The sequence below is a fragment of the Rutidosis leptorrhynchoides genome, chromosome 1 (assembly GCF_046630445.1).
Source record: "Rutidosis leptorrhynchoides isolate AG116_Rl617_1_P2 chromosome 1, CSIRO_AGI_Rlap_v1, whole genome shotgun sequence".
Classification (NCBI taxonomy): domain Eukaryota; kingdom Viridiplantae; phylum Streptophyta; class Magnoliopsida; order Asterales; family Asteraceae; genus Rutidosis; species Rutidosis leptorrhynchoides.
Window position 1 is genome coordinate 280,613,148 of NC_092333.1, and position 72,089 is coordinate 280,685,236.

The window sequence follows — 72,089 nt, forward strand, 5'->3', positions numbered from 1 at the left end:
AATTGTCCAAATGTTGGTAGTCCACAGTTAGTAGTTCAATAATTCATATGTAGTTTAATATATAATATTCGAATTAATTAATACGTATCGTGACCCATTGTATACATGTCTCAGACTCGATCACAACTTAAAGTATATATATTATTTTAGAATCAACCCCAACCCTGTATAGCTAACTCCAGCGTTACCGCATATAGAGTGTCTATGCTTATTCCAAATAATATATATAGATGCGTCGATATGATATGTCAAAACATTGTATACGTGTCCCGATATTTAAAATGTGTAAATAACAGTATTTAAATGACGATAAATAAAGTGTGTAAAATAAATAACAAAAATTAAATGACGATAAATAAAATTGCGAAAATTAAAATTGCGACAAATAAATTGTGATAATTAAATTGCGATAATGTAATAGGGAATTAACAGTTAGTTAGGAACAGTTAGCTAGGATTTTGTTAGCGTGAATTCTTAACAAAATTACTCATATTTAATTTGTTTATTTCTAACCAATTTTATTTTATCAAATGTTTTCTTCATTATGTCACTTGTTGGATTCTGATTGGTTAAAATCCAATATGAAATTTTAATGAGAATAGTTATTCTACTGTGAATGGATACATATAGCTATGGATGTAAGTAGGATAGTAAATGACCGTTGAATCAGATTCGAAAAATGTACAGTGTAACTTATTAATGTGTAATCTAAATATTCCTCGGGTATTACCTACCCGTTAAAATATTTTTACCATTAACAGTTTGTACGACAGAATTTTTAATTACAATCTTTATGAAAATATACTTACATATATATTTTCTTCAGATGTAATCATGGATTTAATGAGTCAATAAGCTATTGATCTAATTTGATTTACTGTTTGAACTAGAATACATAATCTCTAAAACATTAGAGATTACATAATCGTCATGTAGAACGAAGATAATCGATGTAGAACGATATGTAGAACGGAGATCATACAACAAAGTACAGATGGTGATATTGAGGCGTGTGATGTTGAGGCTTGTGTTATTGGTGATACTGGTGTTGATGTTGGTGGTACTGTTGGTGCCGGTGGTGTTGTTGAAGCTGGTAAGTTTTGCACCATATTCTCCAAATTTATTACTCGAGCGCGAATCTCGTTGACTTCTTCCATTACTCCAGGATGATTGTCGGTCGGAACGAGCGGATGAATAAGGTTTAGAATTTTTAGATAGAATATAATCGTGGCGAGATACTCTAGAAATGAGTGTGAAAATGCTGTTTTGAATGGGTTCGCCGGTAAGTGCTTCAGGTTCTTCGCCAAGAGATGAATTTGATTGATGGAAAGGGTCACCTTCTTCTTGTCTCCAATGATTAAGTAGGTTACGAATCCATCCCCAATTCATCCAGAATTGGTGATGACTGATTGGTTGATCTATTCTGGTTACACTGTCTTTGGAGCTCGAGTTGAAATCCATAACGGTATAGTTGTCGGAATCCAAGGAATTTGAACTAGCTGTGAGTTCCATCTTGTACGGTTAGATAAAGGGTTTTCGATATGAAATGATTTTCGGATGTCGGATGATATTCTAATTACATAGAATACTAATATATAGTACAGAAGATCCTGTAGATTATGGAGGAAATTAAGGAAACGTGTCAGACAAAGTTTAATGTGATGTGATATGAATTTGTCTGTACACCATCTATGCAATAATTGCAATAAGACGCGTTTAGACTGAAAATGATAGGTAGATATTTTTTGACAAAGAACGGTAAGCAAAACTTTTGACATGCAGACCAGGTTCAAGTCCAGACTTATTAATGCATCCTAACAACTACTAGGTCGAAGTCCAGACTCATTAATGCATCCTAACAACTACTAGTTAGACACACTAATGCAAGACGTGGTTCGCTACGACCACCGCTCTGATACCACATGTCGTGACCCGTCCAAATCCACCTGGACCAATACAATAACATATGGTTACATTGTGAGGTACTTGACCTCTATATGATACATTTTACAAACATTGCATTCATTTTTAAAAGACAAACTTTCATTACATCGAAAGTAGACGGCATGCATACCATTTCATAATATATCCAACTATAATTGACTTAATAATAATCTTAATGAACTCAACGACTCGAATGCAACGTCTTTTGAAATATGTCATGAATGACTCCAAGTAATATCTCTAATATGAGCAAATGCACAACGGAAGATTTCTTTCATACCTGAGAATAAACATGCTTTAAAGTGTCAACTAAAAGGTTGGTGAGTTCATTAGTTTATCATAATCATTTATTTCCATCATTTTAATAGACCATAAGATTTCATATATTGACACGCGTAACCCGCGAATTAAATTTCATTCATATGGTGAACACCTGGTAACCGACCTTAACAGGATGTATATAGAATATCCCCATCATTCTGGGACTCACATCGAACATGATAAATCGAAGTACTAAAGCAGTTCAAATTCTCTGACTGGGGCTTGTTAGTGCCCATAGATCTATCTTTAGGATTCGCGTCATTGGTGGCAATTATCATAAACACCAATTCTTAGGCTACCAAGCTAAAAAGGGGCATATTCGGTTTGATAATTCAACCATAGAATGTAGTTTCGATCACTTGTGTCTATTTCGTAAAGCATTTATAAAAGCAGCGCATGTATTCTCAGTCCCAAAAATATATATTGCAAAAGCATTTAAAAAGAGAGCAAATGAAACTCACGATACGATATTTTGTAGTAAAAATATTCATACGATGGAACTGAACTATGCAAGGTTGACCTCGGATTCACGAACCTATATTATATATATATATATATATATATTAACACATATAATGGATATCGAACAAATATATATATATATTATTAGTGATTTTAATTGTTATTTTATATCATGTGTTTTATTAATAACTTAATTAGATGTATTTATTTTTATATATATAATTAACATTTATTACTAAAGTATTAATATGGTTAGGTTTTATGTCATAAATATATTTTTATATAGAAAATCTTTATTTAACATATTAATAATAATAATGATAAAAATAAAACTAATTGTGATAAAAATTATGATAATTCTAATAATAATAAAAGTGATACTTTTAATAATAAAAATGATAGTTTAAATAAAATGTTAATTTCAATAATAATACCAATAATAATGATAAATAATAAAAAAAAAATTTTAGTAATAAGGATCAAAATAATAATATTACTGATAATAATAATAATAACTATAATAATAATTTTACCCCTAAACCCTAAATTCTAAAATGATAATAATAATAACAATAATGGTTTTACTCAAAATAATACTACTAATAATAATCTTAATGCTAATAATAATACTTCTAATGATAATAATAATGATATTTATAATGATAATAATAATAATAATGATACTTTTACTAATAATGATATCTTTTATCCATTAATGATAACAACAATAATATCAATCATGTTAATAATAATAATAATAGTTGTAATAATAATGATAATAGGAAAAGAAGACTACCTTTAACAGCTTAAAGCTTAAAAATGTGACGACCCGGAAATTTCTGATCAAATTTAAACTTAATCTTTATATGATTTTGACACAATAAGCAAAGTCTGTAATGTTGAGTCTCGAAAACTTTGAACTATTTTGTATATTCAATTGACCTTCGATCATTTCCGATGATTCACGAAATAACTGTTTGCAATTAGATATGTATATATATATGGGTGTGTATATATATATATATATATATATATATATATATATATATATATATATATATATATATATATATATATATATATATATATATATATATATATATTATAACTTGAAATACATTAATAAACTGTTATTTGATTTAGTTGTTATGTAAAATAACTTGCAATATAATTAAACCTATCATAAATCATATATATATATATATATATATATATATATATATATATATATATATATATATAATCATAATCAATATCTATTAAATAGAATGTACAAATGAATAAAATAAACAAATACATGATATAAAATTAACTTCTCAATTTAAGTTAAAGAATATAATTTAAAAACTAATAAACATTAAAAAGTTAAATAAGTGTATTAATTGGTTAACCTTCACTATCTACTTTCTATATATTTTGTTTCTTCTCTCTTTTCTTGATTAATTCCTAATCTTGGTACATAACAAATTAAAATCACGGGATGATTAGCTTGTAAAATTTTGAGTTGTATTATTATAAGAAAAGTGGCTGCCTTTATAATTGAACATGTGGGAGTTAGGATTCTTGAAGTAAAAGTGTAACTGTTATTAATTGATCTTCACTATTCTTAATTGATTGCCATTTGTCCGTTAATTGATTTAAATCTACTGTTCTTAAAAATCAATTCAGTTGAACGTTCCTTTCTTACTTTCTGATATCCACTATATATCTCTAACTATACATGCATATACATACATTACTTAGATGACTCATATTTTTGTATCTTCAACCTTCATAACACCATCTCATCGTGAGTCACCTCATCTCCACTTCGCCGCCATTTTGATTCACACTTACAACCATTTGTGATTCTTTGAAAAACACCCATCATCGCCACCATATATCACCATCGATGCAACCACCATCACTCTCGTCAAACCGTCACTACATCAAAAACCATCAATATCATCATCATCAAGCGTTTATTGTTGCTTACTGTTTTCCATACATGGTCATGTTCCATCACCACCGAGCTGCAACTGTTAAATACAAGTATCTGTTCTCTTTTGTTACTCTCTCTCTTCTCTCACTCTTATTTGATTTTCGAATTAGTACACTTCACCACCTATAACCTGCAAAATTGTTCTGTTCGGTTTAGAGAACCAAAACCAACACATATTAAATAGTTTTACTCAAATCATTCATCTTTATTCGTCTTAGCTTTCTGTTCCTGTTGATGTCGTGCAAAAACCGAAAACCCTCGCCCTTCACTTTGATCACCCATTTAACATTCGATCACCACCTCTAATTCCACCTAATTACTGTTGCTATACTCGTTTATTATGTTCCTGTCAAAACAGCCCGACACCACCACCATCGAGCCATGAAGATCAATATCCACAACCCATTCACAACCTCACGGCCAGCATACACCACCGACTACCACCACTCAAACCCGACACTAAACTAGATCGTTCCTTGTTGTACCTACCTTGGCTTTCGACGTATATCACCATAACCTGTTTTAGAACATACATTGTTTTACTTTCTATTCAATACACCACTGCAACTGCTATTACACTACTATCTCAAAATTTATTCTGTTTTACTGTGCCTGTATCGAACCATTGAGGCCAAAACCCAAACACCAATTTATATTTTTTTTCTCTCTTTTCTTTATTCGTTTCTTAATGCTACAGACTTGTAGCTACTGCTGCACGTTCTTGTCTGTATCTTGGTTAAACGAAGGAGAGTATAAAGTTAAGGATAGATCATGGTGATTAAAAAGGTAATACATAAATGATTATTGAATGATAAACATGATATATTGGCCGACATGTTCCAAACTGAAAACCCCACATGATATGAGTGATCGAGCTGCTTTATTTTATTTTATGTATTTCTTTTTTGCTGTTGAATCAGACGCAGCCAAGTACGAACACACAATTTTTTTACTAGATCTATTCTTTTATTGGGTTACATAGATTTTGCATCTTGGGCCTCTCATGTATCGGTCTATGATAGGTGGGCTTGTAACAAATCATATTGGGTTTTATAAGGTGATTAACAATGATCATGATATACGTGATTTATGGGGACAAACGATGGAAAGATTTCGATGATGATGTTTAGAGCAGTGAATGATTATGGTGATTTCATAATGATAGTTACAGTTAGATGTTGATGATGATGTTAAGATGTAGCGATGATGATGATAATGTAATATTAACGATGATGATAATATGTGTTACATGGTGAAGATAATACATGTTTCTTGATGAAGATGATACGTTAATAATGATAACATAATCATAAAGATAATGATGATATACGATGGTATGATAATGATAGCTAAGTATTTAATAGTGCGAATTAATATAAGGAAAGTAACAACAGTTCAATGGTTGCGGGAGATGTCGGGTTAGCGGGCCGTCGCGGGTTCAAACCCAGACTTGGTCATTTTTTTAAAGGGCTACTCTTTTGAGGTAGTTATTACTAATACTCTTATTATTATTATCTCATTATTTTATTATCATTGTTATTATTATTATTATTATTATTATTATTATTATTATTATTATTATTATTATTATTATTATTATTATTATTATTATTATTACTAGTAGTATTATTTTATTAATATGTTTATTATCAATATTAACAAATATCATTACTATTACTATTATTATTAAAGTATTATCATTATTATTATTATAAATATCATTATTTTTATTATCATTACTTTAGTTTAAGCATAATTATTATTTTAACAGACAAAAGATACTTGTATAAAAATGTAATTATTACATATATCATAAGTATGTCTAAATTACTATTTTAATATAAAAATAACATATATATAAACATATATAACATTTAAAATAATAAATACATTACTATTCTAAATAAGTAATATATATAATTAATATATATAAACTTGTCTGATTGTGATTATATATTTTAATATATATATACATGATATAGGTTCGTGAATCCGAGGCTAACCCTGCATTGTTCCGTATCATCGTGTGAATATTTTTACTACAAAATATTGTAGAGTGGGTTCATTTGATCCCTTTTACTCTTTACATTTTTGGGACTGAGAATACATGTGCTGTTTTTACAACTGCTTTATTAAATGCTTTTGAAATATATTTTGAACTGCGAATACATGAAATTCTTTTATAAATGTTTGGCGAGATAGACACAAGCAAAACATTCCTCGAATGAATTATTATGCAGACAGAAGTTCTGCAGATTATTATTGGATTATGTGGACATGAGAATTGCCACCATTGAATTATGTGGACATGATAATTGCCACTATTGAATTATGTGGACATGATAATTGCCACCAATTGATGTGAATGTTATGTATAGAGAGAATGATTTTATACACATGTTATGTGTATGTTATTTTTGTGCACGAGATATGTGTACGGTTACTAAGATTTATGAAAGATGATTTCGTACACTAGAGAGGTGTACTATATTTAAAAGATATCGCATGTACATTGCAGGTGGGTATAGGATTCGGGCCCATTTGTACCATGCAACATTTAAATCTTGTGGTCTATCAAAATGATGAATTTTATTGTTTTATGATAAACCTATGAACTCACCAACCTTTTGGTTGACACTTTAAAGCATGTTTATTCTCAGGTATGAAAGAAATCTTCCGCTGTGCATTTGCTCATTGTAAAGACATTATTTGGAGTCGATCATCGCAATGGAACCAGATGTTGGTGACTTCGTCCAGACGTATTAGGACGAAGTATGACATGTGGTATCAGAGCGGTGGTCTTAGTGAACCAGGTCTTGCATTAGTATGTCTAACTGATAGTCATTAGGATGCATTAGTGAGTCTGGACTTCGACCGTGTCTGCATGTGAAAAGTTTTGCTTATCATTTTTTGTCGGAAATCATCTCCTTATCATCCTTAGGAAATTACCTGCTCATTATTCTTAGTCTAGACACGTTTTGCTGCATTGACTGCATGAATAGTGTATAGACAAAATGCATATCTTAGCGTATCTGATAATTCATATCTTAGTGTATCTGTTACTGTAGACCTTGCCTGATATCTCTCGTAAAATTTCTCCGTAATTTAAGGGATCCTGGTACTATATATATCTATGCATATTATGCATTAAGAATACATCCAAATATCAATTGCTGTCACTAAACTCTTCATATCAAAAATCTTTTCTGTGATCGCGTAAGATGGCCTCTACGAATCGACCACGTTCCTCTGACTCCGAAGACAGCGTGACAGGAGCACACCAACTAATCAACTACCGTGATTACTGGATAAAATGGGGGTGGGTTCGCGACATACTCACCCTATGGAGAAAGGAAGAAGGTACTCCATATCATGAACCGAATCTACCACCTAACCTTGGAGTACTTGACCCGCTCACCGGCGAACCTGTTCGCAACACCGTTTATACCCTTTTTGCAAGAATTTTTCATCTTGAGGCTACCATTAATGGAACTAGAGAAGATATCCGACCTCTACCTCACACTGATAACCAACCAGGGTTAGTAGAAGAAGTTAAAGAACTCCGAGCTCGAGTGTTAACTTTAGAGAGCATGGTACACAATTTGAAAGCACCAACAGTATCACCAACACCAGTAACATCACCAGCCTCAGCACCAACAGCACTAGTACCACCAACAACAACATCCGCGTCACCAGCTTCGACATCTCATTCTGTACCTAGAGTATAATCATCGTTCTACATGACGTTCTACATCATTTATCTTCGTTTGACATAGCAATAATGTAATCTCTAATGTTTTATATATTATATATTCTTGTTCTAACGGTAAAATGAGTTTAATATCATATTAACTCATTAAATCCATGATTACATCTTAAGAAAATATATATGTATATATGTTTTCATAAAGATTGTAATTAAAAATTATTTTGAACAAACTGTTAATAATGAAAATATTTTAACGGGTAGGTAATACCCTAGAAATATTTAGATTTCACATTAATAAGTTACACTGTACATTCTTCGAATCTGATTCAAAAGTCATTTACTATCCTACTTATATCCACAGATATATGTATCTGTTCACCGCAGAATAACCATTATTATTCAAATTCATATTTGGATTTTGATCTATCAGAATCCAACAAGTGGCATAACGAAGAAAACATTGGACAAAATAAAATTTGTTAGAAACAAACAAATTAACTATGAGAAAATTTGTTAAGAATCTACGATAACTGTTCCTAGCTAACTGTTCCTAGCTAACTGTTAATTCCGTATTACCTTTTATTTATCGCAATTTATTTATCGCAATTTATTTATCGCATTTTATTTATTGCAATTTTAATTCTCGCAATTTTATTTATCGTCATTTAATTTCTGTTATTTATTTTACCCACTTTAAATATCGGGACACGTATACAAGGTTTTGACATATCATATCGACGCATCTATATATATTATTTGGAATAACCATAGACACTCTATATGCAGTAATGCTGGAGTTAGCTATAAAAGGTTGAGGTTGATTCTACAATAATATATATAGTTTGAGTTGTGATCGAGTCTGAGACGTATACGGTTCATGACACGTATTAATTAATTCAAGTATTATATATTAAACTATATATGAATTATTGGACTGTCAACTGTGGACTATCGACTGTGGACTAATAACATTGAACAATTAAAATGAATTAAAATATTGATTATAACATGTGAAACTAAACAATTCTTCAAGTTTGCCACTTGATTTCATCTTAAACCTCATTTGTATCTTGATGATTACAATCTGCGTTCAAACCTTTCATAATTCTTGAAAACACCTCAATCGAAAGGATGAACCAACCGTACTTCATCTACAGAAGGAAAGATTTATGCATACAGCTATACATCTGAAAAACTCTCGGAAACTGAGTAAACGATTAACTCATAACCGTTCTAATTTCTTTAGCGTTATTATTACCCAAAATAACTTTGAAATTCTATTTCAAAATAGCCAATTTTGTCACAGCTCCAGCAAGACAACTTTGACTTTTCATTCAAAACAACCATATTATAACCTTGATATATATGCGTGCTCATTTATTGTTACCAGAGAACCTTTTACATTCCACCATACTTCCATCAGCATTTAATTATCTAAAAACACAATTCTCCTGAAACCACCTCAGATTGATAGGCGATGATTCAGATATCGTAGCATTGAATGCAGAGGAAACAGAAAAATCATAGATGGTCTAAACGGCCAAAAGTTTGATAATAAGAATGGAATGTTAGGATCGCTCGATAGAAAATTTGGTGCTGAAAAATGGATTGAGTTAACCATGAAGGTGACCAAGGACAAATACAAGGACCGAACCCTATATTCAAAGAATCCAGGTAATTCTGGATCCGATGATATCTTTAGAGAATATCTTGCTCCGAAGTCATGTTAAAATCTTGCGGAAAATCTTTCTTCATCAACAATCGAACTTAGAAATTCCAAAATATCATCATAAATATCTTCGATATTTTTGAAGATATTTTCATAAATATTCTCGTCCGAAATTATTTATCTCTTCGTACTATCTATATTACATCATAAAGGAAACTACTTTAATTTCTAAATTTCTTTAAAATTCGAATTTAAAATATGAATGTTATTGAAGTAATGTTGGGAACTGATGCATGAGTTAGTATAATATAATGACACTTGATCAACGTGATTATATTACAGTAAGTCATGCTGAGTTTCTAAATGGAATGTGGTGATTCACAGATCATAATGTCATCATGTGCCATATTACACGACTCTTACGTTCTGTCTAATCTATAAACATAAAATAAATAAATAAACATATTTTTCTTGATAGTCCTATATTTCCTTGAATTCTGGTAACTTGACAAGTCAAATTGTGCTATTACCGTTTCTTTCTTGGGACATTAACAATGTTCATTCTGAAATTTATATCTACGAATTTTGGATAATTATTCATTTGACTTAAAGTCGAGAAAAGAAAAACAACAAACTTGAATTGAGGGAGAAAGAATAGAAGGTGTGAACTATGAAAATAAGGAAAAGAAGGGAGAGAATTTATAGTGAAATATCCGACAGAGTAATCGAGACAGATCATCGCGTTTCATCAAAGAGGATTCTAATTTCTTTAAATTCCGAAGAATCATATCTTATAGATTTTCAAGATTTTCTCTAAATCTCTTGAATTCCGGAAATCAACCATATCTACGTCAAAAGATTTAACAAACCACTATTTACTCATTTCACTCTTTTGTGATAACTTCACTCGTACTCTTCACATAATCAAATTGTTTTATCTATATTACTCAATAATGATAAAACTCTATTTATCAACCCACATTCGTCATGAAAACATTTTTTGTTGTTAACCATGACCACCTCACTCAAATTTCGGGATGAAATTTCTTTAACGGGTAGGTACTGTGACGACCCGGAAATTTCCGATCAAATTTAAACTTAATCTTTATATGATTTCGACACAATAAGCAAAGTCTGTAATGTTGAGTCTCGAAAACTTTGAACTGTTTCGTATATTCAATTGACCTTCGATCATTTTTGACGATTCATGAAATAACTGTTTGTAATTAGATATGTATATATATGTATATATATATATATATATATATATATTATAACTTGAAATACATTAATAAACTGTTATATGATTTAGTTGTTATGTAAAATAACTTGCAATATAATCAAACCTATCATAAATCATATGTATATATATATATATATATATATATATATATATATATATATATATATATATATATATAATCATAATCATAATCATAATCAATATCTATTAAATAGAATGTACAAATGAATAAAATAAACAAATACATGATATAAAATTAACTTCTCAATTTAAGTTAAAGAATATAATTTAAAAACTAATAAACACTAAAAAGTTAAATAAGTGTATTAATTTGTTAACCTTCACTATCTACTTTCTATATATTTTGTTTCTTCTCTCTTTTCTTGATTAATTGCTAATCTTGGTACATAACAAATTAAAATCACGGGATGATTAGCTTGTAAAATTTTGAGTTATATTATTATAAGAAAAGTGGCTGCCATTATAATTGAACATGTGGGAGTTAGGATTCTTGAAGTAAAAGTGTAACTGTTATTAATTAATCTTCACTATTCTTAATTGATTGCCATTTGTCCGTTAATTGATTTAAATCTACTATTCTTAAAAATCAATTCAGTTGAACGTTCCTTTCTTACTTTCTGATATCCACTATATATCTCTAACTATACATGCATATACATACATTACTTAGATGACTCATATTTTTGTATCTTCAACCTTCACAACACCATCTCATCGTGAGTCACCTCATCTCCACTTCGCTACCATTTTGATTCACACTTACAACCATTTGTGATTCTTTGATAAACATCCATCATCGCCACCATATATCACCATCGATGCAACCACCATCACTCTCCTCAAACCGTCACCACATCAAAAACCATCAATATCATCATCATCAAGCATTTATTGTTGCTTACTGTTTTCCATACATGGTCATGTTCCATCACCACCAAGCTGCAACTGTTAAATACAAGTATATGTTCTCTTTTGTTACTCTCTCTCTTCGCTCACTCTTATTTGATTTTCGAATTATTACACTTCACCACCTATAACCTGCAAAATCATTCCGTTCGGTTTAGAGAACCAAAACCAACACATATTAAATAGTTTTACTCGAATCATTCATCTTAGCTTTCTGTTCCTGTTGATGTCGAGCAAAAACTGAAAACCCCCGCCCTCCACTTTGATCACCCATTTAACATTAGATCACCACCTCTAATTCCACCTAATTACTGTTGCTATACTCGTTTATTATGTTCCTATCAAAACAGCCCGACACCACCACCATCGAACTATGAAGATCAATATCCACAACCCATTCACAACCTCACGGCCAGCATACACCACCGACTACCACCACTCAAACCCGACACTAAACTAGATCGTTCCTTATTGTACCTACCTTGGCTTTCGACGTATATCACCATAACCTATTTTAGAACATACATTTTTTTACTTTCTATTCAATACACCACTTCAACTGCTATTACACTACTATCTCAAAATTTATTCTATTTTACTGTGCTTGTATCGAACCATTGAGACCAAAACCCAAACACCAATTTATATTTTTTTTTCTCTCTTTTCTTTATTCGTTTCTTAATGCTACAGACTTGTAGCTACTACTGCACGTTCTTGTCTGTATCTTGGTTAAACGAAGGAGAGTATAAATTTGAGGATAGATCATGGTGATTAAAAAGGTAATACATAAATGATGATTGAATTATGAACATGATATATTGCCGACATGTACCAAAATGAAAACCCCACATGATATGAGTGATCGAGCTGCTTTATTTTATTTTATGTATTTCTTTTTTGCTGTTGAATCAGACGCAGCCAAGTACGCACACACAATTTTTTTACTAGATCTATTCTTTTATTGGGTTACATAGATTTTGCATCTTGGGCCTCTCATGTATCGGGCTATGATAGGTGGGCTTGTAACAAATCTTATTGGGTTTTATAAGGTGATTAACAATGATCATGATATACGTGATTTATGGGGACAAACGATGGAAAGATTTCGATGATGATGTTTAGAGCCGTGAATGATTATGGTGATTTCATAACGATAGTTACAGTTAGATGTTGATGATGATGTTAAGATGTAGCGATGATGATGATAATGTAATATTAACGATGATGATAATATGTGTTACATGGTGAAGATAATATATGTTTCATGATGAAGATGATACGTTAATAATGATAACATAATCATAAAGATAATGATAATATACGATGGTATGATAATGATAGCTAAGTATTTAATAGTGCGAATTAATACAAGGAAAGTAACAACAGTTCAATGGTTAGGGGAGATGTCGGGTTAGCGGGACGTCGCGGGTTCAAACCCGGACTTGGTCATTTTTTTAAAGGGCTACTCTTTTGAGGTAGTTATTACTAATACTCTTATTATTATTATTATTATTATTATTATTATTATTATTATTATTATTATTATTATTATTATTATTATTATTATTATTATTATTATTATTATTATTATTATTACTACTACTACTACTAGTAGTATTATTTTATTAATATGTTTATTATCAATATTAACAAATATCATTACTATTTTTATTAAAGTATTATCATTATTATTATTATAAATATCATTATTTTTATTATCATTACTTTAGTTTAAGCATAATTATTATTTTAACAGACAAAAGATACTTGTATAAAAATGTAATTATTACATATATCATAAGTATGTCTAATTTACTATTTTAATATAAAAATAACATATATATAGACATATATAACATTTAAAATAATAAATACATTACTATTCTAAATAAGTAATATATATAATTAATATATATAAACTTGTCTGATTGTGATTATATATTTTAATATATATATACATGATATAGGTTCGTGAATCCGAGGCCAACTCTGCATTGTTCCGTATCGTCGTGTGAATATTTTTACTACAAAATATTGTAGAGTGAGTTCATTTGATCCTTTTTACTCTTTACATTTTTGGGACTGAGAATACATGCGCTGTTTTTACAACTGCTTTATTAAATGTTTTTGAAATATACAATGCAGATATGCGTATCATTAAGTCCCCATAATGTTATATACAATGTCAATAAGTGTATGAAGTCGAACTAATTTTTAAAAAGAAGTAGCCCAAAGAAAAAAACGTCCAATGTTTACAACAGACCATGCAACTGCACATTTTAATGCAATCAAGAACATCGACCGATTTGGAAGTGAGGGCAGCGGCGACGACAGAAGTAGCAGCAACAACACTGATGTTGAAGGTTTGAATTGAATTTACTTAAACCCTAATTTATTGTAAGTCGGTTATAAAACCCTTTAAGATGGAGATTGATTGATGTAACGACCGATCTATGTCAAACGCAACAATCAAAGAAAGGAAATTGGCTAACCTCGAATTTGGTTGAATGAGATGGTGATCTGAGAGGAAGAAGAGGAGAGAGAGAGGGGGAAAGAAGTAGATGAGGGTAGGTGAAGATGGTGAAACGGGTGAGGTTTTTTATAATAGCGGGGAGATTGTAAGGATTATAGGACCCAAACAAAAAGATTAATCACCCACTTCGAAAAACGAAAGACAATAAAACGAAAAAGATAAAGAACACGAGATTTAACGTGGTTATATGTAATCAAATGTCAATTACTTTAATCCATGGACTAAATAGAGAGATTTTATTGATATAATTCGTGTACACACATGAGGGTTACAATAGGATGCTTATATAAGCCAAAAACACCTTGGAAAACAAGAAAAATAAGAAAAACATAAATATGGAAACTACTTGTCAGACACTAGCCGCGCCATGCCTATAGTGGACCACGCCACACCTCTAAGGTAAAAAACCGAATAGTAGGTTTCTTCAATCTGATGCTCTATTTATGTGTTAGGCCGCGACGCTCCTTTAAAGGTTGCGGCGCGCCTCTTTGCTTGAACCGTTTCCATCGTCTTGTTTTGATATCCTTCGCATCCAACAATCTCCCAATTGAAGATAGTCAAAACCATGACTCATTTTGTCAACCCATCATATCATCAAACTAACAAGATCGTCAAAGCACCCTATACCGCCAAACTCCATTTGGGACACGCACACTCCTATCACATACGCTGGATAAGCAGACTTTCATTACAAGGTCTTCAACACTTCTTGTTAGAATCAAATAATCATCTCTCCATCTCCCTAGTCGGTCACCACCTTCTCATTAGTTCATGAGAAGACCCGTTGAGGCTATGCAAAACCTCAACTTGTCCATTGACACCACCTTAGTAAACATATCTACGGGATTCTTCATACCAAGGACTTTCTCTAATATCAAAGTACCATTCTCAATACGTTTTTGAATAAAATGATACCTCAAATCAATGTGTTTCGTACGATTATGAAACACCAGATTCTTTGGAAGATTGATTACACTTTGGTTGTCACAATATAAGATGCAATTGTGTTGTCTTTTACCCAACTCACACAAGAAGTTCTTCAACCAAACAAGCTCTTTAGAAGCTTCCGCAATAGCCATGTACTCGGCCTCGGTGGTTGACAAAGCAATACTCCTTTGTAGTCTAGACATCCAACTAACCGCCGTCTTACCAACCATGAACACATATCCCGTAGTACTCTTACCCAAATCACCAAATCCACCCAAATTTGCATCTGCATAACCTCTAAGTACAACATTGCCCTTAATGAAACACAATCCCATACTAGAAGTACCTTTCAAATAACGAAGCAACCATTTGACCGCTTCCCAATGCTCCTTCCCCGGATTAGACATATAACGGCTTACAACTCCCAATGCATGAGCTATATCCGGTCTCGTACAAACCATGGCATACATAATACTTCCCACGGCCGATCTATATAGAACCTTTTCCATCTACGCTTTGTCTTCTTCAGTTTTAGGTGATTGATTCTTTGATAACTTCATCGCGCTACCCATAGGCATAGAACGAGCCTTTGCTTTATCAACATTAAACTTTTCTACTACTTTCTCAATATACTTGGATTGAGACTAGTATAGAACACCTTTAGCACGATTACGCACAATACCCATTCCAAGTATTTGCTTAGCACTACCAAGATCCTTCATGTCGAACTCCTTTGAAAGCATATCTTTCAATTTATTGATCTCGAACATGTTGGAACCCGTAAGCAACATGTCATCAACTTATAACAATAAGATTATGTAAGAAGACTTAAATTTCTTCAAGTGACAACAATGGTCCGCTTCACATTTTACAAAACATGCCTTCTTCATAAACTTATCAAATCTCAAGTACCATTGCCGAGGTGCTTGCTTCAATCCATACAAACTTTTCTTTAACATATAAACCCACTTCTCTTTACCATTTACCTCAAAGCCCTCAGGTTACCTCATATAGATCTCTTCATCAAGATCCCCGTGTAAGAATGCGGTCTTCACATCTAGTTGTTGTAGATGTAAGTCCTCGAATGCGACTAACGAAAGCACCAAACGAATAGTAGTCATCTTCATCACCGGTGAAAATATCTCTTGGTAATCAACCCCTTTCCTTTGTAGAAACCCTTTAACCACTAACCGTGCTTTGTACCTCATCTTGCCATCCACCTCATTCTTTATTCTATAAATCCATTTGTTTAGCAACACCTTTTTATCATGAAGTAATTTCACTAATGACCAAGTCTTATTCTTCTCACGTGACCCCATCTCTTCTTTCATAGCAAGCTCCCATTGTATAGATTCTTTGGACTTTCTTGCTTCAAAGTAACTTTCGAGTTCACCATTCTCGGTATAGAGCAAGTAGTTTGTTGATGGAGAATACCTAGGATTAGGTTTGGGCACTCTAGTCGAGAATCTAAGTATAGGGACAACCGGTATGGTTGAACCAGTTTTATTAGTAGTCTCCTCATCACTAGAACTCGTACTATGTTGGAAATTATCACCGTTATCCGAACCATCCTCATCATTGTCAAGATCCGCCCCATCACCATTAATTGAAATTCATTGTTCCCCGAAATCCCACTAGAACCCGCAAGATCATCAAGAGAAACATCGTCAAGAATAACTTGATCCGATTTTTGAATCCCCGTTTTTGGTTTGCCATAGACTGAATCTTCATTAAAGGTAACATCACGCGATCGAATAACTTTTCTAGCTTCATTATCCCAACAACGATAACCCATCTCATCTGAACCATAACCAATGAACGTGCACTTATTTGACTTACCTTTAAGTTTATCTTTATCAATATCTTTGGTTTTCACATAAACATTACACCCGAAGATTCTAAGATGATCATAACTAACCTTTTTACCTATCCATTCTTCCTCAGGAATTCGGAAACCCAATGGTGTTGAGGGTCCCCTGATAATCAAATAAGCTGCCGTATTAACTGCATACGCCCAAAACATCTTAGGCAAACCGGCATGTCGTCTCATACTTTCAGCCCTTTAATTCAACGTACAATTCATACGTTCGGAAACCCCATTGTGTTGCGGTGTCTCTGGTACCAATTTCAACATTCTAATACCGAAACTTGCACAATGGTCTTTAAACTCAAGACCACCATATTCTCCTCTATTGTCCGACCTTAAGCACTTGACCTTTAAATTTGTCTCATTCTCAACCATAGCTTTTCACTTCTCAAAAGTACCAAACATTTCGGATATAGCTTTTAGAAAGTAAACCTATACCTTTCGAGTAGAGTTGTTGTTGGTACGATTTTCTGTGTAGCGAGTGTAAGGTACCAGTACAAAACAATAGCTGCTTAGCGCAGAGCGTATGATGCCGACTAATGTTTGCCCTCGAGAAATAATCTCTGCAGACCCGGAACACGGATGGGAGATCCGTGGGGTGGCCTCCATCAGTCTTTGGATCAATCTGTAATTGATCCATCTAGCGTATTGCTGCTAAGTGGCTAATGTGTGTTTAGAGTGAGAAAGAACTGTGTGAGAGAGAAAGTGTACTTTTCTCTGACTGAAGTTCAGATCAGATGATATGAAATGTGGTGACCCAGGGGGTCTATTTATAGGCGTAGAATGTCCGAAATTCTCGGGATACAGGTGTTAATCGCTGATTAAATCTGATGCGCGAAATATCCGGAACCGACTTGGTATGGCTGACGTGGCTGTGTGCAGTAAAAGGGCTTAAGCATAAAAGTTGCCTGCTGGGCTTACGCATGATGCTGGGCGGCCTGCTGTACGCTGGGCAGCAAATACTGAAAACCATCAAATTTCGTTATCTTTTGTGCTCTTCGATCTGTTTTTCTGTATAAAAATGGCATTTTTATGCGTGTATCCCCTAGGATACACCATTAAGTCCCCCCAGTTTAATGTCCTTATTTTTTCAAAAAATAAAGTCATTAAACTAAAAATAAAATATGCCTTTTTCCTCGAAGACACAAATCTGCTGTAGCCGTCTGTTTTTTCGAGCTGACGTCACATTTACAATTATGAATTTACCCCCAAAAAATATTTTTAATTTATTTTTGAAATTTAGATTGTTACCCAATTAATATGGCTTATAAACGTGTCTCAATCTCATCCTTTCATCGTCCATTAGTTTGATTATAAATAATCTGTTCCCCTTTCCTTCTTCCGTTTCCAAAAGACTGATTATTTGCTTTGAATATATTTGCAACTTCTTTCTTTAGCGATTAATTTTTCAAGGTCAGTTTTTAATCTTCCTCTCCTCTTTATCAATTCTTTTATTTTCTTGGCTACCATGGCCGAATCCAGCAGCACTTCTTAACAAAAAGATACTCGTGATTTAAATACTATTCCTACATTGATTACTGAAGCGGAAATAGATCAATTATGTAGAGATCATAGAAATCTTAGATTGTTGAATCCTATGGTCCCTTCTTCTAGCGATAGGGCTAATAAACCCTCGAAGAAGATGATTACTCTGTATAAACTTCAACTGACTATAGGTAATTTCCACATTCCTCCTTCCGTTTTTCTTCAGGAACTTCTATCTCACTATGGGATTGGTCTTAGCCAAATTCATCCACTTGGGATGCAAAAAATTGATCTTTTTGAACTGTATTGTAATGCTGTCGGTAGAATTCCGAGCATAAATGTTTTTCATGAGTTGTTTAGAACTCGATTGGTAAGTAAATGCTGGTACACATTTGACTGTAAAGCAAATAAAGCTTTTACTGGAACAAAGGAAACATCCTTAAAAAATTAGAAAGAGCCCTACTTTTTTGTTAATGAAAGGGTCATTAATGATGCTTGGGCCAATGTTCGAAAATGGAGGAAAATGAAAGTAGGAGTGAGTAAATCAATCACTTTATCTGATGATGAGAGAACAATTGTTTAAGACTCGAAATCACTGGAACTTTCACAACGGTCATATGCTGATAATGAATCCATTTTAGTCCACTGTAACATGAGTGATAATTGGCGTGTTAGATTTGTACCAGTGTTGCACTGGAAAGGCTGTGGTAGGCATTTTAATTAATATGCCATACTTGTACTATGCTACTATTAAATGCATTCTGACATATTTTTCATCTATTGTAGAAAAAGAAATGCAGGTCTATAAATTGTTTAAAAAGGCCAATTTGGATCCCCTTTCTGTAACCGAACGTCCAAAGACTGCTGATGAACTTGAGGCTGACAAAATCAAATATACTGAGTTTAAGGAACAATTAAAAAGTCCTGAACGGCCTGCGGAAGGTGAGGGTGGCAGTGCTGCACAACCTTCTTCATCGGATGTGGAAATCATTGAGACTACACCCAAACTGTCTGGCGTCAAGAAAACTGGGAAGCGTACAAAATGTGTGTGGAGGCATGCAACTGGTAAAGCTCTCAAAAAATCAAAGAAAAGAATTATGTCTTTTTCATTTATGTCTATTTTAATAATGTTTATGTTATGCTGAAATGCTAACTGTATACTTATTTATCTATGAATCAGAATTAATTTTGGCAGCAGAAGATGATGAAACCACTGCTAGTGGTGAAAAGGGTGATAAAGCTGCTGATGTTGAAGGTGATAATGATGATGAGGAGGATGAGGATACGCATGAGGATAATACCTTTGAGACTCCTCCTTTTACTAATCCACTAACTTCCACAAGAATTGGTACAACACAATCTTCTTTATCTTTCCAGCCGCCTTCCGTTGTGCCACTGGCTGGCTTAAGAAATTTTCTGGAGAACTCTGTCAACAAATCCGACAGTTTTGTCAATTTCTTGAAGGTAAATATCACAACTTGATTCTTGAATATTTATCTATATTGTCCACGTTGTTTGCAGGTTCTGAATATGTGTTTATTTTATAGGCGAATACGGTTGCTGATCTTTCTTCATCTTTAGCTACAATGACCCACAAGCAAAGTTGCCAATCCACCGCTGCAGCGTTGGTACTTCTGAATCACCATGTGCTGCATGGTCTGAAAATGCAAGAGGCTCAAGCAACCCTTGTTGCCAATGCTGTCCAGAATGCCAATAAACTGAAAAGGCTAGAAATCGATTTAAAAGATGCTAATCTGAAATGGAAAACAACAGTTGATATGGCAAAGAAGAAGGAGGATACACTGCAGCTAGTTGAGAAAAAATGTGTTGTAGAGAGAATGGAGAAAGAAAAAGTGATGGAAGAAAAAGAAAATTTGTCGAAGGAGATGGAAGAATTGAAGAAAATGCTGGAACAAGAGAGATGTCTTGTTGAAGAAAAAACCATTACTGCTGCTACTTTTGAGAAGAAGTTTGTTAATTTAAAGCTTGGTATTCCTGCCCTTGTGCAGAGGGTATTGAGATCTGACCTTGTCGGTAAAACTTTTCATAAATATCTTGAGGCTTCTGTTGAAAATGATATTTTTGATGCTGCTGAAGAAATTGTCAACTCCCTTCCAAACAAACCTGATCCATTACCATCTATCATTTTAAAATATATCAAACCTGAAGCTGAAGCCAAACTACAGGCTGCATTAACTAAAGTGTCATCATTACAGATTGTTTCTGTGGCAGAAGTATGTGAGAAGGAAGATGCTTCTGTAAAGGATATTCTAGAAGTACCAATTTGAAAATACTATGTACTTTGCCTGTGATAATATTCTATGCATTTATCTGTTTATATAGTTTGAAATTGTTATGATCTTCCCGTGTTTGGCAGTATATATATATGTGATTATTGTTAGCTTTAGAAAATTTAAACAACATATGCCATATCATATACAAAACATTTTTACCTTAAACTGATTCTAAACCTGCATCCGTTATTCGCTATCTGCCAAAAGATATTGCATTATCTGCCAATGATATAATGATGACTTCACCAAGGCAATAATTTTTGCTATTGTATGTTCATAATATATATGATTTAGCATGATTTATATTGTTGTTTCTTATCAACTTCTTGATAAAATATATACTTTGATTATTCTTGCTTAACGAATAAAGCAATATGCTACCCGTCCTCCGTTCTGCGTAAGGACATTTGTTGTGTAGAAATATACTGAAATTTTGGAATCAATTTCTGAAACATATTATGAATCAATCATTATGTTTTCTTATGTTGATAACGCATAAAAGGAGTCTGCTTTAAGGTATTCTGATAAAGGAAGAACTGTGTTCCATTTAGCTTGTTGCGCTTAGGCGTTGTGTGGCTTACAAAATACATTTGTATTTATGTTAAGTTTTTCTGTTTTTCGTATATAAATGGATTTATGCATTTGTGATAAACTATTCTGTTATGTCATGACATTTAAGTGGTACCATATTTTTTCCTCGGTGTTCTCTAGCGAAGTAAACACTTTACGCTAGCCGATCCCTTGTGTCTATAATGTTGACACAAGAGCCTCTACCATCGGGGGCATAAAAATGCCTTGCCTTATGTGGGTAGGTATGAATGCTATGTTCTACATTCGTAACGAGTATCGCTTTGCGTGAGAAAAGATAAAATTTTATTGATATATCTTTGCCACACATACAACTTTTTGTGCAACAGCTTCGTATGGGGTGATCAATCCCAATCAGAAAATTATAAAAATTGTATTGTGCTTTGTCTGAACTGTGGAAAATTAAAAAATATGGTAAACAAACTGCTCTACACGATTGATGTTATAATGTTCTCCGTTCAGCGTGTTGCGTCTTGCTTTTTAAGGCTCCCACTTTTTGGGCGGTTTGAAATACCCATTCATGTCAGTTCTGTTAAACAACTGCCTTGACGGTCCTCCTCGAACAAAATTCTCCTGAGCTTTATAAACAACTGATCTCTCCCTTATTAGTCCAATGTATTTAGAGTGTATCACAGCCACACCATTTGGTGTTGGTAATCTCAATTCTACATATGGTGTAGAAGTAATTGCTCCAAATTTGCGAAGAGTTCACCTACCAAACAAAGCATTGAATCTTGATCTACCATCAAGAACCGTAAAGTCCACAATTTCTGTTTGGACTAGAGGTTGTGTGTTCCCAATGTTACATCTAGTTTCACCTTACCAACTGCCCTCGTCGATTCTCCCGTAATGCCAGCAATCTTTAAGTTCGTGTAGCGAAGTCAATCCTTCACGCTGAACGGATAATCATTGAAACAATGCAAATACAAGAGATCTGCTTCACTACCTGTATCAATATAGATTTTGGTAATACTTCTGTTTGCAATTACAGCTGAAATGATCACAGTCTCTTCTTATAATGGTGTGAAATATGATAGGAGCATACATCCACTGCTCCGTCATGCGCTCTCTGTCTGTTTCATTCTCCTCCACCTAATTCCATATAACCTTGATGTGCATTTCAGGGGTTGGATCCCTTTCATCTTTTCTTTCTTCTCTCCTGTTCCAATTATGCCGTCCACCGTGACGTGCCTTTCCTTGCCAAACAAAATACTTGTTTGGATCATTCCTCCTGTAATTTTTTCCTGGTAACAGACGATTTAACTCTTCAGCCTTGATCTTTGCAATAATTTCCCTCATCAGTGACTTACAGTTATCAGTGTCGTAGCAATACGCTTCATGGAAATCACACCACTTGTCACTCCGTGGTCCCTGGCGCTCTTCCATTTGTGGTGAAGGGTGAAAGGTTTCCTTACCAGGTTCAGTAAACAAGATCTCCCTTGGAGTTTTTGTTAGAGCCATGATGAGTGGATGTCTACCTAATGGTTTTCGCTGGTGATAATTGTCTCGGATGACTATTTACCCTCCAACCATGTTGTTGTTTCTGATAAATGTTTTCATACCCGCGTTGTATCTGATAATTGTCATTTCTGTTCCGTTCTCCGCCTTGCTGCCTGAAATTTCTGTGATAATTATCAACCCTTGGATATCCCATTTCTCCCGCTCTTAAATGCTTCTGAGCAATAACTAATACCTGATGTAATGTCTTTGGACATCATACCGCAACACATGAATTAATCTTGCGAAGCGTCGTTGATTAAGACAAAATATAAACCCTGAAACAAGCTGAGATTCTGGTATGTCAGGTATCTTTTGACACTCAATGGTATAACGTTTCATGAAATCGCTTAATAACTAATTCTGGTGCATTGTTATCTCATGTGCATCAAGATGTGACAACGTACAGCTTCTTAAACTTTTATATTGCATTACAAATTTTACCCTAAAATCAAGAAAACTGGTAATACTCCTTGGTGGCAAACTAGCAAACCATTCTCTCGCCATTTTCTGCAGCACCATTGGAAACATATGGCATGTAGTCTCATCTTCCCAATGCTGCAATCTCATAACGCCTTCAAACATGATAAAAAAGTCTTCTGGATCAGTTGTGCCATCATAAACACCGATAGATGAAATTCCCAAATTTCTTGGTAATGGATATTCTGCAATCCGAGGGATAAAACACTGTGTTGACTCTGCCATTGCTGGTGGTTTGATAGCTTCATCTCCAGTAATCAAAGCAAACAAGTTATCCATAGTAGTTGCATGGATGGCGGGTTGTGCTAAATTCTGCTTATATCTTGATGGTGCAGTCTTGGTCAAAATCCCATCCAGTAACTTTCCTTTCTTTTCCTCAGTCATAAAGAACTGCTCTTCTTCTTTCCAAAAATCCCAATCATCTTCCACAAAACCTTCATCATTGTGTTCATGCTCAGTATCATCAATCAAAGTATTCAACTAATTGAATAGCTTGAACAGTTGTGATTTTGAAATTAACTTTCCTTCATTGTTGTTCTTAACATTCACATCGAATGCCTTTTGAAAAGAAATAATGTGTGTTCCTCTCCTGGCTTTCCACATTCCCCTACTAGAACTTCAATGGTTTCGTTAATCGAGGTATGGTTTCATGCACCTGATCTTCTGCTGCACCGGTGTGTAATTGGTCTTCTCCCTCAATTGAAGTTTCTTCAAAAATTAGCTGATCCACTGGTATATGTTCAATGATGTTTGCATCAACTGGTTCAAGTGCTGCTTTTGTTGAGGTTGTTTCAGTTGCTTCATGCTCTTGGTGTTTTTACTGGTATTTGAAAAGGATGGCGCCATTTGTTGGTACGATTTTTCGTGTAGCGGCTATAAGGTACCAATAGAAGACAATAGCTGCTTAGCGCGGAGCGTATGATGCCGACTGCTATTTTCCCTTGAGAAATAATCTCTGCAGACCCAGAACACGGATGGGAGATCTGTGGGGTGGCCTCAATCAGTCTTTGGATCAATCTGTAATTGATCTGTCTAGCATATTGCTGCTAAGCGGCTAATGTGCGTTTAGAGTGAGAAAGAACTGTGTGAGAGAGAAAGTGTACTTCTCTTTGGCTGAAGTTCAGATCAGATGATGTGAAATGTGGTGACCCAGGGAATCTATTTATAGGCATAGAGTGTCCGAAATTCTCGGGATACATGTGTCAATCGCTGATTAAATCTGGTGTGCGAAATATTCGAAACCGACTTGGTATGGCTGACGTGGCTGCGTGCCGCTCACACGCCTAGTAAAAAGGCTTAAGCATAAAAGCTGCCTGCAGGGTTACGCATGATGCTGGGCGGCCTGCTGTACGCTGGGCGGCAAATACTGAAAACCATCAAATTTGGTTATCTTTTGTGCTCTTCGATCTGTTTTTCTGTATAAAAATGGTGTTTTTATGCGTGTATCCCCTAGGATACACCATTAGTCATCAATGAAGGTGACATAATAATGAGAACCTCCATGTGATTCTACATTCGTTGGCCCAATAACATTCGTATAAACTAGGTCCAATTTCTTTAACTTTGGTGAATTCCCAGATTTAACTGAAGTCACCTTCTTTTGCTTCCCATAAGTGCATTGTTCACAAAACCCTAGCTCTATCTTTTTTAAATCCAGAATCCTCTCACTCGAACTAAGAACCTTCATACCCTTCTCACCCATGTGTCCGAGTCTTTGGTACCATAGAGTAGAACTAGCCCCAACTTCAACCGTAGCAATCACCGTGTCTTCTTCAAACACCTCAACCATATAAAGAGTTCCTCTTTTATGTCCACGTCCCACGACACTACTACCCTTAATCACCTCCCATTGGTGATTCTTGAAAGTAACCTCATTACCTTCTTCATCTAATTGACCAACCGAGATTAGCTTCCTTTTTAAATTAGGAATAAACCTTACGTTTTTCAAAGTCCAATTAGAACCAAGAGTAGTCTTCAATACAACATCTCCTATACCTTTAATCTCGAGACTTTTGTTGTTTGCCAATCTAACTTTACCTTGATACGACCTAAAATTCTTCATCACGCTCTTAGTGGGTGTAGCGTGAAACGAAGCTCCCGAATCCAAGATCCAAGACTCCACCGAACTTTCAATACTACATAATAATGCATCCTTCGTATCTTCCGCAGTTAAGTTAAAATCTTTAACAGGAGCATTCTTACAATATCTTTGATAATGCCCCTTTTTAATTGCAACCCCAACAAATAACATCACATCGGTCTTTTGATGGATACCTCTTCTTGAACTTCTCTTTGTTCTTTTTCACACCGCGATCAATTTTCCTGCCACGGTTTTTGGTACTTAACAAAGAACCGGATAACAACTCCCCCGAACTTCTCTTACGAGTGTCTTCAATGAGAATTAAATCCCTAATTCCTTCATACGCAAGCTTAGTAGTACCGTTAGAGCTACTAACCGCGGTAACCGTACCTGACCAACTTTCCGGTAATGATGAAAGCAAGATTAGTTCTTTTAGTTCGTCATCAAATTTGATTTCAACCGACTCTAATCTTGAAACAAGATTGTTGAATTCGTTGATATGATCCGTTGCACTCATACCTTCCTTCATCTTCGTATTGAACAATTGTCTCATGAGAAAAACCTTATTCACCACCGTAGGTTTCTCATACATGTTGGAGAGTGTCTTTGATGTTAAAGTAGAGGGGTACGAAATAGTTATATGTTTATTGCGAAATACTATTAAATAAGATACAATTTTACACAAGTTATTTATTTATTTATAGAGTGGATATACCTAAACCTTGCTACAACACTTATAGGCAGTGTACCTAATCGTACAGTAGTGTAGTTTTTAGTAAGTCCGGTTCGTCCACAGGGAACTAGCCAAGTTTAACGCTATATTTTTAAAACTATATTGGTATAAAGATATATATATATATATATATATATATATATATATATATATATATATATATATATATATATATATATATATATATATATATATATATATATATATATATATATATATATATATATATATAAGTTGTATTATTATTATTATTATTATAAAAAGGGGGGTTTTACCGTTTAATGACCGGTTTGTCGATTTTAAAACTTAAGTCGCAATTAAAGCCTATTGTAAAATATTAAAAATAAATATAACTTAATTTAAAGCGTAAAGTAAATGACGATAATTAAAATGCGATAAATTAAAGTGCGGTAAAATAAATGACAGTAAATAAAATTGCGATAATTAAAAAGTACGATAATTAAAATGACAGTAAATAAAAGTGCGATGAGATATAAAATAAAGGAATTATGCTTATTTAAACTTCCGTAATCATGATGTTCGACGTGTTGATTTTATTTTATTACCATGGGTTAATTGTCCTTTATCCTGGATTATTCGATATGTCCATACGGTTTTGTCCATAATAGTCCATCAGTCATAAATATAAAGTGCGAGAGTCTTCGTCAAATTATCCTTATACCCGAAGTCAAATATTCCAACTAATTGGGGATTCGAACTGTAACAAGGTCTTAATACTTTGTTTAATGAATACACCAGGTTATCGACTGCGTGTAATCCAAGGTTTTACTACTTTGTTAACAATTACACCAATTACCCTTGAATGTAATCCACACCTATTTTAATGAGTCCATTAACTATTAATCCATTCCCGTGTCCGGTAAAATGAACGATAATTCGTATTTATAGATATCCCGCCCACCGTACCCGATTAAGCGTATGTGGTTATATATAGATGCGTCAAATTGTAAATCTCTATATTAAATTAACGAGGTATCGTTTAGTTAATATAAAGCCCATTAATAGCCCATAGTCCAATTTCCACAAGTGTCGTTCTTTTGTCCAAACCCCAATTATTGTACAAAGCCCAATTACCCCGTCTTTAATATTTAGCCCAACATCATGATTACTTTGATTTAAATAAGCATAATAATAACTTAGGGTCTGTTTACTTTTTTCTCATTAAGTTCTGTATGTATATGTCTGGCATAATGGATATTGATTAGCTATATGCAGTCAATAGAGAACTTAAATAGCTGTTTACTTTTTGTGCTGAATGAATGGTCTGAATAATAACAAATGACAATTTTAACCTTCTGATGAAGAATAACTAAATTAACCAAAATACAACTAGTTCAAGTCAACAACTAGTGACTTCATTAAACTAACATACTACCAAAAAATTCACATTACATTTTTAAGTTCCTTAAACTAAATTTTGAGCAATTTCATCACGCAAATTAGCCATATATTAAGAATTTTGAGCATCATCATACATTCCAACAGGTGCTTCTTCTCCATCTCCTTCGGGTTGTTCATCATTGTCAAAAAGAGTATCTTCGTCGCACTCCATAAAATACTTGTCATATATATTCCATTTTCTTATAAAATTGTGTATCGCGAAACAAGCAATCACCACATTTCTTTGTACCGGAAATGAAAAAGGAGCCATTTGTCTTAGGATTGGAAATCTTCCTTTCAAGACACCATAAGAACGTTCAATGACATTTCTAAGTTGTGCATGCCCGTGATTAAATTTTCTTTATCGGTCAAAGCACGCCTACGGCGAAAATCTGCCAACCAATATCTTGTGTTACGATATGGAGCCAAAAATCCTCGAGTATTTGCGTATGCGGCATCACATAGATAGTACTTATCTGTAAAAATATGAAAGTTTCATAACATTTATAAATATGAAAGTTTAAACTAAGAATTAGAATTCTATATAATAATGGAATATAGTACATACTTGGTGGAGGAATAGGAAAACCGGATGTTGGATTGTATAATACTTCGTTTAGTATCCTAGAATCATGTGCTATACCTACCCATCCGGCCCAAACAAATGTAAACATCATATTGAAATCACATATTGCTAAAACATTTTGGTAGCAACGACCGCCACCCCGACCTCTATAAGCAGATTGTTGTTTATTAGGCACAATTGCGTGTACAAGTGTTCCATCTAGTGCACCTATTGCTCCCTTCATTGTATATATTTTTTTTCATGGGCAACATAATATTAAGTAGAACGATATATAATTAAGTAATTTGACGTGCTTAGATGAGACAAAACCAAGATAATACACACACTGATGAGAAGCAACAAGTGAACATATATAAAAGTTAATATAAAATATATAAATTCATTTTAGTTTATAACAAGTGAACATACCGAAAACATTTCTCTCAAATATCTTTGTCTATCCGAAACATTTGGGTCATCGAGGGATGTCGGCCCTATGATTTCTCGCGCAAATTGCATCATTCCTTGTAGAACTTCATGAAAACATATGTGAATGGTTCGTAACGAGTGTTGAAATCGATATTTTGCTGCTCTATACCGATCATTTTGGGCAAGAACCGTTAAAAACATCGCGATCTTCTCCTCGACACTTATATGTTTACTATCTTGCAACCAATTTTTTTGTTTAAAATGATTGCATAATAGAACATATGCATCACGTGAGACACGCATTAGCTCATAACATTGTGTATTTGATCCAACTAATGACTCTTGTGTATAATCATGTCCACTTAACGCGAAAGTGAGATCTCTTTTCCTTTTTGATCTTCTTGATATGATTTTACATCTCACATAACAATAAACAAGGAAGATTAAAAGTTCATCTTCAACATCCATACTTCACCTACAAATATATATATTCTTACTGTCAAGGTTATAATATACATCCATTTTTCATATATGTTTTCTTAAAAACAATAAATTTATTAAAATAGAAACACTATATATAAACCATCAGGAAACGAAACAATACATATAACAACCCAAATTTTAGATAAACAAATATTATAGAATCTAAATTGTGAATAAGAAGATAAATGTTTAAACATCAGGTATGGGATTTTTACTCGTTTTCTATAAACACAAATGCATATATATCTATGAGGCTGGTGTTTACAAGTATACAATTTATACACTTTCTATTAAAAAACCTAAAAAATTCGTATATGTGAAGAAATAGATAACGCACAAAATTCTTATACAAGTATAAAACTTTTACACCTTCTAAACCCAAATTAAAAACCTAAAATATACATAAGACACAATTTATGTTCTAGAAAAACCCCAAATCAAAAGCATAAATGAAGAAATAGAAACTTACCTGAAGATAAGATGGGAGATTGACAGAATCAATCGAGAAAACAAGGTCGAAATAGTCCACGATCGATTAACAGGTTTTTTAATTTTTTATTTTGAGAAAAGAAGTATAAGGGTAGCCCTGGAAACAAATTGGCCATATGGGGACAACACCCCTTTTCTACATTAATCAATAATCATTTGGTAAAGATAAGTTAAAAAAATAAGCTAAAAGTAAACAAGGGGAGCTGGTGACCGAGTAATCCTTTCAGCCCATTAAGCCCAATTAAGTTAAAAGTAAACAGGCCCTTAGTTACGAGACATTAATTTAAAAAGGTTGAACATAACTTACAATGAGTATTAATAGCATAGCGTTACACGAACAGAATTTCTACTTACACACTCACAACATTCGCTAACATAACCTTATTATTATTATTAATCTTAAATTAAAATTAAAATTATAATATATATATATATATATATATATATATATATATATATATATATATATATATATATATATATATATATATATATCGTGAGAGAGAGATTGATAAAAGGTGTATCAAATTCGGCCAAAACACGCGAAATTTATAGGACCTCAGCTGCTACAGTGATCCATGCGATCGCATGGCTTTTGTGCTTCCAGGCCATGCGATCGCGTGGCCCCCTGGGACAGCTCACATTACTTTGTGTATAGTTGACTTGTAATTTTTATATAATATATAATATAATATATTATATATTATATATTTAATTTTAAGAATTAATTATATATTATATTATATTCATGTGCATAGTTGACTTGTAATTTTTAGTCTGTTGCATCGCGCGTTGAGAGTTGGCTCTGGTCCCGGTTTCGGATTTTCAAACGTCCTTGTGTACAATTTAATATCTTGTACTTTACGTTTTGCGGTTTGTACTCTTGTAACTTTTAGACGTTTCTTATCAATAAATTGAACCTCTTGGATTGTACTTCGTACTTTTTAGCTTTTTGGTCGTTTTCGTCTTCAAATCATCGAATCTGTCTTTTGTCTTCACCTTTTATTATTTAAACAAATATCACTTGTAAATAGAACAATTGCAACTAAATGCTTGTCTTTCTTGAGGGATAATGCTATGAAATATATGTTCGTTTTTAGCATTATCAAATATTCCCACACTTGAGCGTTGCTTGTCCTCAAGCAATATAGTCTTGAAAAAAAAAAATACACGAATCACTTCTTTATTCTTCACACTTTGTACATCAGTGATTTCGATTTGGCGGTATGAACAATGATAGTAACGTTGTGGTTTAAAGTCCCACATGACTATGAAAATTTAGATCCTTTAAGGAAATTGGATCTTTATGAAAACATTTGATCTTTTTGAAAATTCAATCTAGCTTTTACCCTAGATAAGTTTTCCGGAATAACCTGTAACACCGGCCATTTTTTTTAAATACACAGCGGAAGATTTTATTAACAAACACAATATAAGTCACGTCATTACATTAATCTGAGTAATTAAGTTTAAGTTTACACAACGGTGTTACGTTATTACAAAACGTTATTTATACAAAAGTCCACATCAGAGTTGAGTTGTCAAACATGTCTTCTGCAACAGCACCCATCCCGACTAGCAGTACCTAAACCTGCAAGGGGAGAATATGTGGGGGATTAGCGCACCGCTAAGTGAATGGAATCTATCTAACAGATATAGCTTAAGCCACACACAAGCTATATATTAACAACAACACTTGCTAACTACCAACTAGCATACAATAAGACAATACGAGGATCGGCGGCTTGTACGAGCACACGACTCCTAGCTGATCGGGCCTGAGTCTACCGATAGTCCCTGCTACTCAATTCACAGTATAGTTATCCAGATGCAGGGGGTGCATCATTCACACTATACTCCACAATTAGTAGCCTATGTACCCAACCTCCCCTAGGCACGATTGACCTCATACGGACTCTAACCTCTCCCAGGCACGGTCTCGAGTCCCCAGTCTCCCTAGGCCCGACTGGTGCCATTCACACAGTGTACACATAAATTCACATACAACCTCAGGCATTCTAAATTATTTTAACATGGCAATTTCTACACTATGCATGATAAAAGAGTCAACCATAGTAGCATGATATGCTACTTAAACTCTATCTGGAGATAGACCCACTTTCCAATTACTAGCAACTGCTCAGTTATTATTTTTGAGCTTCCTCCTTGTCCTTATCTCCTGAGAACAACAAAAAACAAGTTAGAATAGTGTTCCCATCAAGGTTAAACATACTGACAGCGCATTATAGCAAAATTGGTAAAAAAATGCGCCCGCTAAAATTTTCATGTTTAACACTTATGCATTTTCAGAATTTACATCCTAAAAATCATAAAAACACACGGACATCATAACAGCTATAATTCAACACTTAGTAAAATTTCATTGCCTAAGACGATCGGTCGATGGTCCCATCCATCGGCCGATCGTCAACGGTCCATCGGTCGATGGTCTCCCTCGATCGGTCGATCGTCAAAATTACATCCGCTGGTCAGAAGTCATACACAATCAGTCGATGGTCTTGTCCACCGGCCGATCGTCCCTCACCATCGGTCGATAGTCAACGACCATCGGCCGAAGGTAGTTCATCAGCTGCAACAGCAGCAAAGTGACGGGTTTCAACCCAAAATCACTAAATCTCGACTTTGGACACGTTTTTGACCTCAAAACTGAACACAACTCTTACACTAAACTTTTTGGAACATAAACTCACAACATTTAAACACAAATAACATCAATTTCTACCAATTTGACACAAAACCCCATTTTAACAAAAACTAACACAAAAACCCATTTAATCACAGATTTGATCATGAAATCTTACAAACCTTACCTTGTTAGAATCACAATGACACAAGGAACGTTTTGACACCAAGATCAAGCTTCAATTCGAGATCAAATGATTTAGGGTTGGTTGAGATGATGAAGATGAGGTTAGGTGATAGTGAGTGATTTAGTGAATTTTATAGAGAAAATGAGAAAGTGGCAGCTGGTATAACACTTAATTGTGTTATATCACAATACCCCTCAACACACGAGTATTTACCAGTTATCTGAAATCTTTCGCATATGATTAGGTAACCCAAACGAGGTCCAATTAAAATAAACAAACCTGTTCTGGGACCTTTGTCAGAAACTGATCACAGCACAAATATAATAAAACACTAATAAAATAATTAAAATAAAAGCACTTAAGACTAAGCACAAACCCTAAGGGCAAAATAGACAACTTACAACTAGCCCGGATTTCAGTCTGTTACATAACCCTTCACCGGTGTTTGCGAAATTGTTTTTGTAGATTTTGTGGGTTTCAGATTTGAAAATTTTAGCTCAAAACTTGCGGTTTTGTGTCACCCACTTGCTAACCTTGTATTAGAAAAACAACACGTACAGTTTACTTTCTCCGTATATTACCTTTCGGTAAACTACCGTCCGGTTGTAAAGAAAAGCGTTGAACAAGCAACTGTTAAGGCAATGTCCCGTGACATGCTTTTGATTATGGTCTATAACGTGTCGGATGCAATTACTATCCTTTGTAGGAGCAATAGTAAAGATCACCCTATAGTTTTTTCGGTCTGGCACAAGGTCCTGTCTTTGACCATGCTATGCAACCACCGTTCTTACGGTTGACACCCGATTTGGTTCAGGTGACCTAATGAATTTCAGGTGAATTCCTAAGATTTTACGTTCAATGGTAATGAACGCATTAAAAATGGGTTTTCAAAAAACAAATCGGTTTATAATTTTGATCAAAATATTTTCTCGTTCAAGCTCGAGTTTAGATATCATCGAATTCCATGAGTTTGTAATTCTCAATCTTTAAGGTCAATCTCAAAGATTGAGTAATATCAATCTTAAAAGCTAATTTTTGATCTTTAAGGAGATTATCCTTTCTGGGGATCTGATTCATTAGTCTTATAAGCTAATTTGCACGGTGCCCCCCATTGTACGAGACAGATCCTCTCACGGTTAGGATAAGTCTGACCACTTGGCGACCCTGTTTGATGCTGAGGTCCGTGGATTTCCAGCTGATTTTTGAGAAAACTTTTCAAGGTTTTTCGTAGACTCTACAACTGGTCTGGACGACAAATTCCTGACCTAAATCAAGAAGCGCGTGTCTTTTTCTCGGAAGACTTTAGTTCCTTTTAAATTTCATTTATATTACAATAAACTGGGTAAAACTGATTAACATCCTCCAAAACAAAAGTATCTTCAATTATTTGTACAAAAATATGTGACATATGTTCTAAATAACTTGGTAAATTTTTTTTCCCACACTTGGCTTTTATTTTCCTTTCTTTGCCTTTTTATTTTCCTCTATTCCATTTTAAATGAATTCTAACATTTTGGGTTGTTTCTCAATTTATGTCCTTTCCGAGGTAACAATAATTTCGGTGTTAACACCTAGTTTTATCGTTCATAAATATGTATAAACATGATTTTGAATTCATTTAGTTGAAAATTTTGAAATTTTTTACTAGAATTAGGTAGTCAGTATATAAGACTAGGGTTATTCTTTATTATCAGAGAGCACTAGATTCTAATACAACTACTGCGTTACTAGTATTTTTAATGGTAACCAAGTGTTTAAATTTAAAATTTTAAAAATCCGAAAGAGTTTAACCCCTTCTCACACTTAAGATCTTGCAATGCCCTCATTTGCAAGAAATCAGTACAATTTAAATTATTGAGGGTGATTAGCGTAGAAAAATGATTAAATTTTACCAAAGTTTCCAAACATATTGGCGTTTGTTTGTTGAATGATAAATGGTGCACATGATTTGTTCATTCCGTCTTGTTGTTACATCATATTTGTTTTTCGTTTTGTCGTCAAAATTAGTAGCTTTTGCTGAACTTAATGCCAGTTTTTGAAAGTTCGCTGTTTTACCCTGTTATGTACAATTGACAATATACATACATACAAATAATAACGTGCATGGTAATTTGAAATGGGACTTAACATCCCACTTTCAAATTATAAATACGAAATATTAGTAACAAAAATAAAAAATGTTAAAAATTACATAAAAGTATCACAATATTATATGTTTTAAACATAAGTAAATAAAAATAATAAAAGATAAAAATCACCAGTGGGAACTGTATCAATCTGGATAGGGGTTCCAGTTCATGTCGTCGGTCGGGTTCCACGGTTGGTTATAGGTGTACTGATAGGCTTGGTTGGGGTCGTAAAGAGTAAATGGTGGTCGCATATCGTGCTGGTGTGGAGGATAGTAAGCAGGTCGGGTTGGTACTTAGTTATTTGGTACCTGAGGTGATAGCTGGCTCATGATCTGATGCTGATGATAGTGCCATCTATCATGCTGTCGTTGCCTGGAATGCTCGTACACATTCTCGGCGTGCCACTGCTCGAACTGACTATGTCTCGCCTCGTTTGTCATTTCTACCTCATCTATATGCTGGTAAACGTCAGTAACAGCCTCCCTAATGACATCCCTAATGTCATCCGGTTCCTCCATTTCCTCATCTGAACCTCTCTCTACCTATGGATGACGACCCTCATATGGTACTGCCTGATTGCGTCTGCTCTTTAATACCTTTGCACCCTGATAGACCCGCAATCCTAAAGTCTCAACCTGTTCCCTACACACCATCAGTGGACCCCCTTGATCCTTATCTACACACAAATACTCTCCAATGAGAGTAACAAAAATTCCCCCTCCTATTATTCCCCCGTCAGGTATTCCTTCCACCATTTTGGACAGATAAAAACCAACACAGTAGAGAATATTAACAAAGCTTCTAGTGTTTCGAATACACTTAAGGTAAAATAAATCGTGTTGAGTTACTTTCTCCTTGTTGTTACCTCTTTGTGTAATCGAATTAGCTAAAAATCTATGTATAATACGAAGCTCGGCTTTGTTAATATCTAAATAGGAGTGTCTTCCTCCCCGCGTAAAAATATTATAATTTGACATAAGCCTCCAGACGGCGTCAGCGTCAAAATTCCTATCTACCCTTTCACCATGATAAATCAAATTTGTACAATCAGGTAGTAGTAATTCACCAGGAGTGTATAGTACTCATAAACTCAACACACCACTCTTTATATTTAGGCCTACGAATGGTGAATAAACATTCCCAATCGGGAAAAGAAGAGTTCCCATACCTTTGGATTAGATGCTGCCTAACTGATTTAGCTAGTTGGACCCTTTCCAAAGGCTCCCAATCGATTACCCTCGGTACTTTTACATTTTTCGATACCTGTTTAAATTTGTTACTTTGGTACGTCGGGTAATCTCTCCAACTTCGATCAAATCTCAAATTGGGATGCAAAACCTCTTCATGAATCGTTGGGTGTTCTATTATTGGATGAATCGGAAATTGTACATAGGCATTAATATATTCTTGTTGTGGATCATAATATGGTATGTGTTGATCATTATGATATTGTTGTTCCTGTTGTTGCTCCGGTTCGTGATATTGCATCTCTGGCTGTGGTTCCGGAGCAGGTTGCCTAGATGATGATGATGCACCATCAGTATCGGTATATCTCTGTAAAACACATTAAACACAAAATTTGTGCATCCAAATATGCATTAGTGTTAGCAAAATAAAAAATTAAAACAATTACAATAACATGTTTAATTCATATTAAACTTATACTCATTTTCATATTTTTATCAAATATACACTTTTTCAAATAAGCATATATGAAAATGTTTACAAAGTTCATAAGCATTCAACTCAAATAACATGTCAAAATAATCATTACTAGCAATTAAACAAGTTTCAAATGGCATTTATATCAAATTAATCAAGTTCATGAATTTTAGACTTAAAAAGTCTACTTTAATTCTCAAAAATCATGTTTAGGATCAAAGTTTGGATCATTTAGCTACCTAAACATGTTACACTACTTAATTTAGCAATAATTCATGACAAAAATTGGCCATAACCTGTTTATATCAAAAAGCCTCAAATTGCTTAAGAACACAAACCCTAGATTTCTAAAAATTTTGAAGTTTTTGGCTTCAAATCATGACAAATTGCATCAATCTAGGTTATACATGCATAATATACTAACAATTTAACTCTAATTAAACTAGAAATTAACAAAATCAAATTAGGTAAAAATTAGCTCAAGAACACTAAAATTCGAATTTAAAGAGTTTTAGGGGTGAAATCTTTACCTTCTTTGAAAAACTTCTGAACAATTTCATGATTAAAGCTGATTATTGTGAAAAATTTGGTTGATTTTGGTGAAAAATGGCGAATTTTTGGGAGAGTTTCGTGTAGTTGTGTGTGTGTTATTGTGTTGAAGACAGAACAGCTCACTGGCTTTTGTTCCTGACCAGCTATCTGGCCTCATGCGATCGCATGGTTTTGCAGTTCAAACCCCATGCGATCGCATGGGGTTCAGGTATATTTTTTTATTATAAAAACCTTATACTTATAAAGCAAAAATTAAATAAATTTAAAATTTTGTTTTCCTTGTTATTTAGGACGAGGTCGTTTCGGATCGTTGTCCTAGTCCGTCTCTCGACAAAATTTTTAAATTTGTCACTCTTTAAGCGTCGTTTTAAAAGCAAAGATTTTTGGGTTTTTCAAATGTTTTTGGCATATTTTAAATCAAATAAGATTAAAAATAATGATAATAAAATTTCTCGTCCCGCCCTCGGGTAAAGCAATTTCGGTTCAACGACCTAGTCTTCAACTCACGACGAATTTTAGAAATCATATTTTTAACTTAATGAAATAAAGTACATTTTTGTTTTAAAATTCACACCAAACTTAAATTTAAAATGTATAGAATTAAAAATTCATATTATTAATATTTTTATACATTAATTTTACAAACTTATATTGAAAATATTAATTTTTAAAATATTTAAAAACTTAAATATATTGGTTTTAAAAATTTACATTATTAATTTAATATTAATATAAAAACAAGGTAAAAATAAAATTAAAAATCTTTTTGGTCTTTTATCCCACTTTAATCAATCAAATATTATCAAAAATATACGCCCCTCTTTTGGGTTAAGTAATTTCGGCTATATTACCTAGTTTTACTCCTGACGAATTTTTGAAATATTTTGGGTTGATTGATTAAAGATATTTATACCTTAAGAATAAACGGTAAATTTTGCAGTGATGTAATAAATTTTTGTATGATATCAATAATTTCGGTTTCGCATACCTAATTTTATTGAATATCAATTTAATACTTTATAGCGAACGATTCAGCGTTTATTATCAAAAGGTTAAAAGCAATAAGTAAAAATAAAAACTGTACATACTTAGCTGTGAGAAAGAATTCTCAGAGACCTGCTTTAGCCGACTCATAGGAGAGTCGTGTGATTTGGTTTTCCATAGCTACGTAAGCATAACCTCGATTCTTCAATAACTTTTCTTCTAAACATATGAACGGTCCTTCTCTGCATAGAGTAACAAATTCGGTATTTGAATATGTTTGATTGTTTGAACATTTACCTTCGTGTGACCATTTTCCGCATTTATGACATCTTTCAAGGTGTCGTGCTCTTCTTTTTGTTGCAGATTTTGATTTTCCTTTACCAAAATGTATCTTATGATGATCTTTTCTGAGTTCTTTCCTCACTTCGTCCATTTTGCCTCTTATGAATGATACCAGTTTACTCGGGAAAGTATTATTATTACGTTTAGTAATCATAGCGTGTAGTAGTAGACCATGGTTCAAATCAAAGGAATTCTTCATCTCGTAAAACCTAAAAAAATAAAAATTCAGAATGGAGGGAGAAGACTAGTTCCTTAGGGTCTGCTGGGGAAAGACCATTCGGATTCCATTCTCGAGAACTACACGAAAACAGAAAATCTAACTCTAACAGAAATATATATTATCCTTAAAAAGACTTGATTCTCCCCACACTTAGTTAGTTGTGGTGTCGAAATTGTGATTAACTTCATTTTCAATTGGACTATCAACAACTTGTATATCTCTGAATTTTACTTCAAGCCAATTGTTGATTTCCTCTGTAACTTTCACAAATTCAACTAACATTGCCTTTTCTTTAGGCAACAAATTGGATACTAATCGGTTACATAACTTAAAGTTCCTCTTAATCCTAGCATCTTGAATCCATTTATAAAGTTTCTTCGTTGAACTGTTAAAAATGGGTTCATCTAATTTCGTATCAACAACGGGGTTCTTTGTTATCAGGTCATCATTGGTTGTTGCTTCATCTTCCCCACACTTAGGCATTTTTATTGGTTCAACAATTTTGATTGGTGGAGATCTAAACTTTCGGTTCACAAAGGTAATCGATTTGTCACCATTCCTAAGTGTCATTCTACCTTCTCTTACATCAATGAACGCTTCGGTGGTTGCTAAAAATGGGCGACCTAAAATTAGAGGAATATCAAGGTCTTCCTCCATATTAATAACTATGAAATTTGCAACAAAGGTCAAACTTCTCACTTTAACAAGTAAATTGTTTTCTATTCCAACCGGGTGTTTAATGGTTTGATTAAATAATTGAACACCTATTCTGGTTGGTCTTAATTTACCCGCACCTAATCTTTTATATAAGGAAAGAGGCATAACATTTGCACTTGCTCCTAAATCTGCGAGTCCATTATACATAGCACCATCATTAAGCAAGCAAGAAATGATAAATTCACCTGGGTCTACTACTTTAGTAAGTAGAGTTGGGTTGTTAATCTTTTCCGGGTGATCTTTTCTTGGTTCTTTCACTTCTACTTGAACTACTTGTTCACATTTTTCTTCATTTCTTGGAATGGGAGGTTTGTATAGGAATTCTTCTTCATCACTCCAATTTGAAGCTTCCCCGTCTTCCAATTTTGGTTTTTCATATGTTGTTGATAACATATTTATGTTTTCATTCTGAGGATTTTCTTGGGTGGTGAAATTATGATTTACTTCATTGTCAACTTCCATTGGATCATGTATGTAATGTTTAACTCTGTGACCATTAACTTTAAATTCAATTCCATTTGAATTTATTAACTCTATTGTTCCGTATGGGAAAACTCTTTTGACTATGAATGGTCCAGACCATCTAGATTTCAATTTTCCAGGAAATAGCTTGAATCGTGAATTGAAAAGAAGAACTCTGTCTCCTTCTTTAAATTCTTTTGAACTTCTGATTCTTTTATCATGCCATTTCTTCGTTCTTTCCTTATATATTAACGAATTTTCATATGTTTCATATCTTAATTCTTCTAATTCGTTTAGTTGACTTAACCGTAGACGTCCTGTCATACCCCGTCCTAATCCATCCGGATGAAGTCCATATTGATTATAAACGATTGACAACAGTTGATTACATCGCGATGTACTTGACCTCTATATGATACATTTTACAAACATTGCATTCGTTTTTGAAAAGATAATCTTTCGTTACATCGAAAGTTGACGACATGCATACCATTTTATAATATATCTAACTATAATTGACTTAATAATAACCTTGATGAACTTAACGACTCGAATGCAACGTCCTTTGAAATATGTCATGAATGACTCCAAGTAATATCTTTAAAATGAGCAATTGCACAGCGGAAGATTTCTTTCGTACCTGAGAATAACATGCTTTCAAGTGTCAATCAAAAGGTTGGTGAGTTCATTAGTTTAACATAAATAATCATTTCCATCATTTTAATAGACCACAAGATTTTCATATTTCAACACACATCCCATACATAGAGATAAAAATCATTCATATGGTGAACACCCGGTAACCGACATTAACAAGATGCATATATAAGAATATCCCCATCATTCCGGGACACCCTTCAGATATGATATAAATTTCGAAGTACTAAAGCATCCGGTACTTTAGATAGAGTTTATTAGGCCCAATAGATCTATCTTTAGAATTCGCGTCAATTAGGGTGTCTGTTCCCTAATTCTTAGATTACCAGACTTAATAAAAAGGGGCATATTTGATTTCGATCATTCACCCATAGAATGTAGTTTCAATTACTTGTGTCTATTTCGTAAAACAGTTATAAAAGTTGCGCATGTATTCTCAGCCCAAAAATATAAAGGGTAAAAAGGCAAATGAAACTCACCATACTGTATTTCATAGTAAAAATACATATAACATCATTGAACAAGTGTAAGGTTGGCCTTGGATTCACGAACCTATATCATTTATATAAATTAACACATATATTTGTAATCGAACGAATATATACCTTATTAATGATATACTTGTTAAATTATATGTTATATGTATTAATTATAGTTTTACATATCTAATTGTTATTTGGTAAAATAATAATAATAATAAGTAAAAGTCGTATTATCTTATAATAATAATAATAGTAATAATACTTATTAAAAAAATAATTATAGTAATAATAACCATGATAATTATAATATTAGTAATGATAATAAAAATAATGATAATAATCATGTATATATTTATAAATCATGATAATGATATTAATAATAATAATAATAATGTTAATAATAATAATGATAATAATATTAATGGTGATAATAATATTTATCTTTAATCATAATAATGAAATGATAATAATAATAATATCAATAATAATGTTAATAATTATAATAATAATAATAAAAGTAATAATAATAATAATAATAATAAGTGAATAGAAATTCAACCTCAAAGAAGTAATCCTAAAGAAAATGCCCAAGTCCAGGTTTGAACCCGCGACGTCCCGCTAACCCGATAAACCCTTAAGCCATCTGATCTGCTGTTGTCTTTCTGTTTTAAATTTATCACTTAAATTTATTTACGCCTATTTCTGTTTTCTTCATCAATTTATCCTCAACATTTTTGGCCCAATCATGAAGTATATGTTGGATCTCGGTCCAACCACTCGATTCCAAGCCTACTAAATCAATTTCGAGCACAACACCTATACCTTCTTCAGTCCATCTCATTTCAATTGAAAATCACATGTTCTAAATGGCCCAATTTGATTTACGTGGTATTTGAAGAAGTTAAAATTACTTTGGTTATCACCCACTTGTGTGCATATCTTCAATGATTAGGCCAACCACTTATACTACTTTTGCATTTCTTAATTATTGTTAGTGCTATATCATGTAAACGTACAGCTCAAAAGTAACTTACCAACTTTGGATCCTTATTATATAATCTTAAATGGTTATCATCATTATCATGTCATTTTTATTATGGATTCATCATCAATCGTAAAAACCGTAACACCAATCATCATCATCTTATCCTATCATCATCATACATAAAATGATATTATGTTCATCATCATAATCCTTTATTATCATTATCTACTCGTCACCATCATCGTCTATAATCATGACGTAATAACATCCCTTTCTCATCATTAAACATGTACTATCATCATCATTCATTCATCTCTCGGCTCAATCAGAAACACAGAAACATATAACTTGGCCCGATAAATAAAATAATAGGGACACGGTCCAACAGATAAATCAATCATGGCCCAACCAAAAGGATCTCTCGGCCCAGCAGTAAAAGTCCATTAAACAAAATCAAACGACCCAAAGTGAATTAGTGTCCACCCTTGTGAGTAAATAAAAAAAAAAATATGTCGGCAGGAATTTAGTGGGAGGGGGACCCTTCGGTTTTAACCAGGAGCAAAAAGATATCCACATACTTCATTATTAATCATCATTTAATCATTATTTAGCAGTAAACAAAAAAAAAATTTAATAACGAGATGGCAGCTGCAGCAATTTCTTTGTCATACTTTATTGCTTCAGCCAAACCGTAACAGTAGCAGTAATTTGAGCAGTTGAGGATATAAACATCAATGTATTTGATAAGGTTGGTTCGTATGGTGTTCGATGAACAAGAAGAATTAGTAACAGTGGCCATTAATGTTGTTGGAAGGTTCAAAGTGTGATCGAATAGGATGATGATTAATTGATATAATAGAGGTGGTGATGTGATTAGCGGTTCATGATCAAAACAGAAAATAGCGAGTATAGTAATATATCAAGCAAGTAAGGGTTTTGTTAGGTTTGTTGAAAAAACCCATGACCTGACAAGGAAACAGAGAATGAACCGCAATAATAGCGAATAGTAGCTGCAATATATCGAGCAACAATAGTATGAATTTAACAGGTGGTTGTTTGGTTCGATCTTGTGATTAAAACAGAAAAGAATGTACAATTAAACAGCAGCTTGTAGGTGATGGTTATGGCTGTAAGTTGATCGAACAGAAGGAGTAATAGGAACAAGTAGGGTGTAGTTCGTGGGTCTTGGTTGAAACAGGAAGAAAGAAAATGCAGCAGCAGGTATTTAATGGGTTTTTCATATTTGTTATGGTGGTTCTAATGGTAGTGAAGTGATAGTGATGATGGCGGCTGCAATAGTGATAGTGGTGGTGATGGTGGATCATTAGTGATTATTGATGGTGGTGTGTGTGGAACTCGACAAGATCAAGAAGGAAACATGAATAAGAATAAAAAATAATAGTAGCACTAACCATGGTGATTATTTGAATAGTCGATGGTTTTTGCTACGGTTTTTGGATGGTTGCCGGTGGTTCATGACGGTGAAGCAGATTTGAAAGATTTGTGAGCTCATGTTCTTCTTTGATTGATTAATTAGTGTGATTTTAATTAATTAATCAATCAGAAATTTGTTATAAACGAAGAAAGATATATTGTGTGCATGGGGTGAGAATAGATAGTAGTTTGTAAAGAGATATTGGAGAGTTGATTGGTAGTCATGGTGAGTTGTCGACATATACAAATGAAGAAAGAAAAATAAGGTGCAAGTGGGTTTTCTAGTGCAATTATATGCATGTATATATGTTAAATAATGAGATAGAGATAGTGGAGTTTGACAGATAATAGAATAGTAAACTCGATTCTCTTCAATCATCAAACAAATATCACAGATTACATAACTATTAGTCAATCAACATAAATTAAAAATAGTAACGTTCAATCAGTTGGGTAAAGTTCAATCAGTTGGGTTCTTAATCAAACTTTTGGTTATATGTTCCATCAATTGCAGAGATCAATAATTTTAATAATAATATAATAACTATAATATAATTTAAAGTATAAACGTGTGATAAGTTAGCCGCCATCATTTACGGACTAGATTTCATACTCCGTTGATAAATAGTGGTGGATAAAGATCTTCGGAAAAATCATAAATTTTATATATTAAATCCCTTTATTTATTTAAGTCATTATTGTATGATTAACTGTTTAAATTTATCAAATAAAAATTAACTCAATCGTTCGCGCTCGATCCTGGGTAAAATTATAGAGAGTTCTAAAATTTAACAAATAGTTCCTAAATACATTTTTAGTAAATCTATAATTTATAGAACTCATTTTCGGATCATCGTTTATTTTAAAATAATATAAGTTTGAATTTAACTTGCTTAATACCAATCGAAACATTAAAGAGTAATACAATCATTTAATATTTATTTTTAATATACTTTATTTATATATAGAGATATATTTTAAATAATAATTATCATCATATCCTATTTTTATTTTATTAATTTTTAATAACAACATCATATAATACTTCAAATTATATTTCGAATTATTATTTATATATACATACACACATTTCTTTTTACAATTAATTGTTCGTGAATCATCGAGAGCAGTCGAAGGTCAACTGAATATATGAAACAGTTCAAAAATTTTGAGATCCAACCTAACAGACTTTGCTTATCGTGTCAAAATATTAAATTGTATCGAGAGTTTGATTTAAAATTAGTCAAAATTTTCCGGGTCACTACAGTACCTACCCGTTAAAGAAATTTCGTCCCGAAATTTGAGTGAGGTCGTCATGGCTAACAATAAAAATGTTTTCATGACGAATATGAGTTGATAAAATAGAGTTTTATCATTATGGAGTAATATGGATAAATCAATTCGATTACTCGGAGAGTATGAGTGAAGCTATCGCAAAAGAGCGAAATGAGAAACTTAAGTTTCGTCATATCTTTTGACGTAGATAGGATTGATTTTCGGAGTTTAAGGGATTTAAGAAAATCTTCGAAATCGAAAAGATTTGATTCTTCGGTGAGTAAGGAAATTAAGATCTCTATAATTAAATACGGTGATCTGCCTCGATTACTCTTTCTGATACTTCCATTATAAATTAAGCTCTTCCATTCCATTATTCCCACCATTTCTATACTTTCTTTCTTAGTTCATATATTCAAAAGATTGTGAAAATGCTTAATCCCGTTCTAATCCTTGATATTTTCCTAATTATCATTTCTGTCATCCTTCTTTTCAATCTTCCACCAGAAAAATCTGTTTACTTCTACTATTACCTTGGGGTGATACTATTCTTAATTCTACCGTGTCTTTATATTACTATTCGTATTAATATCCACGGTTTATAACTTCCGTGTTGTTATTGAGCTTTATATCTCCCCTTATATTTCAATGTCCCTAATTCTGTTTCCTATAATCATTGTCATTCACAGTTAATACTCTCTCCTATTTGCTGTGATTAATGCTCAAATTTCTATTTCGAAGCTTTATCCCTTCGTTTCTTCTTCTTGCGATTAGGCATCTCTTGTAATGGTCCAGAGTTCGCAGATATGAATTTCGGAATGAACATTGCTAATGTTCTAAGAAGAAAATGGTAATGGCACGATCTCGATTTGTCAATTTACCAGAATCACTGCGAATAGAACTATCAAGTATATACTTTCTTGATATGTTCAGAAGTTAAGCAGAATGAAAGAGTTATGTAACATGGCACATGATGACGTTATGATCTGTGAATCATCACGTTCCATTAGAAACTCAGCATGACTTACTATAATATAATCACGTTGATCAAGTGTCATTATATTATATTAACTCATGCTTCAGTTCCCAACACTACTTTAATAACATCCATATTTTAAGCTCGAAAGTTTACAGAATATAGAAACTAACAGTTTCTATATGATGTAACACTGATAGCACGAAGAGATTAATGATTTCAGATAAGATTAGTAATGAAAATATATTCAGTAATATCGAGGATATTTATAATGAAAGATACGATAATATCTCAGAATATCTAAGATCAGAGGATGATAGAAACTATTGTCCGCAAGGGTTTAGAGTAAGGAGCAAGATATTCGCTAAAGACTTTAGCTGGCATTGAATCATTTGGTTTTTTTGAAGTCAAACTTATTCTTTGTGATTTTTCCACGGCTTCCTTCATAGTTTCGCATAATCCGCTTTTCGGTACTAAATTTTTCTATTGAATGTTTCCAATACTCCATTCTTTATCATCAAACTTTCAATGATTAAGGTCGTGTACAGTTTTTGCCGCTGTATTCAGCTTTTTCAGAATTTGTGGTATTGATTTGTAGACTGGGTGCTTTTCAGAATTTCAGAATGGAAGATCATAATTCTAAGAGATAAAGGTTATATGTTTACATATAACTGTTGATGTAGACATGCTGCGAGATTTCAAAATATTGGTTGCTGATTCTCGGTGTTTGGTACGGCAATTCTTGTTATCAGATGTAGATGAGTAGGTGACAGGATTTCAATGAATATAATAACTTTTCATAAATTCAAAGATCAATGATGTTGCTGGTAAGTTTACTGCTAATGTAGTGAGATATAAACGGTTCTCCGGTATCGATGACGAAAGGCAACTTATATATCAGGGTTATAATAAGCTAATCCGAGTGAAAAGTCGAAGTTGACTTGTTAGAGCTGTGACAAAATTAGCTAATTTGGAAAGGGATTGCAAAGTTATGTTGGGTAATAATAACACTAAAGGTATTAACACAGCTATGTGTTAAATGTTTACTCAGTTTCCGAGAGTTTTTCAGGTGCATAACTATATGCATAAATCTTTCCTTTCGTAGATGAAATGCTGTTGGTTCATCCTCTCAATTTAGGTGTTCCCAACATTCGTGAAAGGTTTGAACGCAGATTGTAATTGTCAACATACAAATGAGGTTTAAGATGAAATCAAGTGGCAAACTTGAAGAATTGTTTAGTTTCATATGTTCTAATCAATATTTTAATTCATTTTAATTATCCAATGTTATTAGTCCACAGTCGATAGTCCACAGTTGACAGTCCAATAATTCATATATAATTTAATATATAATATTCGAATTAATTAATACGTATCGTGACCCGTGTACATGTCTCAGACTCGATCACAACTCAAACTATATATATTATTGTAGAATCAACCTCAACCCTGTATAGAGAACTCGATCATTACTGCATATAGAGTGTCTATGGTGACTCCAAATAATATATATAGATGTGTCGATATGATATGTCAAAACCTTGTATACGTGTCCCGATATTTAAGTGCGTAAATAACAGTATTTAAATGACGATAAATAAAGTGCGTAAAATAAATAACGAAAATTAAATGACGATAAATAAAATTAAGAGAATTAAAATTTCGATAATTAAATTGTAATACGGAATTAACAGTTAGCTAGGAACAGTTAGCGTGGATTCTTAATAAAATTTCTCATAGTTAATTTGTCTGTTTCTAACAAATTTTATTTTGTCAAATGTTTTCTTCATTATGCCACTTGTTGGATTCTGATAGGTCAAAGTCCAAATATTAAATTGAATGAAAATGATTATTCTGCGGTGAACGGATACATATATCGGTGGTTGTAAGTAGGATAGTAAATGATTGTTGAATCAGATTCGAAGAATGTACAATGTAACTTATTAATGTGAAATTTAAATATTCCTCGGGTATTACCTACCCGTTAAAATATTTTCACCATTAACAGTTTGTACGAAAGAAATTTTTTTTTTATTACAATCTTTATGAAAACATATATACATATATACTTTCTTCAGATGTAATCATGGATTTAATGAGTTAATTTGATATTAAACTCATTTGGTTTACGGTTAGAACTAGAATACATAATCTCTAAAACATTAGAGATTACATAATCGCCATGTCGAACGAAGATAAATGATGTAGAACGATTCGCAGATTGATGATTATGCTTGAGGTATAGATTGCGAGGTTGAGACGTGTGATGATGTTGTTGTTGTTGGTACTGATTATGCTGCTGGTACTACTGATGGCGGTACTGTTGCTATCGGTGCTACAACTGTTGTTGGTGCTAAGGTTGGTGATGATGTTGGTGTAGTAAGTATAGCTTGTAAATCACGCACCATTCTTGTCAGGTTTTCTATCCTACCCTCTATCATTTCTATCCATCCACTCATCTTATTCGATAGATCTTGATTATCAATTCGAAGTTCCCTAACTTCTTCTAATATTCCCCTTTGATTGGTATTCGGAAGTAGAGGTTGAATATTTTCTGAGATTGCAGTAATGCGACCTTCGAGGTGGAAAACTTTAGCAAGAAGGGTGAATACAGTGTTGCGCATAGGTTCACTGGTGAGTACATCGTTTTCTCCGATGTTAGGAGGTAAGTTTGGTTCGCAGTAGGGCTCGCCTTCTTCATTTCTCCATCGAGTGAGTAAGTCTCGGACCCACCCCCATCTCCTCCAGAAAGAAAAATAACTAAATGGTTGAGGCACTTCTGGTTCGTTGACTTCGGAGTCTGCTTCAATATACATCTTGAAATCGCTTCCGGAACTAATAGAATCCAAGCTAGGTGTAGGATCCATCTCTCACGATCAGTTAAAGGGTTTTGATATGAAATGATTTTCAAATATCGAATGATATTCTAATTATATATAGAATATCTATACATACTTCCAAAGATCCCGTGAATTACGGAGAAAATTAAGGAAACGTGTCAGATAAAGTCTACAGTGACAGATACGCTAAGATATGGATTTATCTATAGACTGTCTATGCAATAGAGGCAGTAATACGTGTCTAGACTTTAAGGATGATAAGCAAATAATTTTCGATCCTATTGATAAGCAAAAACTTTTGACTTGCAGACACGGTCGAAGTCCAGACTCACTAATGCATCCTAACGACTTATCAGTTATACACACTAATGCAGACCTGGTTCGCTAAGACCACCACTCTGATACCAACTGTCATACCCCGTCCTAATCCATCTGGACGAAGTCCATATTGATTATAAACGATTCACAATAGTTGATTATATCGCGAGGTACTTGACCTCTATATGATACATTTTACAAACATTGCATTCGTTTTTGAAAAGATAATCTTTTGTTACATCGAAAGTTGATGACATGCATACCATTTCATAATATATCTAACTACAATTGACTTAATAATAACCTTGATGAACTCAACAACTCGAATGCAACGTCTTTTGAAATATGTCATGAATGACACCAAGTAATATCTTTAAAATGAGCAATTACACAGCGGAAGATTTCTTTCATACCTGAGAATAACATGCTTTCAAGTGTCAACCAAAAGGTTGGTGAGTTCATTAGTTTAACATAAATAATCATTTCCATCATTTTAATGGACCACAAGATTTTCATATTTCAACACACATCCCATACATAGAGATAAAAATCATTCATATGGTGAACACCTGGTAACCGACATTAACATGATGCATATATAAGAATATCCCCATCATTCCGGAACACCCTTCGGATATGATATATAAATTTTAAAGTACTAAAGCATCCGGTACTTTGGATGGGGTTTGTTAGGACCAATAGATCTATCTTTAGGATTCGCGTCAATTAGGGTGTCTGTTCCCTAATTCTTAGATTACCAGACTTAATAAAAAGGAGCATATTCGATTTCGATCATTCACCAATAGAATGTAGTTTCAATTACTTGTGTCTATTTCGTAAAACAGTTATAAAAGTTGCGCATGTATTCTCAGCCCAAAAATATAAAGGGTAAAAAGGCAAATGAAACTCACCATACTGTATTTCGTAGTAAAAATACATATAACATCATTGAACAAGTGTAAGGTTGGCATCGGATTCACGAACCTATACCATTTATATAAATTAACACATATATTTGTAATCGAACGAATATATACCTTATTAATGATATACTTGTTAAATTATATGTTATATGTATTAATTATAGTTTTACATATCTAATTTTTATTTGGTAAAATAATAATAATAATAAGTAAAAGTTGTATTATCTTATAATAATAATAATAGTAATAATACTTATTAATAAAAATAATTATAGTAATAATAACCATGATAATTATAATATTAGTAATGATAATAAAAATAATGATAATAATCATGTATATATTTATAAATCATGATAATGATATTAATAATAATAATAATAATGTTAATAATAATAATGATAATAATATTAATGGTGATAATAATATTTATCTTTAATCATAATAATGAAATGATAATAATAATAATATCAATAATAATGTTAATAATTATAATAATAATAATAAAAGTAATAATAATAATAAGTGAATAGAAATTCAACCTGAAAGAAGTAATCCTAAAGAAAATGCCCAAGTCCAGGTTTGAACCCGTGACGTCCCGCTAACCCGATAAACCCTTAAGCCGTCTGATCTGCTGTTGTCTTTCTGTTTTAAATTTATCACTTAAATTTATTTACGCCTATTTCTGTTTTCTTCATCAATTTATCCTCAACATTTTTGGCCCAATCATGAAGTATATGTTGGATCTCGGTCTAACCACTCGATTCCAAGCCTACTAAATTGATTTCGAGCCCAACACCTATACCTTCTTCAGTCCATCTCATTTCAATTGAAAATCACATGTTCTAAATGGCCCAATTTGATTTACGTGGTATTTGAAGAAGTTAAAATTACTTTGGTTATCACCCACTTGTGTGCATATCTTCAATGATTAGGCCAACCACTTATACTACTTTTTCATTTCTTAATTATTTTTAGTGCTATATCATGTAAACATACAGTTCAAAAGTAACTTACCAACTTTGGATCCTTATTATATAATCTTAAATGGTTATCATCATTATCACGTCATTTTTATTATGGATTCATCATCAATCGTAAAAACCGTAACACCAATCATCATCATCTTATCTTATCATCATCATACATAAAATCGTATTACGTTCATCATCATAATCCTATATTATCATTATCTACTCGTCACCATCATCGTCTATAATCATGACGTAATAACATCTCTTTCTCATCATTAAACATGTACTATCATCATCATTCATTCATCTCTCGGCTCAATCGGAAACACTGAAACATATAACTTGGCCCGATAAACAAAATAATAGGGACACGGTCCAACAGATAAATCAATCATGGCCCAACCAAAAGGATCTCTCTGCCCAGCAGTAAAAGTCCATTAAACAAAATCAAACGACCCAAAGTGAATTAGTGTCCAACCTTGTGAGTAAATAAAAAAAAATATGTCGGCAGGAATTTAGTGGGAGGGGGACCCTTCGGTTTTAACCAGGAGCAAAAAGATATCCACATACTTCATTCTTAATCATCATTTAATCGTTATTTAACAGTAAACAAAAAAAAAATTTAATAACGAGATGGCAGCTGCAGCAATTTCTTTGTCATACTTTATTGCTTTAGCCAAACCATAACAGTAGCAGCAATTTGAGCATTTGAGGATATAAACATCAATGTATTTGATAAGGTTGGTTCGTATGGTGTTCGATGAATAAGAAGAATTAGTAACAGTGGCTATTAATGGTGTTGGAAGGTTCAAAGTGTGATCGAATAGGATGACGATTAATTGATATAATAGAGGTGGTGATGTGATTAGCGATTCATGATCAAAACAGAAAATAGCGAGTATAGTAATATATCGAGCAAGTAAGGGTTTTGTTAGGTTTGTTGAAACAACCCATGACCTGACAAGGAAATAGAGAACGAACCGCAATAATAGCGAATAGTAGCTGCAATATATTGATCAACAATAGTATGAATTTAACAGGTGGTTGTTTGGTTTGATCTTGTGATTAAAACAGAAAAGAATGTACAATTAAACATCAGCTTGTAGGTGATGGTTATGGCTGTAAGTTGATCGAACAAAAGGAGTAATAGGAACAAGTAGGGTGTAGTTCGTGGGTCTTGGTTGAAACAGGAAGAAAGAAAATGCAGCAGCAGGTATTTAATGGGTTTTTCATAGTTGTTATGGTGGTTCTAATGGTAGTGAAGTGATAGTGATAATGGCGGCTGCAATAGTGATAGTAGTGGTGATGGTGGATCATTAGTGATTATTGATGGTGGCGTGTGTGGAACTCGACAAGATCAAGGAGGAAACATGAATAAGAATCGAAAATAATAGTAGCACTAACCATGGTGATTATTTGGATAGTCGATGGTTTTTGCTACAGTTTTTGGATGGTTGCTGGTGGTTCATGACGGTGAAGCAGATTTGAAAGATTTGTGAGCTCATGTTCTTCTTTGATTGATTAATTAGTGTGATTTTAATTAATTAATCAATCAGAAATTTGTTATAAACGGAGAAAGATATATTGTGTGCATGGGGTGAGAATAGATAGTAGTTTGTAAAGAGATATTGGAGAGTTGATTGGTAGTCATGGTGAGTTGTCGACATATACAAATGAAGAAAGAAAAATATGGTGCAAGTGGGTTTTCTAGTGCAATTATATGCATGTATATATGTTAAATAATGAGATAGAGATATTGGAGTTTGACAGATAATAGAATAGTAAACTCGATTCTCTTCAATCATCAAACAAATATCACGTATTACATAACTATTAGTCAATCAACATAAATTACAAATAGTCAAGTTCAATCAGTTGGGTAAAGTTCAATCAGTTGGGTTCTTAATCAAACTTTTGGTTATATGTTCCATCAATTGCAGAGATCAATAATTTTAATAATAATATAATTACTATAATATAATTTAAAGTATAAACGTGTGATAAGTTAGCCGCCATCATTTACGGACTAGATTTCATACTCCGTTGATAAATAGTGGTGGATAAAGGTCTTCGGAAAAATCATAAATTTTATATATTAAATCCCTTTATTTATTTAAGTCATTATTGTATGATTAACTGTTTAAATTTATCAAATAAAAATTAACTCAATCGTTCGCGCTCGATCCTGGGTAAAATTATAGAGAGTTCTAAAATTTAACAAATAGTTCCTAAATACATTTTTAGTAAATCTATAATTCATAGAACTCATTTTCGGATCACCGTTTATTTTAAAATAATATAAGTTTGAATTTAACTTGCTTAATACCAATCGGAACATTAAACGAGTATTACAATCATTTAATATTTATTTTTAATATACTTTATTTATAAATAGAGATATATTTTAAATAATAATTATCATCATATCCTATTTTTATTTTATTAATTTTTAATAACAACATCATATAATACTTCAAATTATATTTCGAATTATTATTTATATATACATACACACATATCTTTTTACAATTAATTGTTCGTGAATTGTCGAGAGCAGTCGAAGGTCAACTGAATATATGAAACAGTTCAAAAATTTTGAGATCCAACCTAACAGACTTTGCTTATCGTGTTAAAATATTAAATCGTATCGAGAGTTTGATTTAAAATTAGTCGAAATTTTCCGGGTCACTACACGTCCGGCTTCATGTAAATCAAGATTACATGTCTTCAAAGCCCAAAATGCTTTATGCTCAATTTCTACTGGAAGGTGACATGCTTTTCCATAAATGAGTTTAAAAGGTGTGGTTCCAATTGGAGTTTTGTAGGCTGTTCTAAAAGCCCAGAGTGCATCCTCCAATTTCATGGACCATTCCTTCGGATTTGATCCTACGGTTTTCTCTAGAATACGTTTTAATGCTCGGTTGGTATTTTCAACTTGTCCACTTGTTTGTGGATGATAAGCGGTTGAAATTTTATGAGTTACTCCATATCTTTTGAGAACTTTCTCAAGTTGATTGTTACAAAAATGAGTACCCCGATCACTTATTAAAGCTTTCGGTGTTCCGAACCTTGCAAAAAGACGTTTTAAGAAGTTGACTTCAACTAGTGCATCGTTAGTTGGGAGAGCTTGTGCTTCCGCCCATTTAGATACATAATCAATGGCAACGAGAATGTAGAGATTATTATCAGATTTTGGAAATGGACCCATAAAGTCAATACCCCAAACGTCAAATACATCACATACTTGAATGACATTTTGTGGCATTTCATCATGTTGACTTATTTTCTGGCCCTTTGACAAGCATCACAGGATTTGCAAAGAAGGTGTGCGTCTTTGAAAATTGTAGGCCAATAGAATCCAGCATCGTAGACTTTTCTTGCTGTGAGTTGAGGCCCATAATGCCCTCCTGTTGGTCCTGTGTGACAATGGTTTAAGATTTGACTGGCTTCATCCCCGAATACACATCGGCGTATTATTCCATTGGGACAACTTTTGAATAAATGTGGATCTCCACACTGCTCACAACAAATTCGTATTGAGTGAATATCTTTAGTCATCTTTTCTATTCATCTCTTGACAGCATCTATCTTTGCAGAAATGGAATCAAAGTCATGGCTAGAATCGGCTCTAGCCGCTTTAGATGATCTAACGATATCTTTTTCTTGGTGCCACTCATGTGAGTGGGAAGCAGTGTTATCAATAATTTTGTAAGCTTTAGTTGCAGTTTTTTTCATAATGGAACCACCAGCTGCTATGTCGATGTCTTTTCGTGTAGTGATGTCACATCCTTGGTAGAATATTTATACTATTTGATAAGTGTCTAAACCATGTTGCGGACATCCTCGCAATAACTTTCCAAATCTTGTCCACGCCTCATATAGAGTTTCATTTGGCTTTTGCGTGAACGTAACAATTTCTCCTTGAAGTCTCACGGCTTTAGATGCCGGAAAGAATTGTTTAAGAAATTTTTCAACTAAAACATCCCATGTATCAATCGCCCCTTCCGGTAACGATTCTAACCAATCTTTGGCTTCTCCCTTTAAAGTCCAGGGAAATAACATGAGGTATATCTGGTCATCCTCAACTTCTCTTATCTTGAATAGTGTACAGATCCTATTAAAGTTACGAAGATGTTCGTTTGGATCTTCCTTCGGCGCACCACTAAATTGGCATTGTTTAGTTACCATATGTAGGATTTGTCCTTTGATTTCATAATCTGACGCATTAATGTATGGTTGAGTAATTGCATGACCTTGGCCAGTGCGTTTAGCTCTCATTCAGTTCCAGATTCAACATGATTGAATTGGTTGAATCTGAATCACTAGAGGATTCTAATTTAATGGTTTCTTCCTTGACAATCTCTGGATGAGTGATTTGTGGTTCAGGAGGAATGATTAGTGATTCAGGATCTCTAAATTGTCCCTGAATATCCTCCGGATTCTCAATTGTGAGGTCGGGTTCAAAAAATGGATTATCGGAAATTTGAATTATAGTACTTGGTCGACTAGATGACGATTCTAAAGAAAAATCAACGGCAACAAAAGGTGGTGAACGTTTTGCTCGGTGCATTCACTAAATATCCTATTAGTTATAAAAGATAAAAATTATATAAGTTATCAAATTAATAGACTTTTCTAATTTTTCCCACGTTTCGAATAGCCAATAGATGCAGCAGGTAGCCAGGACCCTTTAAATCGGAAGCCCACAACTCGCCACTAATAAATTCAACTATTACTACGAACCAGAAAATTTTGGATGTCTATCAATTTAACCGCTTAAAATAATTTTTCGTCGAAGTTTAAAGAAATTTTAGAGAAGAAATAGAAAATTCAATGTCCTAAAAACTAGGGCGTCGAGAAATAAGAAAGAAAAAGAGCGCGTTGAAAAACGTCGAAAAACAAATAGTCGAAAAATAAAAATAAGAAAATAAGCGTCGAAACTTAGTATTCTAATAACTAAATATTAAAAGTTGCGTCTAAAGGTATTTAAGCTTAAAGGAATTCTATATCCAAAATGATAATAACTTAAAAGTCACTAAAATCTATTAAATATTAAAGCGATGAGCGACGTCGTAAAATTTTAAAGCACCTAAATCTTAATCTAAAGAAAAAGCACTTAAGGGATTTTACGGCAAAGCCTAAAAATCTAGAAATAAAAATAACCACGGCTAAAACTAATCTTAAAACTAATTACGAACGATAAAAATACAAATATTACGAATAAAAAGATATAAAATATAAAAATAAAACTTAAAGTTGTAAAAATACAATTTTTATAAAAATATTATTTTTATATTATTTATTTTATAAAAGTATTAATTTTATATAATTAATTAAAACTAATTATAACTTAAAAATACAAAATAAATAAAACTAAAACTAATTAATATAATAATTAACCCTAATTAGGGTTTAATAATAATAATAATAATTAATAATACTCCGTAATTAATGCAGTACCAGAATCAGATCAGGCGTGTCAGACAACCTCATGCGGTCGCATGAGTTTTAGTCGTCCATTCCATACAGTCGCATGGGCCTGAATTCCAGATCAAATGTTGGGCTGCTACAGTGTAGCCCGAATACTTTTTATTTTTTTTTATTTTTATGTTTTTAATTTATTTATATAAAATAAATAAAAACTTAATTTTTAAAAACTAAAATAGAAATAGAAAAACTTTATAATTTTATATATTTTAAACAAACTTTTTAAAAATATATATATAACTTTTTTCTTTTTATATTTTTTTAATATTTAAAACGTATTTTTTTACAAAAAGAAATTAAAACTTAATAAAATATTTTTTTATTATTATAGCGTTTCGCTTTCGGTTTCCCCGGCAGCGGCGCCAAAAATACTGGATGTTAAAGCATAGGGGTACGAAATAGTTATATTTTTATTGTGAAATACTAATAAATACGATACAATTTTACACAAGTTATTTATTTATTTATAGAGTGGATATACCTAAACCTTGCTACAACACTTATAGGCAGTGTACCTAATCGTACAGTAGTGTAGTTTTTAGTAAGTCCGGTTCGTCCACAGGGAACTAGCTAAGTTTAACGCTATATTTTTTAAAACTATACTTGTATAAATATATATATATATATATATATATATATATATATATATATATATATATATATACTATATTTTTAAAACTATATTATATATATATATATATTTTATATATATCTTTATACAAATATAGTTTTAAAAATATAGTATATATATATATATATATATAAGTTGTATTATTATTATTATTATTATAAAAAGGGGGATTTTTTCCGTTTAATGACCGGTTTGTCGATTTTAAAAATTAAGTCGCAATTAAAACCTATTGTAAAATATTAAAAATAAATATAACTTAATTTAAAGCGTAAAGTAAATGACGATAATTAAAATGCGATAAATAAAAGTGCGGTAAAGTAAATGACAGTAAATAAAATTGCGATAATTAAAATGACAGTAAATAAAAGTACGATGAGATATAAAATAAAGGAATTATGCTTATTTAAACTTCCGTAATCATGATGTTCGACGTGTTGATTTTAGTTTATTACCATGGGTTAATTGTCCTTTGTCCTAGATTATTCGATATGTCTATACGGTTTTGTCCATAATAGTCCATCAGTCATAAATATAAAGTGCGAGAGTCTTCGTCAAATTATCCTTATACCCGAAGTCAAATATTCCAACTAATTGGGGATTCGAACTGTAACAAGGTCTTAATACTTTGTTTAATGAATACACCAGGTTATCGACTGCGTGTAATCCAAGGTTTTACTACTTTGTTAATAATTACACCATTTATCCTTGAATGTAATCCACCCCTATTTTAATGAGTTCATTAACTATTAATCCATTCCCGTGTCCGGTAAAATAAACGATAATTCGTATTTATAGATATCCCGCCCACCGTACCCGATTAAGCGTATGTGGTTATATATAGATACGTCAAATTGTAAATCTCTATATTAAATTAACGAGGTATCGTTTAGTTAATATAAAGCCCATTAATAGCCCATAGTCCAATTTCCACAAGTGTCGTTCTTTTGTTCAAACCCCAATTATGGTACAAAGCTCAATTACCCCGTATTTAATATTTAGCCCAACATCATGATTACTTCGATTTAAATAAGCATAATAATAAGTTAGCTACAAGACATTAATTTAAAAAGGTTGAACATAACTTACAATGAGTATTAATAGCGTAGTGTTACACGGACAGAATTTCGACTTACACACTCACAACATTCGCTAACATAACCTTATTATTATTAATCTTAAATTAAAATTATATATATATATATATATATATATATATATATATATATATATATATATATATATATATATATATATATATATATATATATATATATATATCGTGAGAGAGAGATTGATAAAAGGTGTATCAAATTCGACCAAAACACGCGAAATTTATAGGACCTCAGCTGCTACAGTGATCCATGCGATCGCATGGCTTTTGTGCTTCCTGGCCATGCGATCGGATGACCCCCTGGGACAGCTCACATTACTTTGTTTTCTTGTTTACCGACGGTTTTAATATATATATATATATATATATATATATATATATATATATATATATATATATATATATATAATTTTAAGAATTAATTATATATTATATTATATTCATGTGCATAGTTGACTTGTAATTTTTAGTCCGTTGCGTCGCGCGTTGAGAGTGGGTTCTGGTCCCGGTTCCGGATTTTCAAACGTCCTTGCGTACAATTTAATATCTTGTACTTTGCGTTTTGTGGCTCGTACTCTTGTAACTTTTAGATGTTTCTTATCAATAAATTGAACCTCTTGGATTGTACTTTGTACTTTTTAGCTTTTTGTTCGTTTGCGTCTTCAAATCGTCGAATATGTCTTTTGTCTTCACCTTTTATTATTTAAACGAATATCACTTGTAAATAGATAAATTGCAACTAAAAGCTTGTCTTTTTTGAGGGATAATGCTATGAAATATGTGTTCGTTTTTAGCATTATCAGTCTTCAAACAATTAAACGTTGTCTTTTCGTTCATAATATTACCAACAACGTTCTTGGCGAGTGCAAGACGAACCACACCCAAAGCTTGACGATCCAAGATCATCCAATCGGCATCGTTCATGCCTTCGGGTTTGGTCTCCAACAAAGGTTGGTGAAGTTTTTTTCATACAAGTAGTCTTCTATTTACATCTTTCAAAAGGTGAAGTCTTTGCCATCAAACCGCTCAATCTTCAATTTACCGTCTTCCGCCATCGATCCCAACTCGAACCTTGAGCTCTAGCTACCAATTGTAAGGATTATAGGACCCAAACAATAAGATTAATCACTAAGATTAATCACCCCACTTCGACAAACAAGAGACAATAAAACGAAAAAGATAAAGAACGCGAGATTTAACGTGGTTATATGTAATCGAATGTCGATTACTTTAATCCACGGACCAACTAGAGAGATTTTATTGATATAATTCGCGCACACAACAATGGGATGCTTATATAGGCCAAAACACCTTGAAAAACAAGAAAAACATAAATATAGAAACTACTCGTCAGAAACTAGCAGCGCCGCGGCTATAATGGGCTGCGCCGCGCCTCCAAGGCAAAAACCCGAACAATAGGTTTCTTCAATCTGATGCTCTGTTTATAAGTTAGGCTGCGGCGCGCCTTTCAAGGTCGCGGCGCGCTTCTTTGTTTGAACCGTTTCCATCATCTTCTTTTGATATCCTTCACATCCAACAGAGATGTCGTTTAGCGTAAGTCTGGGAAGGAAACGACCAAATTTGGAGTGGTTGTTAGTATATATAGGTAATATATATTTTTTTTACTAATGATATACTTTTGTAGGATGAGAACGGTACGGATACCGTACCGGAACCGAAAGTACCGAAACCGAATGGTACCGGATTCTTGAAGCAATAGAGACATTAAGGTTTAATAAAAGGTATATCTTCTGTAAGGATATTAAGACCCAAAACAACGCAAGTGATTCAACAAGATCACTCACCGATAGTAATTCTACAAGATTACTAACCCACTTAATGAACGTAAAATTATAAATGCAAGAAATGTAAATCGACACAAGAGATAACGTGGTTATATGCAATCGTTGTGATTGCTTCAGTCCACGGACCAACTAGAGAATGTATTTACTGAATATTTGTGGTGTGTTTACAATGAGTTACAAGAGGGTCTATTTATAGAATGGTTTAAAGAGTAAGCTAAAAACAATTCCTTGAAGCTTCATGTGAGTTTCCTGACAGCTTCATGGAAGCTACATGTGAGTTTCCTGACAGCTTCGTGGAAGCTACATGTGAATTTCCTCACAACTTCGTGGAAGCTACATGTGAGTTTCCTAACAACTTCATAGAAACTACATGTGAGTTTCCTAACAACTTCGTGGAAGCTTCGTGTGAGTTTCCTGGAATCTTCCCTCTAATTGTTTAAAGTTCTCTATATCTCCAACAATCTCCCACTTGGAGACTTTGAACAAAGCCAACCTTCGTCAACCCAAAATATCAACGATCTAACCAAGAACGTTAAACCACCATTATACCGCCAAACTCCATTTGGGACACGCACACTCAACACATACTTCGGATGAGCAGACTTTCGATACAAGGTCTTCAACACTACTTGTTAGAATTGAAACATTAACTCTCTAATTCTCTAGTTGGGGTCTTCTTTCATCAATTCATTAGAAGGCCAATTGAGGTAATGCAAAACCTCAATTTCTCTGTCGTAACAACCTTAGTAAACATATCAGTAGGATTCTCCGTACCAAGGATTTTCTTCAATAATAAAGTACCATCATTTATATGTTGTCGAATAAAATGATACCTTATCTTGATGTGTTTCGTACGACTATGAAACACCGGATTCTTCCCAATATGTATTGCACTTTGATTATCACAATACAAGACGCAATAGTCTTGTCTTTTACCCAACTCACCTAAAAAGTTCTTCAACCAAACAAGCTCTTTAGAAGCTTCTACAATAGCCATATATTCAGCCTCGATGGTTGATAAAGCAACACTCTTTTGTAGTCGAGACATCCAACTAACCGCCGTCTTCTCTATTGTGAAAACATAACCTGTAGTGCTTTTCCCCAAATCATCACATCCACCCAAATCAGCATCCGCATAACCCCTAAGTATGAGATTGTTTTTGGAGAAACACAATCCCATATTAGAAGTACCTTTCAAATAACGAAGCAACCATTTTACCGCTTCCCAATGCTCTTTCCCCGGATTAGACATATAACGACTTACAACTCCCACTGCGTGAGCAATATCGGGTCTTGTACAAACCATGGCATACATAATACTACCCACGGTCGATGCATATGGAACCTTTTCCATCTCCATTTTATCTTCTTCCATTTTAGGTGATTGACTTTTCGATAGCTTTATCGTGCTACCCAAAGGCATAGAACGAGCCTTTGAATTTTCCATGTTAAACCTCTCTACAACTTTCTCAATATATTTGGATTGAGACAAGTATAGAGTACCCTTCACACGATCACGCACAATACTCATGCCAAGTATTTGCCTAGCACCACCAAGATCTTTCATCTCGAACTCATGGAAAAGTAATCCTTTCAACTTGTTGATTTTGGACATGTTGGAAGCTGCAAGTAATATGTCATCAACATACAACAATAAGATTATGTAAGAAGACTTGAATTTCTTCAAGTAGCAACAGTGATCAGCTTCACATCTTAAGAAACCAATCTTCTTCATAAACTCGTCAAACTTCAAGTACCATTTCCGAGGTGCTTGCTTCAATCCATACAAACGTTTCTTTAGCTTACAAACCCACTTCTCTTTACCCTTTACCTCAAAGCCCTCGGGTTGCCTCATATAGATCTCTTCATCAAGGTTACCATGTAAGAATGCGGTCTTCACATCTAGTTGCTCTAGATGTAAGTCCTTAAATGCAACCATAGAAAGTACCAAATGAATAGTAGTCATCTTCACCACCGGTGAAAATATCTCTTGGTAGTCAACTCCTTTCTTTTGTTGAAAGCCTTTAACCACCAAACGAGCCTTGTACCTTTTCTTGCCATCCAACTCATTCTTGATTCGATACACCCATTTACTTTGCAACGCCCTTTTATTATGAGGTAACTTCACTAGTGACCAAGTTTTATTCTTCTCAAGTGACCCCATCTCTTCTTTCATGGCAAGCTCCTATTGTATGGATTTTTTTTGCCTTCCTTGCCTCAAAGTAACTTTCGGGTTCACCATTTTCGGTATAGAGCATGTAGTTTGCTGATGGAGAATACCTAGGATTAGGTTTGGGCACTCCAGTCGAGCGTCTTAGTATAGAAGCAACCGAAATGGTTGGACAGGTTTCATTGGTGTCCTCCTCATCACTAGAACTCGCACTATGTTCGGAATCATCACCGCTTTTCGAATCATTTCCATCATTAACATTTTCTGACGCCTCACCGTTAATTGGCAATTCATTATTACCCGTACTCCCACTAGAACCTGCAAGATCATCAATAGAAACATCGTCAAAAGTAACATGACCCTGTTTAGGACTCCCCGTTTCCGGTTTGCCATAAACCGAATCTTCATCAAAGGTAACATCACGAGAACGAATTACTTTTCTAGCCTCGTTATCCCAACAACGATAACCCATTTCATCCGACCCATAACCTATGGAAATACACTTCTTTGACTTAGCTTCAAGCTTGTCTCTATCTGCATCTTTGGTCTTCACATATGCATTACACCCAAAGATCCTAAGGTGATTATAAATCACCTTCTTACCTTGCCATTCTTCTTCGGGAATTCGGAAACCCAACGGTGTTGAGGGTCCCCTATTTATCAAATAAGCCGCCGTGTTAACTGCATCCGCCCAAAACATTTTAGGCAAACCGGCATGTAGTCTTATACTCTTAGCCCTTTCATTTAACGTACGATTCATACGTTCGGCGACCCCATTGTGTTGCGGTGTCTCTGGTACCGTTTTTAACATTCTAATACCGAGCTTTGCACAATGGTCTTTAAACTCAAGACTACCATATTCCCCTCCATTATCCAACTTCAAGCACTTGACCTTCAAGTTAGTTTCATTTTCTACCATAACTTTCCACTTCACAAATGTATTAAATACATCAGATTTAGCTTTAAGAAAATAAACCCATACCTTTCGAGTGGAGTCGTCAATGAAGGTTGTAGTGACCCGAACTTTTCCATGTTTATATATATTAATTGAGATTGATATTTACATGATTAAATGTTTCCAACATGTTAAGCAATCAAAGTTGTTAAGACTTGATTAATTGAAATATGTTTCATATAGACAATTGACCACCCAAGTTGACCGGTGATTCACGAACGTTAAAACTTGTAAAAACTATATGATGACATATATATGTATATATATATATAGTTAACATGATACTATGATAAGTAAACATATCATTAAGTATATTAATAATGAACTACATATGTAAAAAGAAGACTACTAACTTAATGATTTTTAAACGAGACATATATGTAACGATTATCGTTGTAAAGACATTTAATGTATATATATCATATTAAGAGATATTCATACATGATAATATATCATGATAATATAATAATTTAAAATCGCATTTGATATTATAAACATTGGGTTAACAACATTTAACAAGATCATTAACCTAAAGATTTCAAAACAACACTTACATGTAACGACTAACGATGACTTAACGACTCAGTTAAAATGTATATACATGTAGTGTTTTAATATGTATTTATACACTTTTGAAAGACTTCAATACACTTATCAAAATACTTCTACTTAACAAAAATGCTTACAATTACATCCTCGTTCAGTTTCATCAACAATTCTACTCGTATGCACCCGTATTCGTACTCGTACAATACACAGCTTTTAGATGTATGTACTATTGGTATATACACTCCAATGATCAGATCTTAGCAGCCCATGTGAGTCAACTAACACATGTGGGAACCATCATTTGGCAACTAGCATGAAATATCTCATAAAATTACAAAAATATGAGTAATCATTCATGACTTATTTACATGAAAATAAAATTACATATCCTTTATATCTAATCCATACACCAACGACCAAAAACACCTACAAACACTTTCATTCTTCAATTTTCTTCATCTAATTGATCTCTCTCAAGTTCTATCTTCAAGTTCTAAGTGTTCTTCATATATTCTACAAGTTCTAGTTACATAAAATCAAGAATACTTTCAAGTTTGCTAGCTCACTTCCAATATTGTAAGGTGATCATCCAACCTCAAGAAATCTTTGTTTCTTACAGTAGGTTATAATTCTAATACAAGGTAATAATCATATTCAAACTTTGGTTCAATTTCTATAACTATAACAATCTTATTTCAAGTGATGGTCTTACTTGAACTTGTTTTCGTGTCATGATTCTGCTTCAAGAACTTCGAGCCATCCAAGGATCCGTTGAAGCTAGATCCATTTTTCTCTTTTCTAGTAGGTTTATCCAAGGAACTTAAGGTAGTAATGATGTTCATAACATCATTCGATTCATACATATAAAGCTATCTTATTCGAAGATTTAAACTTGTAATCACTAGAACATAGTTTAGTTAATTCTAAACTTGTTCGCAAACAAAAGTTAATCCTTCTAACTTTACTTTTAAAATCAACTAAACACATGTTCTATATCTATATGATATGCTAACTTAATTATTTAAAACCTGAAAACACGAAAAACACCGTAAAACCGGATTTACGCCGTCGTAGTAACACCGCGGGCTGTTTTGGGTTAGTTAATTAAAAACTATGATAAACTTTGATTTAAAAGTTGTTATTCTGAGAAAATGATTTTTATTATGAACATGAAACTATATCCAAAAATTATGGTTAAACTCAAAGTGGAAGTATGTTTTCTAAAATGGTCATCTAGACGTCGTTCTTTCGACTGAAATGACTACCTTTACAAAAACGACTTGTAACTTATTTTTCCGACTATAAACCTATACTTTTTCTGTTTAGATTCATAAAATAGAGTTCAATATGAAACCATAGCAATTTGATTCACTCAAAACGGATTTAAAATGAAGAAGTTATGGGTAAAACAAGATTGGATAATTTTTCTCATTTTAGCTACGTGAAAATTGGTGACAAATCTATTCCAACCATAACTTAATCAACTCGTATTGTATATTATGTAATCTTGAGATACCATAGACACGTATACAATGTTTCGACCTATCATGTCGACACATCTATATATATTTCGGGACAACCATAGACACTCTATATGTGAATGTTGGAGTTAGCTATACTGGGTTGAGGTTGATTCCAAAATATATATAGTTTGAGTTGTGATCAATACTGAGATACGTATACACTGGGTCGTGGATTGATTCAAGATAATACTTATCGATTTATTTCTGTACATCTAACTGTGGACAACTAGTTGTACGTTACTAACGAGGACAGCTGACTTAATAAACTTAAAACATCAAAATGTATTAAAAGTGTTGTAAATATATTTTGAACATACTTTGATATATATGTACATATTTGTTATAGGTTCGTGAATCAACCAGTGGCCAAGCCTTACTTCCCGACGAAGTAAAAATCTGTGAAAGTGAGTTATAGTCCCACTTTTAAAATCTAATATTTTTGGGATGAGAATACATGCAGGTTTTATAAATGATTTACAAAATAGACACAAGTACGTGAAACTACATTCTATGGTTGAATTATCGAAATCGAATATGCCCCTTTTTATTAAGTCTGGTAATTTAAGAATTAGGGAACAGACACCCTAATTGACGCGAATCCTAAATATAGATCTATTGGGCCTAACAAACCCCATCCAAAGTACCGGATGCTTTAGTACTTCGAAATTTATATCATATCCGAAGGGTGTCCCGGAATGATGGGGATATTCTTATATATGCATCTTGTTAATGTCGGTTACCAGGTGTTCACCATATGAATGATTTTTATCTCTATGTATGGGATGTGTATTGAAATATGAAATCTTGTGGTCTATTATTACGATTTGATATATATAGGTTAAACCTATAACTCACCAACATTTTTGTTGACGTTTAAAGCATGTTTATTCTCAGGTGAATACTAAGAGCTTCCGCTGTTGCATACTAAAATAAGGACAAGATTTGGAGTCCATGTTTGTATGATATTGTGTAAAAACTGCATTCAAGAAACTGATTTCGATGTAACATATTTGTATTGTAAACCATTATTTAATGGTCGTGTGTAAACAGGATATTTTAGATTATTATTATTTGATAATCTACGTAAAGCTTTTTAAACCTTTATTTATGAAATAAAGGTTATGGTTTGTTTTAAAAATGAATGCAGTCTTTGAAAAACGTCTCATATAGAGGTCAAAACCTCGCAACGAAATCAATTAATATGGAACGTTTTTAATCAATAAGAACGGGATATTTCAGTTGGTATCCGAGCGTTGGTCTTAGAGAACCAGAATTTTGCATTAGTGTGTCTTATCAAGTTTTTTAGGATGCATTAGTGAGTCTGGACTTCGACCGTGTTTACTTGAAAAATGATTGCTTAACAAATTTTGTTGGAAACTATATATTTTTAACATGTGAATATTATGTGATATATTAATCTCTTAACGCGATGTCTACCTCAAGAACAAGTCCCATTGACTCACCTAATAATAATGAAGAGTCAAATGTAAATTGGAATGATTCGTGGACTGATTCACAAGTTCCCGAAGAGGAACCGAAAGAAGAGTCGGAATCGGAAGAAGAATCGGAACCGGAAGAAGAATCGGAACCGGATGAAGAAATAGAACCGGTGGGGGAAATAATAAAACGGTTAAGTAAAAGAAAATCCTCAACCAACCGACCAAGGTTAATTATGGTCAATGGTGTTTCCGCCAAGGAAGCAAAATATTGGGAGGATTACCAATTCTCCGATGAATCGGATTCCGACGAGAATTCCGATGATGTTATAGAAATTACCCCAACTGAATTTAAAAAGGCAAAAGAAAATAATAAGGGAAAGGGCATAAAAATAGAGAAATCTAATTCCAACCCCGATGAACTTTATATGTATCATCAACCCCCGAAGTCCTTAAGTTGTAACAATGACCCGGGAACCTCTAAACCACCAGGTTTTTCTAAACCAATGTGGAAAACGACGGCTCGTATTAGGGGAACATCATATATCCCTAGAAACATGGCAAAACGAACCAAAACCGAAGAAGAAGAAACAAGCGAGTCGGAATAAGATAGTTGTATTCGTGTGGTGTAATATATGTAATATAGTGTGCTTATGCTTTATGATATATGTAAAAATTGCTTGTATTAATAAGTATTTTTTTTTATGAATCTAACTCTTGTCTATTTTACAGTATAAAAACACAAAATGGATAGACAACCCAATATTTTAAGAGACCTACCCGGAGACATGATTGATGAAATCTTGTCTAGAGTCGGTCAGAATTCTTCGGCACAACTATTTAAGGCGAGATCAGTTTGTAAGACATTCGAAGAACGTTCCAAGAATGCCTTGGTTTATAAAAGGCTTTCGTTCGAAAGATGGGGGATATCACATTGGGAAATCCATAAGTTACGATGTGTTTACTTTGACGCATATATTGCGGGGAACCCAAATGCTATTTTACGCAATGGGTTAAGAAATTATTTTGACTCAATATATCCGAATATTGGACTTCGTGATTTAGAAAAAGCGGCTAACATGCAACATAAAGAAGCATGTTATGCTTACGGATTAGTAATGTTCGTTTCTCACCAAAGTGAGAACAAGAACATCGGGCTACAACTATTAAACAAAACGTTCCCACAAGTGACGGAGTCGGTAATTGGGGTAAGAAATGAGGTTTTTAGATTGTTACGGGACTGTTGGACATTACGTAACCCTCGTCCCTTTGACAACGTTACAACACGATGTCTTATCAACGGCCATAACGGTTATGTTCCACAAGACCAAGGATGGGAAGTAATCCTAGTAAAACCAGAATGCATGACTTGTTTCTGGACGTATGAATTACGTGTCTTTATTGCCTTTGCTGAACGACTTGTGTACTAGCTAGAATTATCTTCACAACCATCTTGTATCAAATTTATTGTGTGCTATATTTCATGCTATATGTAAAATAAGCGGTATTGTAAGTTTGTAAAATATTGTGTAAAAGTTTGAACGCGAAATATTATTATAATCAGTTTTTCATATAGAATTGTAGTAGTTGAATTGTATATTAGCTACTAAGTATGAACTTAACGGGTAGGTACTACCCGAATTTAAACTTATAAAACGCTAATATGAAGAAAAAACTTTTATAAATGAGTTCATATTATGCTACGAAATACTATCAACTACTCTTAATATTCTGTATGATTAACTTGTTCCATTTGACTATTTTGAAGGAAATGGCACCGACTACTCGACACACCGTGAATATGAATGAAGAGGAATTTCGTACTTTTCTAGCTTCAAACATAGCCGCAGTACAGGCTGCGCTACATACCAACAATAACCTTGGATCTAGCAGTACAGGAAATCGTGTAGGATGCACCTACAAAGAATTCACTGCCTGCAAACCTTTGGAATTTGATGGAACCGAAGGACCGATCGGATTGAAATGGTGGACCGAGAAGGTCGAATCGGTGTTTGCCATAAGTAAGTGTACTGAAGAGGACAAAGTGAAGTACGCTACGCATACCTTCAAAGGTTCTGCGTTAACATGGTGGAATACCTATCTAGAGCAAGTGGGACAAGACGATGCGTACGCACTACCGTGGTCAGCATTCAAGCACTTGATGAACGAGAAGTACCGTCCCAGAACTGAGGTCAATAAGCTCAAGACAGAACTTAGAGGGTTACGAACCCAAGGATTTGATATTACCACGTACGAAAGACGATTCACAAAATTGTGCCTATTGTGTCCGGGAGCATTCGAAGATGAGGAAGAGAAGATCGACGCGTTTGTGAAAGGATTACCGGAAAGAATCCAAGAAGATATAAGTTCACACGAGCCCGCCTCCATACAACAGGCATGTAGAATGGCTCACAAACTAGTGAACCAGATTAAAGAAAGAATTAAAGAACAGACTGCTGAAGAGGCCAATGTGAAGCAAGTCAAAAGAAAGTGGGAGGAAAACGGTGATAAGAATCACCAATACAACAACAACAGCAATTACAACAATAATCGCAACAATTATCCCAACAATCGCAACATCAATCGCAACTACAACAAACGGCCCAACAACAACAACAACAACAACAACAACAACAACAACAACAACAACAACAACAACAGCAGCAACTACAACAATCATCCCAACAACAATAATAACCACAACAACAACAACAATCAGAAGCAGCTATGCCAAAGGTGTGAAAAGTATCACTCGGGGTTCTGCATCAAATTTTGCAACAAGTGTAAAAGAAATGGTCATAGCGCGGCGAAGTGTGAGGTCTACGGACCAGGGGTTAATAGAACGAAAGGAACAAATGGTGTCGGAACGAGTAATGGCGGAGCAAGTAGTGTCGGAGCAAGTTATGCCAATGTAGTTTGTTATAAATGTGGAAAACCGGGCCACATTATTAGAAATTGCCCGAACCAGGAGAACACGAATGGACAAGGCCGCGGAAGAGTTTTCAATATTAATGCGGCAGAGGCACAGGAAGACCCGGAGCTTGTTACGGGTACGTTTCTTATTGAAAATAAATCTGCTTACGTTTTATTTGATTCGGGTGCGGATAGAAGCTATATGAGTAGAGATTTTTGTGTTAAATTAAGTTGTCCATTGACGCCTTTGGATAGTAAATTTTTACTCGAATTAGCAAATGGTAAATTAATTTCAGCAGATAATATATGTCGGAATCGAGAAATTAAACTGGTTAGCGAAACATTTAAGATTGATTTGATACCAGTAGAGTTAGGGAGTTTTGATGTGATAATCGGTATGGACTGGTTGAAAGAAGTGAAAGCAGAGATCGTTTGTTACAAAAATGCAATTCGCATTATACGAGAAAAAGGAAAACCCTTAATGGTGTACGGAGAAAGGGCAACACGAAGCTACATCTTATTAGTAATTTGAAGGCACAAAAACTAATAAGAAAAGGTTGCTATGCTGTTCTAGCACACGTCGAGAAAGTACAAACTGAAGAAAAGAGCATCAATGATGTTCCCATTGCAAAAGAATTTCCCGATGTATTTCCGAAAGAATTACCGGGATTACCCCCACATTGATCCGTTGAATTTCAAATAGATCTTGTACCAGGAGCTGCACCAATAGCTCGTGCTCCTTACAGACTCGCACCCAGCGACATGAAAGAACTGCAAAGCCAATTACAAGAACTTTTAGAGCGTGGTTTCATTCGACCAAGCACATCACCGTGGGGAGCTCCTGTTTTGTTTGTCAAGAAGAAAGATGGTACATTCAGGTTATGTATCGACTACCGAGAGTTGAACAAACTTACCATCAAGAACCGCTACCCACTACCAAGAATCGACGACTTATTTGATCAACTACAAGGCTCGTCTATTTATTCAAAGATTGACTTACGTTCCGGGTATCATCAAATGCGGGTGAAAGAAGATGATATTCCAAAGACTGCTTTCAGAACACGTTACGGTCATTACGAGTTTATGGTCATGCCGTTTGGTTTAACTAATGCACCAGTTGTGTTCATGGACCTTATGAACCGAGTGTGTGGACCATACCTTGACAAGTTTGTCATTGTTTTCATTGATGACATACTTATTTACTCAAAGAATGACCAAGAACACGGTGAACATTTGAAAAAGGTGTTAGAATTATTGAGGAAGGAAGAATTGTACGCTAAGTTTTCAAAGTGTGCATTTTGGTTGGAAGAAGTTCAATTCCTCGGTCACATAGTGAACAAAGAAGGTATTAAGGTGGATCCGGCAAAGATAGAAACTGTTGAAAAGTGGGAAATCCCGAAAACTCCGAAACACATACGCCAGTTTTTAGGACTAGCTGGTTACTACAGAAGGTTCATCCAAGACTTTTCCAGAATAGCAAAACCCTTGACTGCATTAACGCATAAAGGGAAGAAATTTGAATGGAATGATGAACAAGAGAAAGCGTTTCAGTTATTGAAGAAAAAGCTAACTACGGCACCTATATTGTCATTGCCTGAAGGGAATGATGATTTTGTGATTTATTGTGACGCATCAAAGCAAGGTCTCGGTTGTGTATTAATGCAACGAACGAAGGTGATTGCTTATGCGTCTAGACAATTGAAGATTCACGAACAAAATTATATGACGTATGATTTGGAATTAGGCGCGGTTGTTTTTGCATTAAAGACTTGGAGGCACTACTTATATGGGGTCAAAAGTATTATATATACCGACCACAAAAGTCTTCAACACATATTTAATCAGAAACAACTAAATATGAGGCAGCGTAGGTGGATTGAATTATTGAATGATTACGACTTTGAGATTCGTTACCACCCGGGGAAGGCAAATGTGGTAGCCGATGCTTGAGCAGGAAGGACAGAGAACCCATTCGAGTAAAATCTATGAATATAATGATTCATAATAACCTTACTACTCAAATAAAGGAGGCGCAACAAGAAGTTTTAAAAGAGGGAAATTTAAAGGATGAAATACCCAAAGGATCGGAGAAGCATCTTAATATTCGGGAAGACGGAACCCGGTATAGAGCTGAAAGGATTTGGGTACCAAAATTTGGAGATATGAGAGAAATGGTACTTAGAGAAGCTCATAAAACCAGATACTCAATACATCCATGAACGGGGAAGATGTACAAGGATCTCAAGAAACATTTTTGGTGGCCGGGTATGAAAGCCGATGTTGCTAAATACGTAGGAGAATGTTTGACGTGTTCTAAGGTCAAAGCTGAGCATCAGAAACCATCAGGTATACTTCAACAACCCAATATCCCGGAACGGAAATGGGAAAACATTACCATGGATTTCATCACTAAATTGTCAAGGACTGCAAGTGGTTTTGATACTATTTGGGTAATAGTTGATCGTCTCACCAAATCAGCACACTTCCTGCCAATACGATAAGATGACAAGATGGAGAAGTTAGCACGACTGTATTTGAAGGAAGTCGTCTCCAGACATGGAATACCAATCTCTATTATCTCTGATAGGGATGGTAGATTTATTTCAAGATTCTGGCAGACATTACAGCAAGCATTGGGA

General features: G+C 33.6%; 1 protein-coding gene across 1 annotated transcript; it reads right to left on the reverse strand.

The window, feature by feature from the left end:
* Nucleotides 1-28,438: 28,438 nt before the first annotated feature.
* Nucleotides 28,439-29,603, reverse strand: LOC139898027 (uncharacterized). The gene is made up of 3 exons (XM_071880740.1): nt 29,136-29,603; nt 28,710-28,944; nt 28,439-28,617 (listed from the first exon to the last, which is right to left on the reverse strand). The coding sequence occupies exons 1-3, from the start codon at nt 29,601-29,603 to the stop codon at nt 28,439-28,441; spliced, it is 882 nt and encodes a 293-aa protein (XP_071736841.1).
* Nucleotides 29,604-72,089: the final 42,486 nt, after the last annotated feature.

What these genes read in the sequence shown, in the direction of transcription:
- LOC139898027 (XM_071880740.1), bottom strand. Translation starts at nt 29,603, where the DNA reads ATGGATGTTGAAGATGAACTTTTAATCTTCCTTGTTTATTGTTATGTG. An exon ending in ATTTGAGAGAAATGTTTTCG is followed by an intron (nt 28,945 to 29,135) that starts GTATGTTCACTT and finishes TATACAATGAAG; the next exon opens with GGAGCAATAGGTGCACTAGA. An exon ending in TTTTCCTATTCCTCCACCAA is followed by an intron (nt 28,618 to 28,709) that starts GTATGTACTATA and finishes ATATTTTTACAG; the next exon opens with ATAAGTACTATCTATGTGAT.